General features: G+C 34.5%; 5 protein-coding genes across 6 annotated transcripts; all 5 read left to right on the top strand.

Moving 5' to 3' along the window:
• The first annotated feature begins 1,242 nt into the window (after nt 1–1,242).
• Nucleotides 1,243–9,844, top strand: LOC110803419 (glutamine-dependent NAD(+) synthetase). Its single transcript, XM_022008928.2, has 13 exons — nt 1,243–1,754; nt 2,403–2,708; nt 2,884–3,107; nt 3,278–3,381; nt 3,634–3,783; nt 5,787–5,955; nt 6,054–6,189; nt 6,618–6,756; nt 7,018–7,194; nt 7,409–7,576; nt 8,115–8,210; nt 9,052–9,180; nt 9,275–9,844. Exons 1-13 carry the CDS (start codon nt 1,561–1,563, stop codon nt 9,497–9,499), a joined length of 2,217 nt encoding a protein of 738 aa, XP_021864620.2. The 5' UTR covers nt 1,243–1,560; the 3' UTR covers nt 9,500–9,844.
• Nucleotides 9,845–11,660: 1,816 nt separating this feature from the next.
• On the top strand, nt 11,661–15,763 carry LOC110803413 (protein KINESIN LIGHT CHAIN-RELATED 1). The gene is made up of 3 exons (XM_022008920.2): nt 11,661–12,576; nt 13,234–14,142; nt 15,177–15,763. Exons 1-3 carry the CDS (start codon nt 11,909–11,911, stop codon nt 15,412–15,414), a joined length of 1,815 nt encoding a protein of 604 aa, XP_021864612.1. The 5' UTR covers nt 11,661–11,908; the 3' UTR covers nt 15,415–15,763.
• Nucleotides 15,764–18,093: 2,330 nt separating this feature from the next.
• On the top strand, nt 18,094–30,060 carry LOC110803423 (aminodeoxychorismate synthase, chloroplastic). 2 transcript variants are annotated; one of them, XM_022008931.2, is made up of 14 exons: nt 18,094–18,264; nt 18,653–19,044; nt 19,994–20,125; nt 20,509–20,576; nt 22,070–22,134; nt 22,386–22,452; nt 23,195–23,476; nt 23,606–23,723; nt 23,971–24,242; nt 25,578–25,657; nt 25,940–26,027; nt 27,844–27,926; nt 28,009–28,626; nt 29,291–30,060. In XM_022008931.2, exons 2-14 carry the CDS (start codon nt 18,708–18,710, stop codon nt 29,817–29,819), a joined length of 2,739 nt encoding a protein of 912 aa, XP_021864623.1. In that variant the 5' UTR covers nt 18,094–18,264; nt 18,653–18,707; the 3' UTR covers nt 29,820–30,060. The 2 variants fall into 2 exon arrangements, with proteins under 2 accessions (XP_021864623.1, XP_056686810.1); XM_056830832.1 differs by lacking the exon at nt 18,094–18,264 and having other exon boundaries at nt 18,273–19,044.
• Nucleotides 30,061–54,501: 24,441 nt separating this feature from the next.
• LOC130463676 (uncharacterized) lies at nt 54,502–58,330 on the top strand. The gene is made up of 4 exons (XM_056832883.1): nt 54,502–56,714; nt 56,811–57,131; nt 57,206–57,305; nt 57,402–58,330. Exons 1-4 carry the CDS (start codon nt 54,502–54,504, stop codon nt 58,131–58,133), a joined length of 3,366 nt encoding a protein of 1,121 aa, XP_056688861.1. The 3' UTR covers nt 58,134–58,330.
• Nucleotides 58,331–58,502: 172 nt separating this feature from the next.
• On the top strand, nt 58,503–59,656 carry LOC130463413 (uncharacterized). Its single transcript, XM_056832540.1, has 4 exons — nt 58,503–58,768; nt 58,861–58,984; nt 59,086–59,382; nt 59,462–59,656. The coding sequence occupies exons 1-4, from the start codon at nt 58,503–58,505 to the stop codon at nt 59,639–59,641; spliced, it is 867 nt and encodes a 288-aa protein (XP_056688518.1). The 3' UTR covers nt 59,642–59,656.
• Nucleotides 59,657–60,948: the final 1,292 nt, after the last annotated feature.

Raw genomic sequence — 60,948 nt, 5'->3', positions numbered from 1 at the left:
TAAAATATTGATAAAGTAAGAGAAATGTGTGAAAAGTGGGTGAGCTTAAGAAAAAAAAAAAAGTAAGAGGAAGTGAGTGGAAAACTGCAAATATTGTGGGTTAAAGAAGAGTAAGGTAGTAAATTTCCATGTTTAAAAATAGAATAAAACAAAGTAGAACATTACGAAACGGTGTAAAACGAAAAGTGCAAATATCATTTTGAAAAAGAGGTAGTAGTAATTAACAAATAATAATTAATAGTTAATACTTCGTAATAATAACTAACTAGATTAGATCCCGTGCATGCATGGATTTTGATCATTTTTTTCACAAATTATTTAACGGATTATCTCCTAAACTATTAAATAGTTATAACATTTTTAACATACTCGTTTAAATTTATTCATTTAATGTGCATATTTAAAATGCTAATATGGTACTTTGACCAAAATATTGAGTGATATATTTTTCATTATTAATATAGCGATTTGACTAAAATAATACGGAGTACTAATTTAGAATAATTATTATTACGTCGTATCTATTATTGTCATGGTTTATAAACTAAATTTTGTTTCCATACATAAATAATTTATAAAAAAAGAAAGAAAAGAAAAGAAAATAAAATAAAATATATACACTTTTTTGGGAAAATGGTTTTTGGCGGGAAAAAATCGCACCAGGAATTGACACGTGTCATTCCTGGTGTCTCTTTTATTATATAGTACGGAGTAATAGATAATTAATATGTAACAATTAATAAATAATAATAATAAACACATAAAGACGAACATTGCAATATAATAATATATTCAGTTCAGTAAATGGAACACAACGTCGTTCTTTTGAACTGAACTAAATGGAACTGAATATAGTTGAACTGAGATGAACTGAATCAAACTAAATGGAGCTGAACTAAATTGAAATTAAGTACGGAGTACAAAAGAACAGGGCCTATGTCACACTAATAACTCCGTACGGTATATAGTTTATAAATCAGTGAAGGTTGTATCGATATTATTTAATTCAACTTGTTATGAAAGCAAATACTCCGTAGGTTATTAGTCTTGTCTTTTTGCTAAATTAAATAATGGTACATGAGCCGAGACATGCGATAACAACATATTATAAATGGTATGGAATAAACTCAAAGAGATGGAGCGAAAACAAAACTAAAACAATTATTTAGAGTCGGATGGAATATTTGATAGATACATATTTATTTTATAGATGGAGCAAGTCGTATGACTTTTTATTACACCAGAACTGCTCCCCTTCTAAAACACGTTCATCGGTAAACACAGAGAAGTAATCTGCTAATCTCATCTATTAAAACGTTTTCCAGGTCACACACAAAAAGATATATATATATATAAATCTTTACGTAAAAAGAGAGGTGAGAAAGCGCGAACCTCAGTCAGAGTCTCTCTCAGAGTCCACAATCCACAATCCACATTCATATGCTACTCACAAAACAAATTCCTGGTAACCTTGGACCACCCTAATTCACCGGAAAATCGAAAAATTAAGGCGTTGAATTAACGCCAGAAGATCAAATTTCAACAGGAACACGAAAAAAGATGAGGTTGATCAAGGTAGCAACATGTAATTTGAATCAATGGGCAATGGATTTCGACCTCAATTTGAAGAATATTAAGGAATCGATTTCTAGGGCTAAAGATGCTGGTGCTGTTATTCGATTAGGTCCTGAGCTTGAAATCACTGGCTATGGCTGCGAAGATCACTTCTTGGAGCTTGATACTGTTTCTCATGCGTAATTTACTTCACCGTTTCCCCTTTTTTGCTCCTCAATTTCATCTATTTTAATTCAATTTGACTTTGATTAATCTATTTTAGGGTGATACTTTAATTCAATGTCCTGAACTTTGATTAATTTTTCTTTTGTTTACGGATTTGTTGCTCCTATTTTTTCACCTTTGATTAATTAGTTTTGTTTTGATCAGTTCTTGATTAATTGGATCATTTGGAAAGTTTGGTAAGTATAGTACGAGTATATGATTTAATTTAGGGGAAATATATCAATTTAATCTCAGGATGTTGCAATTTGTCATATTATATGTTCTTATGTTTTTGCATTTGGAGTTTACACCTTCAGGCTTCCTTTATATATGAATTATCAGTACATAGCACTTCATCCTACTGGGATTAAGGCATTGACATAGTTGTGGTTGTTGTAGGCTTGTAGCAATAGCAAGTCCATTACGTTAGTTTGATGTATATAAACACGAAGTAGTATATACATTTCATACACCTCTCTTATCTATATGTGTGATGTTTAATCTTGAGTGACATTAACTGTCAACATGAAGCTCTTTCACCCCTTCTTTCTGGCTTACTCATGTAATATTTTGGTGCAAGTTGTGAATGGAGACTAATTATCGCTTGTTGGGCGAAATTGCAGATGGGATTGTTTGAAGGAACTTTTGGTTGAGGATTGGACAGATGGTATACTTTGTAGCTTTGGGATGCCTATAATTAATGGATCGGTTCGTTACAATTGCCAAGTTCTTTGTATGAATAGAAAAATCATCATGATACGACCAAAGATGTTGCTTGCCAATGATGGTAATTACAGAGAGCTTCGCTGGTTCGCTGCATGGCAGAAGAAAGATAGCACAGTGGACTTTCAACTACCTCCTGATATTGCGGATGCCATCTCTCAAATGACAGTGCCCTTTGGTTATGGATATGTCAAGTTCTTGGACACGTATGTTACATGTTTTGCATTTTGTTATACAAAACCTTATCAAGCACTTCTTATGTATGCCTGTAGTTTTAGATATCATTTCCTTCTACAAACAAACTTGTTCTTTTTTATATTTTATTGTCTCTCCCCCAGTTAGCATTTGAAAATTGTTCTAAGTATTTATTTTTCTTATCAGAGTTGTTTCTGCTGAAATTTGCGAGGAGTTATTTTGTCCAGAACCACTTCATATTGAGCTTGCATTAGCTGGTGTTGAAGTGTTCATGAATGCTAGTGGAAGCCACCATCAACTAAGAAAGCTTGATACTCGTATGGATGCTTTTAAAGGTGCTACACGTACTCGTGGAGGACTTTACATGTACAGTAATCAGCAGGGTTGTGATGGTGGACGCTTATATTACGGTATCTCTTTCATTTGTTTGTTCTTCCTTCTTTTTTTTCTAAAAAAAACAAACCTAAACCTGAATTCAGTCAATTTTATTATTGATTAATTGTAGATCTTGTAATTCTGTTTTTGGTAATGACAATATAGTTTACCTATTTGGTCCTTTCCTTTTGTATTGATGTGGCAGATGGATGTTCTTGTGTTGTTGTGAATGGAGATGTGGTTGCTCAAGGCTCACAATTTTCACTTAAGGATGTGGAAGTTGTCTTCGCACACGTGGACCTTGATGCAGTAAGTTCGAATGTTTGGTATTTAGATTTTTTACTTTTTGTTATCAGGATCTCATTATTTAGTTCAAGTATTTGGGTTTACTTTTTCCTCTTCAATAATAGAATTTAGGCGAACTGCGCATTATGGAATGCCCAAATGCTTACTCCTTTATGTTGGTCATGTGAGTACATTGGTAGCTGTAATTCCTTCTAGCTATGTTACAACTTGTGCTTGTTTGCTCTTTATTTGACATATTTTTTATATTCATCACAGGTTGCTAGCCTTAGGCTCTCCTCAAGTAGTTTTCAACAACAGGCGAGCAAACAAATGGAGAATAAAGAAAAACAAATCAAGTGTATTGTAGCACCATACAAGCTTTGCCGATCATTCCACTTGGAATACCCTATTTCCTGCCCACTTAAGGTTAGCCCTTCGTCCATTTAAGTAAAACGTTGTTCAAAATGATCATTTCCATAAATTATGCTCTGAAATCCTTGCTTAGTGTAGGAGGGGGATACTATATTCTGAAGCTTAGACAGTGGTTGCCTCGGATTTTTTGTCGGACATATCTTTTTAATAGATCCAGGTTGCTAAGGGGAAAAAAACTTAAGGGAGAACTTTTATTGCTATTCTTGCTTGGGTACCTCATATAATGTTGTCAATTTTAAAGCTCCCTGCTAATTGGAACGGTCTCGATTCTAGACATTAAAATGTTGTATTGCAACAACACTTCACTTATATCACTACTGTGCTAATGGGCTCTCCATTCAACCATGCAAAACTCTCAAGTCTTACCCCTCCAGACTCTTGCCTAACAATGTAGGCCTAGGAGAAGACACCAAATACACCACGGATCTAAAGGCAAGAATTACAGAACAGTAATCTGTTTCTAAGTATTGATCACTCTTGAAACCAAGGCTAACTCAAGTGAATTAACACTCACCCTTTTTTTTTTGTGATTTTAAAATTGGATTATCTCATGGTAGTTGTGGAGCATTTAGTATCCTTGAAGTGTTTAAAGCCTCCAATTATGTTACTGACTTACCGATTACAAAGGCTGAGGATACAACTTTTGAGAGACTCAGCTTAAGACTAAAAGTCTAAGGTGAGTTATTATGAAGATGAAACAGTTAATAACTGTACTGACTAGATATGGACCTTAAGTGCACTTTTGAGTTTGACAGACCTGGGTTCACTTAGGAACTAGATTAACTTCCTGATGAGGAATCAAGACAACTAGCCCCATTGGGATTATTTCTTAGGAGCAAAGGCATTTCACCTGAAAATAAGAATTACTCAATGCAACACATAAACATCCCCTAGTTTTACACTATTAACAAACTTCTATTTAATAATATTTGTGATTAATATATAAGGAAAAATGTGGTCATGTGGAGTGTTGTTACATTCGTCTCAATGTATATTTTCATAACATTTTTTTAATCTTTACTTATTGATAATTGAAGATATTAATAGTTAAAAATGTGCATAGACAAACGTGAAAAGTCAAAACGTTGCAAGTAAAAGAGAACAGAGTAAGTATTAGTAATAGAATGAGGTTAAATTTATAAATAAATGCAGAAAACTCAAATGTTGCATGTATTAAGAAATAGAGGAAATATATATACTTCGTATATTGGTTAGAGGGTCAATGGGTTGTTCTGGTCCACAACCAAGTTTCATTAAATGCAAAAATGGTCTTTGAGATACACATTTGACAAAGTTTCAAGTTGAACCTTTTATTTCTAGCCTTAACAAAAGCCACCTAGAAACTACTTTTAAAAAATGTAGTGTTTGACCTAGTTTCAACTTTTGGGTCCTGGAAGCTTGGCCAAACGGTACCTAAAATGTGTGGAGTCTTATGAGAAAAGGCTCCTTTATAGTTGTAGTTTAAACCCTCAATTTTAAGCTAATCAAAGGTGGCCTAGTTCAGTGATTATGGGCCAAGGATTCTGCCGCACCCCGAATAGTCAGGCAGTAAGGAATATGGCCTGCCATGGGCAAGCTATTTTCACATACTTTGAGGCATGGTCCAATAAGCCGTCCTTGTCCGATTTTCTGGGCTTAGGTCGGTAGATCAGACATCTAGATTTGTCCTAGAAAGATACTTTTGCATACTTCTTAAGGTACGCCTCAATATCTTATCACCTATTTTACTGTTGCAAAGAGGCAGTTTTGAATAAATTATTGATCCAACTGGTAGTTAACTTGTAGACTAGATTACTACTTTACTAAATAAGAAGTAAAATAACATTTTGTTGAGATATTTGACCTAGTCCTTTATAACCCAGAACTAAAAAGCTTTTGTTAGAAACTCTTTCAACATTGCTGAACATGAGTGCATCATTTCCCTTCAACAATATATTTACCAACATGAAGTATGTGCATATATAGCTGTCTTAAGGAGATGCAATGGTGACTTGTAGATTAAATATTATGAACCTGAGGAGGAGATAGCTTTAGGACCTGCCTGCTGGCTATGGGACTATTTAAGAAGAAGTGGAGCTTCTGGTTTCTTGCTTCCACTCTCTGGTGGTGCTGATAGCTCCTCTGTTGCTGCAATTGTTGGTAACATGTGCCAGCTTGTTGTTAGAGGTGAATTTCACAATTAACATACCTATCACTTGTGTATGTAGCTCTTTTTCTCGGCCAAGTTCTGCAGCTTTCTTATTGTTATGCTGATTGGTATCCAGAAATTCATAATGGAGATGAAAAAGTAAAAGCCGATGCGATAAGGATTGGCCAGTATCCTGATGGAACCTTTCCAACTGATAGCAAAGAGTTCGCAAAGCGGATATTTTATACGGTATTCATGGGAACTGAAAATAGGTAAAAAGTGCCACTCTATAACTAAGCAACGTCCTTCTGTTTTGTGCATCATACAGGTGCCAAGATGCGTGCTCCCTACTCTTTCACGCACGAGAAAAAGTTCAAATGTCGTTTATTTAATTTGTATTTCAAAGATGTTCTCTGATAATGTAGTCTAGATTTTCAATTCAATCATTGGCATGGACATTGCATATCTAAATATGTGATGATAAGAGATTAAAAAATGGTAGGGCATTATGTTCCCCACTTTACATTGATGGTAACCTATAATTCAAAATTGTAGTTCAAAGAAATGGCACAATATGTCTAAGGTTAGGGGTAAGGCTCTATGCATACCCTTCCCGTAATTATTATTATTTATTACGAGAGGTTGTTGCTGCTTAGATAATGCAATTTGATATTGATTGTTAGAATCATCATTTTTGCAGTTCTGAAGCGACAAGATCACGCGCCAAAGGGCTTGCAAATGAGATTGGGTCATGGCATCTTGATGTCAGTATAGACAGTGTTATTTCAGCACTACTAACTTTGTTTCAGACACTAACAGGAAAACGCCCTCGCTATAAGGTAATCACTGATCCCTTTAATTATAAAAGACTAAGAAATGACCAAGGTTGATTGTGAAATTTGTAGTTAATTTGGGAGTTCTCAACTGACTTAATATTGTTATGAAAACTATTAGTGGTTCACTCCATTAGTGTATTTTTCTTTGGTAAATAGCTGACAAAAATAATACAAGTATACAACTAACGAAGTAATTGTTATGTTACTATATTAAATTACACTGGTGAAGATCTTTTGAAAATTTATGTCTTGGTTGTTATTCAGGTTGATGGAGGATCAAATGCTGAAAACTTGGGGCTACAGAATATTCAAGCACGTATTAGAATGGTTTTGTCTTTCATGTTGGCATCTCTTTTGCCTTGGGTTCATAGCAAATCAGGATTTTATCTTGTCCTTGGTAGCTCCAATGTCGATGAGGCATTGCGTGGTTACTTGACGAAGGTAATATTTTATGGTCTGAATTTATGCCTTTAGTGAATATTTTAAGTACTGTAATTGTCATCCATCGTGGCAGAATTAGCTAATTATTGATAATTATGATGACATTAGAGATTTAGAGTGTCAATTAGACCGGTTGATTGATGCTTGTGGATATTTCACCTATCATAGCTCAATCATTGATCATGTATACTAATGCTTTGTCTATGTTTCTTAGTATGATTGTAGCTCAGCAGACATAAATCCAATTGGAAGTATTAGTAAGACGGATCTTCGAACATTCTTGCGGTGGGCTGCTGTCCATCTTGGCTACTCTTCCTTAGCAGAGGTTGAAGCTGCTCCACCAACTGCTGAACTTGAGCCAATACGCTCAGATTACACCCAGGTGACTCTTTAGCAGATGTATCTGTGGACATCCTTATGTCGAATGTTGTTACTTGTATCTCATTAATTTTTCTATGTTGGCCCTTTTGCTTATCTTCTTATATTAATAGTTAACTTGAATTTTCTGCTTATAGTGAAATTCATTTTTGCCAGTATTGAGTGAAGGTTGCCACAGAACTATGGATTCATTGTATCGACCTGGTTGTCCTTTCTAGTTTCCAGTACCCTGTTTGCTTAGCTTGGAAAATTTAAAGACTTTTATAAATTATATTATATTGGCTTATACAATTGAATAATTGATACTATCTTGAGTGCCTGTTGGTTTTCCGCTTTTCTGGTATTAGCCATTGAGTTTGAAACAGGTGGATTGTTGTAATTCTTCTCGACCTTCTCTTTCATTTAACATTTATGCACCCCTAAGTAACTTCTTCTCTCTTTCTTTCTTCTTGAGAGATTTTGAAGCATAACTATAGCGTAATTTTTTATGCCTGAAGTAGAAAATCAATTCTTAGTTTCTCCATGTTATGTTTTCCCCACAGCTGGATGAAGTGGACATGGGAATGACATACGATGACCTCTCAGTTTATGGACGGTTGCGTAAAATTTACCGTCGCGGTCCAGTATCCATGTTCACGGTATGTACTATTTTACTTCATTTTTGAAGAGCACGTGGTTTAATTTTCTAGTAATCCTTATATGATCTACAAGCAGGTTGAGAACACAAAAGCAATAAAAAAATATTGGATTGTTTTGCAATTTGTATGGCTAAAAAAAATTGTATTTTGCTTCCATGACCAAATATTAATGAAAGGACAACTGTTACAACTGTTTGATGCAATAAACCATTAAAAATGACCAAGCACAATTTTATCTTATTAAGCTTAGCTTTTAGAAACTCAAGTTAGTTAGAAATGTCGTTACTTAAGAGTAGAATTTTGAGGTGATAGTGATTATATGTGGTTTAGCAAGTACTCCGTAACAGCTTATTGTCAATGAAAACTCAAAACTGATTGATAGATAATTAGATGGCGTGAGAAGCGGACAATAGATTTATGAAAATTAAAGTGGAGAATGATGAATTAGGATTTGATTTGTCATCTTCCTTGGTTAGAAAAATAGCTGGTGATGATTCAAGTAACTGAACTCCCATAACTTTAGACCTCATCCATAACAAAATCCCTTATCGAAATCTGGAAAAGTAGAGTTTTGGACTTTTGGTAAATGAAAAGTACCGGTTCTTCTTATCTAAGGCTCCGTTCTATTGGACTTGTTTTGACTGAACTGAACCTATCTACTCTTATCTAAACTTATTTTATCTGAAAAAAACTTATTTTGTCTAAATAAACTTATTTTTGTGGTCTAAAAAAAACTTATTTTTGTTAAACTTATATTATCTAAACTTATCTGAACTTATTTTGTCTGAAATAAATCAAAATAAGTAGAACAGAGCCTAAGTATTATTTCAATTCTTTGCAGGATCTTTGCTTTAAATGGGGTTCAATATTGACACCATCAGAAATTGCTGAAAAGGTGAAGTTCTTCTTCAAGTACTACTCCATCAATCGACACAAGATGACTGTACTTACGCCTTCCTACCATGCAGAGGTATCTTTTTCTGCTGAACACTATTAAAAACTGTTTTCCTGGACATTGGTGATGTTGATTGCAAATCCTTATGTAAAATTGTTGCTTTTTGAAGAGCTACTCACCAGAGGACAACAGGTTTGATCTGCGTCAGTTCTTGTACAACTCAAAATGGCCGTTTCAATTCCGTAAAATTGATGAGCTCGTTAAGGATATCAATGGTGACAAAGTTCTCCTGGCGAAATCCGATGACAATGATAAACCAGAACTTGTATCGGATCATGTTGGTGGCATGGGAGTGGCAGCAGTTGGATCCGGAAACCCTAACGTGGGTTTGTAGTTAAAATGCATTAACAACGCAAGTTGCTATAATGCTATTGCATTATTAGTTTTGTGTTAATTTTAGGTTTTTACTTTATGTACATCTTTTTGAGTTTTGTTACTAATTTACCTTGTTCTAATCTGCTCACCATAATTCCGGAACACCGGGAACTTTGTCATAATTCATCCATCAGACTTGGTTATCTGATTCCTTGGTGCTCAAAGGCACAAGCCGCACAAGAGATAGAAAGTGAATAATTTAGATCCATTATTAGAGGGAAATAAAAAGATTCAATAAATATGTCAGAGGTATCAGGAATGTTTGATTAGGTGATTCTTAATGAAAGAAGTCATTCAGAATTTACTTTTCGTTTTTATTTATGTTTCCTGTTTTGGTAGCTTTGGAGACTTTTATCTCAATAGTTTGAAAGATAAATTTACTCCCCAAGGTTACATTATACTAGCATCTAAACCAATGTTATTTACTTTTACCATGTCTGAAGTGTGATTCCTCGTATTCCTAATCCACTATGAACATTGTCATTGAAGCTCTAATCTTCAGAGTCCTTGTACTGCAATCACAATTCCATCCCATAACAAGAACATTGGGTAGGTGTTGGGAAAAGTAAGGGAAAATCAGAAGAACTGAACAACATAAAGGAAGTACAATGGGCTGACATCTCCAACTCAAAAAATTACACAATTGTGTAACTAACTTTTTTTTAAAGATGGGCTGACATCTCCAACTCAAAAAATTACACAACTGTGTTACTAACTTTTTTTTAAGGAAAGATGTAGCGGATATTTTACACCACAACCACATTTTGTGAGGAACGTTTTTACCATATTAAGGTTATGTTCTATTTGACTTATTTTGTTTGAAAAAAACTTAAGTGTGTTAAAAAAAATTACTCCGTATTTTTCTGAACTTGAACATATGCATTTCGTGAGTTATGGACAAGGGTGCACATTGAGTATGGTGCACTAAAAAAAACACGTGTGCACGTGCAAAAGAACATTACTCCGTACATTGTAAATTTGTAACAATGCGATATATTATTTCACTTATTTGTTATTAGAAGTATAAAATTTATACGTAATAATTAATAAATATATTCATGTTCTTTTCACGAAGTAATATTCTTGTAATTATATACTTGTATCTTTTTAGGTCTATCGTCTAAATTACAAACTTATGGGGAAATTATGTTATCTTGAATAAGTCAAAATAAATGAAACAGAACAAGGCCTAAACTCTGATATCTTCTCAAAAGAAAATTCCTCATTTGTTTGGCTTAATTCCATAAACCTTATGATTTGGACTAATTAAAATTATGGTGATAGCTTTTCCACTTTATCAAACTGGCCCAAAATCCTATGCAGAAGCTTTCTAAGCAAGCCCAAACTCACATGGCTAGATGCTCCAATTTATAGTTTACGTATTCCTTCAATAATAACAAAATATTGTAGTCAATTATCAAGAGCCTTTTGTCAATTTTTTACAAGAATTGAAAAATACTCTAATTTAATCCCAATTGGTCAATTTTAACCCTGTCAAATCCAATTATTTCCCAGCACCTACCCAAATTTCTTGCTGTTACCTTCAGTCTCTGACTTGTCAAGATTTGATTTTCCGAATCTCTCCTTGAACCTAATACAGGTGTTTTAGCTCTTGATGCACACGATGTACTATGTGTTTATTTCATAAAACACTTATGACATTCATTTCTTTTTAAAAATGTACAAGTAAAATTTTTAAAATATTTTATAGGTTGACACTAAACTCCTCTGACAATTTGTTATACGGTTTTGGATATATTAGGCTAATATAAACAGGTTAGCTGGTTAGGTCATCAATTAACGAGTAAAACTTTGGTTCGAGAATGAGCCAGATCGAGTCAATTCTAGGTATGATTGTTGCATAGTCACAAAGCTATTCTCTACCTTGCATAATCTTAAGTAGTTCACCTTTATCCGCATCCATTTCTACATTATTTGTCTAACTCTTGCAATTAGAAAATTATACGATGTAAAAAGAATGAATTGACTCAATATAAAAAAAATACTCCAATTAGATTAATTATTTGTAATTATTTATAGGATTTGTATAAAATAAATAAATTTAAAACCGATTTTAAAAAACGTTTTTGATTGAAAATAACACTAAAAGGAGTACTATTTGTCCAAAACCCCAAAAACAAACAAAAATCCAACGACCAAAAAAAAACTCCCATAATAATTGGTTTCCTTTTCCCTTTCTCTCACCTTCATCCTTCTCCTCTAACCTTCGCTAAGTTGGCTTGCTTCCATTTCCATCCTAACTCACATCACTCACCTTTCACCACCAACAAACCAACTCATTCTTCATCTTCTTCCTCCAACTTCTCCTTCTTTCTCTCTCCTCCCACACTCCGTCAAACAAACAAAAATGCCAGGCTTAGTCTCTGCTAAAAATCCACCACCAACACTTTCTCTCTCCACCGCAGAAACCACCACTCCCACCAGCCAGATCCGCCCTTCTACCGGGTCTCGCCTCAACTCCCCATCTCCCGCACCCAGACGCACTCCCTCCCCTTCTCCCTCTACCTCCCGGGCTAAACCCTCCCCTGACCGGTCCTCCGGGAAGAAAAAACCCGACCCGCAAAAACTACCCCTCAACTTAGATGAATCCTCCCTCGACAACCCGGATCTAGGTCCGTTTCTCCTCAAACTTGCTAGAGACACTATTGCCTCTGGGGATGGCCCGGTTAAGGCTCTGGATTTTGCGGTTCGGGCTTCTAGATCGTTCGAGAGATGTGCGGTTGAAGGGGAACCGAATTTGGATTTGGCGATGAGTCTTCATGTTGTTGCTGCGATTTATTGCAGTTTAGGGAGGTTTGACGAGGCGATTCCTGTGCTTGAAAGGGCAATTGAAGTTCCAGAACTTTCTAGAGGAACTGATCATGCTTTGGCGGCGTTTTCTGGGTATATGCAGTTGGGTGATACGCATTCTATGTTGGGTCAGATTGATAAGTCGATTGAGTGTTATAAAGATGGGTTGAAGATCCAGATTCAGACTCTTGGGGATTCCGATCCTCGAGTCGCCGAAACTTGCAGGTTAGCTCTTTTGACACAATCCAGATTTTCTGAGTTTATAGAATTGTGGATTTTTTTTCAGTTTATTATTAGTTGGTGGAATTTTTATTTTTTTTGGGGGCGGCGGTGATATTAAGACTTGAGATCGAATCGAATCCCGCCTAACGTTACTGTGTTTAGTGCCTTCCTATACTCCTGAAATTGTGGAGGAGAAAGATTTTTTAATTTTGGATATTTTGAGGTTTAGGTAATATGATGCAATTTGTGTGAATTTAATTGTCCAATTGGCGGATTGTTTATGTTAATTAGTGAAAGTTAGAATAGTTTTATGATATTAATAGGAGAAAAAAGTGGTGTTTTTTTCTTGGTTGAGGAAAACATAAGAAGAAAGTAATTTTGGAAGAATAATGGCAAATCTAACCTTGAGTTTGTTGATTTTATTGGGGTTTAAAACCTGAATTTTGTGCTGTTTACGACAATGATAAAAACTGTTCAAAATTTGTCACTTTTGATGAACAAGTTTGAGTTTTAGTGTCAGAACTCAGAAATTAGCTAGCATGTCATATTCTCACATCACCAATCATCACCAAACAGTTAGGTAGGCCTTTGTTTTATTTGTATAAGTGTATTCCTTTTTTTGTTCAGTTTTTGAAAAAAAGTTGGGGTTTGTTTTATCAGGTACTTGGCTGAAGCTCATGTTCAAACAATGCAATTTGATGAAGCTGAAAAACTATGTAAGCAAACCCTAGACATCCACCGTGCTCATAGTGCTCCAGCCTCTCTCGAAGAGGCGGCTGATCGCCGTTTGATGGCTCTCATATTAGAGGCAAAGGCGGACTACGAGTCAGCCCTCGAACACCTTGTTCTTGCCAGCATGGCCATGATTGCCAATGGACAAGAAAACGAGGTTGCTTCCATTGATGTTGGAATTGGCAACATATACCAGTCTCTATGCCGTTTTGATGAAGCTGTTTTCTCCTATCAGAAAGCCCTAACTGTCTTTAAATCATCAAAGGGTGAGAATCATCCTTCTGTTGCCTCCGTGTTTGTCCGTCTTGCTGACCTGTACTACAAGACGGGTAAACTTAGGGAGTCAAAGTCTTATTGTGAGAACGCTTTAAGGATATACAACAAACCCGTTCCTGGAACCTCTCAAGAGGAGATTTCGAGTGGATTGAGTGACATTGCAGCTGTTTATGAGTCTGTTAATGAACCCGAAGAGGCATTAAGGCTTTTGGAAAGGGCATTGAAATTGTTGGAGGATAAAGCTGGTCAACAGAACACAATTGCAGGGTTAGAAGCACGTATGGGTGTGATGTATTACTTGATTGGTCGATATGGTGAAGCTTTGAGCTCTTTTGAAAGCGCAGTTGCCAAGCTTAGGGCTAGTGGAGAAAGGAAATCTGCTTTCTTTGGTGTGTTATTGAATCAGATGGGATTGGCGTGTGTGCAGTTGTTTAAGATTGATCAGGCGGCCGAATTGTTTGAAGAGGCTAGAGCAGTATTGGAGCAAGAATGTGGCCCTTGTCATCAAGACACTCTTGGAGTATATAGCAACCTTGCAGCTACTTATGATGCTATGGGAAGGTATCATTCTATCTTTCAGTCACATTCTTGTGTTCTTGTTGATTTTCCGTGCTTGTTTATGTATTGCGATACATTGACGTCGTGACATGTGTAAAACATTGGTTGGCTTTAGCTAAATTACCTATATGCACTGTATTTAATAGAAGCATTTACTTCTACTGTAATAGTCTGAGATACAATCTTCCTCAAATCTAGAGGTGAAAGATGTGGGCGGTGGGGCGGACATGCGGAACAAAACTCCTTTTGTGTTAAGTTTAAGAGAGGTGGTAATAATTTACTTTGAAGTTAGAACAGATTACCACCCGCTCAGTAAATTAGGCAGTACCCACCTCTTATGTTAGGATAGTAAAGAAAAAGTGTACTATGTAAAATGGTTCTTGGGTTGAATATTATACTAATGGTTGATTATAGTGAGCTTTAAGTAAGATAGTTAAGTTATTAGTGCATAATTTATTATTCTTATTGACCCTGGAGGGTAACAAACGGAAAAATACTAGCGGATGTGATTTTTGCGTTCAACAACTAACACCAAGGTAATCTTTTCAACTAACAGTAGGCTCTCCTCAGCCCCTTTCGCGGGGTGGGGGGAGGTTTTTGGGTGGGGATGAGGTAGATGCTTATCTTGTGCCATTTTCTTCACCTGTTTTGCGGCCTTTGTTTGAGGTGTTTAGCATTTGCTTTAGTTGGAGTTAACTTACTTTTTATGAGACTGTTTTATTCTTTAATTTTATTTTCATCAGATATATGAGGGGTGAGTATTGCTGTCTGACAAATATTCGTTTTACTCTTTCCTTGTGAACTGGTCTTGAAAAGAAAAGTGTATTCCACCTTTGAAAACTTCCAACTTTAGGCTGTTTCTGTCTGCACAATACTTTATACATCCATTTTTAATTGGGGTGGGACTTTGGGGAAAATTGATGTTTATCTAGACAAAGTAAATGCTAGCCTGTTTGCTGAGAATCTACAATGATATTGTCAACTATCAAAAGAGGATAGATAATGATATATTACTGGCCATGTTCTTCTTCTTACAGAGTAGAAGATTCTATTGAGATCTTGGAGTATGTAGTCAAGTTAAGGGAAGAGAAACTAGGTACAGCAAACGCCGACTTTGATGATGAAAAGAGCAGACTCGCCGAGCTATTGAAAGAAGCCGGCAAAAGCAGAAATAGAAAAACAAAATCCCTCGAAAATCTCATCGATCCAAATTCTAAGAGAACAAAGAAAGAGACAACAACAAAGAGGTGGGGAGGGTTGGGTTTTAGGATTTGAGGAAGAAGAAGAAGTTCTTCCCAGATTGCAGCTGCCTCTGTTGTGTAACATAGTGTATAGTTTCAATGATGTAAGCTTTGTGTGGCCTTTACTTGTTAAAGGTCCCAATTTGTTCTCTTTATTTCATTTATTTAAATTGATTGCTGAAAGTGATTTTTTTTTCTTCTTCCTTCGTCCGACCTGGAGCTCTCCTCATGGGTGCCTGTATGGATGAGCTCTAATACCATTACCATTTATCTTCAGATTATTTGTAGTAGTATTTGCCACTGAACTGTAACTCTGTAAGTTATTGTACTCAGAAAAGAGTATGCATGCTAATGAAAGTAAAGAACTGTGGTTGATTCTTTTAGTTATTGGTGAAGTGTGGCTTATCTGATTCTTAATGAGATTTGCTTGATGTGTGTTGTTAGGTAGGTTAGTGATCTTGCACATATACTTGTGTAGTCTGTTCATTATTTTTTATTTTTTCATTTATTTTTTTAACAGAAAAGTGAGCAGAAGTTAGAATAGTCTTCGTCATTATTCTTGTTGATATGTCCATTAAGATTGGTGTTTCTGTCAGTTTTCAACAATGCGCAAATAAAGGTTTAGATTGTTGGTACTTATGAAATTCGCAATTATACAGAGTTAGGCGAGGGCTAATAAGTTTAGGTTACTATGAGAATTGAGAAGGGAGAAATAAGGTAAAGAAGGAAGTCTAGGGTATGACATCTTATGATATTCCTCGAAATACTTGTGATGAGTCCTCCTTTAGGAATGCTTAAAGAGTCGTGATAAAATTAGCGTCATACCTACTATTTCGAATAAGGGAATTAGATTTCAGGAATCCGGGTCCATTAAGCAGTTGGTGTGGGAAAAAACCTTTATCTATTTACCGGGTAAACTACCCACCACTAATAGAGAGTAGTGGTAGGGGAGTCAACGTCAGTTTTATTAATTGTTTTTAATGTTCTATTAGTGGCGGGTTATCTACCCAGTAGGTAGATGTGGCAATGTTCGTCGGCGCACGTGCTAGGCTTCCGACGAGCTCGTTTAGAGTCTGACACGACACGTTAGGATATGTAGGTTCTGTTGAATGCACTCACCATGCAACAATTTAGGACAACACTTTGATCGCTGGTGTTTATAATTTTTCTAGCTACTACCTACCGGTTAATCCAATCACTACGAAAATAAAGTTATGGCTAGATTTTATATGCAGCTCGTCGGAATATAGCAAATCTACCAGTGTGAAAGAGATCTAGAAGATTAGAGGAATGTCTGCTTTGCACAATGTAGTCAAATGGATAAAAGATATATAATTTCACCAAGAGACTTTTCCTATAAACTTATTTTTTTTCCCGTTAAAGTCAATTGACCAATGTATGTTCTTATTATATTTAGCCGTATTAGTAATATTACACCTTTCTTATAGATATTAGAGTATTTCCAAACAACAATAAAGCCATGCCCTTATTCAAAAAAGATGCGGTCCATTTCATAAACCGAGTTACCGATAATCTATTTCATGTGGTTAATCATAAAGGTTTTACTCTTCCATTCACTTCTATCTAATGTAGTAATGCTACATTTTGTAAGTCCACTTTCTCTTTGTCCTTTTTAACATCATCCAAGTCATCTTTGGTTTTTCTCGGGTGTGTTTGACATTATCAAACATAAGTCTTCCCATAAATGACTCAAAATTGCTAAGGTTTTTTCATATTCAAGACTCGAACTTAAGACCTTAATTAAAGAGCAAGAAACCCTTAACCACTCACGACACCAAAATACTATAATCACCTCCTTGGACTCTTGGAGTCAAAATCAATGCTAACAAGTAACAATAATGCGCCATAATGGACCATGGCCCAAAATACCATTGTCCCAAAGTGAAATTAAAGGGAAAGATGGTCCAAATAGTAAACCAATAATCCAATATCATGATGTAAAGTTAATAAGTTATAATTCGGCACTGCTCCACCAACCTAAACCGCTTGCTTACAGCTTACTCTATTAATCATGTGCGGTGCACCGACCGCTTTCAGTTCAGTTCTTTTTTTGTTTTTTTGTTCATAAAGCAAACATTCGAGTCAAAGACAAAAAATAAATATTGAAAACGGATTTTAGCACACCTATATAAATTTTGACGCACCATTTAAGAATTTTAGCGCATCTATATTGATTTTGACGCACCACTTAAGAATAGAGTAACAACAACAATAACAACAACAACAACAACAAGAACAACAAAGTCTTAGCTCCACATTCACTCAGTTTTAACCACTAGAGAAAGACTAGGTGGTGTGAATCGTAGCAAATAAAATAAAATTGTGCTCATATTTTTCTCTTTTTGGGTAAAAGTTTTAGTAGAGCTGTATAGGATAATACAAATTAAAAATCGAGGAGAGAAAAATCTACTCCCGAGACTTATCGTACCCTATTCACTCAGTTTTAACCACTAGAAAAATACTTCATTGATTCTATTGCTCACATTACGAGTGCATCAAATCAATTTTTGGTGTGCCAAAATTGTTTCACCACAATTACCATATGTTCTACACTTCTACTTCTACATTTAAAAAGGAAAAAGTAGGTGACGTCAGAAATTACAATTTGAAAAGAAAAAAGAAGTGTAACGGCTGCCACGGGCCACTAGCTTTGCATGGATGGTATAAGGCGCACACATACCAAAGATCACAGAAATTTTTTCATTGAAAGAAGGGAGACGTTATTCAGTTTTACTGTTCCGTCTTTCTTCTTCTCCACCGCCATCGCCGCCGCCTCCGCCGTCGTTTTTCTTATTCACAACCTTTACCACCCTCTCCTCCTCTATATCTTGCTGCTCTTTTGCTACGCTAAACTCTCTTTGCGGTACTTCCTCTCTCCTCTCTATTATTTTGTTCAGTTCTCCCTAATTTTTATTGAAATGAGCGAAATATTTTTATTACAGTCCATTTTATATGATCTCTACATATTATTTTCTCAGGAAATTTTAATTAATTTGAACGCTTTTAGTACTGTTAATGACTACTGAGCTCGCGAACTCGAACTCGAACTCGAACTCGAACTGGACTTACAATTTTGATTGGTGTTCAATTGTTCATTGTGCAGACGTGCTTCCCATTTTATGTTGATGATATGATATTGTTTGTTAATTGTGTATAAATTGATTTTTGATTGAATAAGAATGATTGATGTTAACTGAACTAGTCAAAATATGATCCACTGATTAGTTGTTGTTTGAATTGTTTTCCTGTAGCTTTGGAAACTGTTTTCTGATTGTTAATCAGATTGATTAGTGGAAAAAGGGAGAAATGAGCATCAGTTTGTGGTGTTCATCGTCTTTGGAGGCGAACAATCCTCATCCGGAGGGTTTTCGTTCCAACAGAACAAAAGTTCCTTTGCCGAAGGCATCTGTGAGGCCAATTAAGAAGGATGAGTTTCGTAATTTTGGTTATGATGCTCAGAGAGCGGTTGTTGCCTCGTCGGGCCATTTGGCGCCTGAAGGATTGCAGGAGGTATCCAAGAGTAAGAAGAAATGGGGAGAGATGAATAATAATCGGAAATTGGAGTATGTTAGGACTTTGTTGATTGATAATTATGATAGCTACACTTTCAACATTTACCAAGAGTTGTCTGTTACCAACAAGGGTATGATTTTCTCATTGTTTTTTTGAGTTTTTTTCTCTATGACTCGCATTACATTTCATTTATTGTAGGAATTTTGATCTATGTGCTTGAGCTTGTGTTATTTCTAACATGTTGATAAAGATTTTGAATAGTTTCAATGGATAACTAGCATGGTAATTCTCTTGTATGTCCGTCACAGTGTATAAAAAGGCGCGCCTAGGCGCTGAGGCGTAAGGCGTTTGGAGCTAGCGCCTTTTATTGTCTGGCGAGTTTATTTCGATGAGGCGCACCTCCCAAGGCACACACCATTTTTTTCACATTTTTTTTAACTTTTTATTAGGGCGCCTCACTTAAGGCGCTGGGAACTCCAAATCGCCTTGTTGCGCCTTGAGCCTTTCTATACATTGGTCCGTCAGTTAAATTCATGTGCTTTATCATGTATGAAGAGATTAACTTGTATGCAAGAAGTGGTCCAGGACACCTTACCACCGCGTGAGAACACAAGTTTTCCCTCATATGTATAACTTCTTGAGTAATTGAACTCGTGAGATGTTGGGAAGTTCGATTTCGGTGGCCTTTGTCTCTGTTAAGGGAAAATATTTGAGTTCTTAGAATATGTGGTTGTGTGAACATGGGATCTTATTGACCTCATACTTCAGGACAATGTTTTAATTCTTCTTTTGTACGGAGTACATTTTTCCTCATTTTTAAAAAGATTTTCAACTTTTGTTTGCTCTTTGGTTGGTCCAAGGATTTGATATTATATTAAACTATTCATCATCCGTTTATTGGGTTGTTTTTATTGTTTGCAAATGTTTAGTATAAAAATGTTCCTCTTTCTAAATTTTCAGCCTGCATCCTTACTTATTCCATTTTGAAATGGTGACGCTTGTTCAAGCATGAGTATAATATTCTCCACTTGGAGATGATAATGCTGACAGCTTTCACTATTTCTTAATCTTTGCACCAGTTCCTCCTGTTGTGGTGCGCAATGATGAATGGACATGGGAAGAAGCTTACTATTACTTGTACGAGGAAAGAGCCTTTGATAATATCGTCATATCACCTGGCCCTGGTTCTCCAATGTGTGCTTCTGATATAGGTGAGACTATTTTGCTCAGCATGCATAAGAGATGAAGGCTCCAGTCATTTAAATTATTACTTCACTTGTTTGAATCATGCCTTTTTCCCAAGATGATTCAGTCCTTGACTTAACAAAAATAGCGGTGAATTATCTGCACTAGTGCTCTAATCATATATGGTCGGAATTGGTAAAAAAAAGAAGGTACATTTCCAATATCAGAATTGTGGTTACATTTAGCTGAAACCTTCAGTAGAACACTCTAAAACATCAATTGTCGCCTAGACTTTCACTTGCGTGCCGTTAGTGTAGAAGTACCTCTGCGATGGAGTTGCTTTTTGTCCTTTTTTGGTTTTTTGCATAGTTTTGATTGTAAAACCTGAGATTTGCATTTTCAATTACAGGGTTATGCCTTCGCCTGCTGCTTGAATGTAGGGATATACCTATTTTGGGTGTTTGCCTTGGACATCAGGTAGAATTTGGTCTATGGCCTAATTAAGTAACTACTCCATTTTGTCTCTTACTATTTGCTAATTTGTTGAATGCAACATACTGAATTTTTGGTCAACAACTTCAATGGAAGAAAAATACAAGTATGTTACAAGTTTTTTGCTTGCTTGATGTTTTAACTGGTAAGTTGCAAACTGACATGGGGCACTTCAAACTGTGACGAGGGTTGGATATGAAGAAGGCATTTAGTATATCAATATTATGTACGAGCTTGGAAAAAGTACTAGTTTGTTAATCTTAGATTTCCTTACTTTTGAATAGCTCCAATTCCTTCTATTTTCTGCAACGTCATTTACCGATGATGGAATCCTGATTTGGTTAATCCCAACTCCCAAGTGTCATGACTCATGAATGTTATCTGCCACTGCTAGAAGTCTTAATCTTAATCCACAGAGCCACCTGATGGCTGGTGCCAAAAAAGTTGAAGTTACCATAAAAGGGGATAATGGATGATTTCCTTGGAATTTAGAACAAATCAATGAAGTTTGTAAACATTCTATAAAGTATGGCTATACGAACTACAAATTCTTTTACTGTTCGTTTTAACTGATGAATTAAATTAATAATTTAACATCAATCCATTAATCTTCTTCATTTGTATCATCTGAACTTCCTGACTATGTCAATCTATTTGTCATTTGGATGTAAATGTAAATGATACTTTCTTGGCATTTTCATCAATTGCTTTCTACGTTGGCAATACTTGTTGACTTCCTCAAGTTCTTCTACATTGCACAAAATCTCCAAACTTTTTTGTAACTTATAGGTGTTCATAAACCTCAAAATTTGAGAGTGATGGATAGCTCAGTTGGTTAGAGCTTCCATCCCGATTTCAGGTGATCCTGGGATCGATTCTCATCCCCGCCCTTGTGGCTCATTCGCACCAAAAAAAAAATATACCTCAAAATTTTTGTGAAACTTTCTCAATTAAAAATTTAATCGTTTATACTATGATATGAGCCTTGAGTTTCAATTGATGTTTATATTTTATGGAAACCTTTTTCTGTAGTTATCTGAGTTGTCTATGCAGCCTATCCTTTATTCACCATTTTGTTCCTATGAGAAACATTTTTCCGGATTCGACTCGGTGTTGAGTCATGAAGTTTTGATGTTTGTACTAAACGAGGACCTAAACATCAGTGTATAGTCTGTTCCTATTGACTTCAAGTAATTCTTACAAACAAAGATCAAGGAGTATTTTCTGACCCAAATGATAAGTGAATGAGAGGCTTATCCAGGAAGATCATGTTCTGATGGTTTGGGTGCTGTGGATAGTGGACTCTCTGTTTTTTTAATTAGTCCTAGCCTATAGGATTTGAACATGCTTATGCTGTCTGAATTCTGTATCTCTACGTTTAGAGCAGATAGTTTCGAACCTGTTTAATGGCATATGGTTATCATGTTTCTCTTCCTAACTGTCAAGCTCTCTATTTTCAATTCACTGTTTTCTGACAGGCATTAGGATATGTCCATGGTGCTCAAATTGTACATGCATCTCAACCGATACATGGACGCTTGAGGTACTTACAATCTGCTCTGGTGTGCTATTTTGTTTGTAGTTTATTTTTAAGCAATAAAAATGAACTCTATATTTTTAAGTTATGAAGTATTCTCTTTAGATATCTTTTTTCTTTTTGCTATTTTTTGAATAGTTTTTAAGCATAGAAAATGAACTCTATAATTTTAAGTTATGGAGTGTTTTCTTAGATATCTTTTTTCCTTCCATCAGTATTGCCTTACCTCTCATTATATTCTGGTTATACCCTTGCAGTGAGATTGTGCATGATGGTAGTAGACTATTTGACAACATCCCTTCTGGGGAAAATTCTGGTTTCAAGGTTAGTTGATTGAAATAGAAATGCTTACGTTGTTCTGATAAAATTTCATTGAGAAAACAAACATTTTTGTGTGCGGATTTTTTTGCGTATGTGTAATGGACAAATTGGGGGGGGGGGGGGGGGGGTGCGCGCGCATATGCTTATGTGTTGGTCAGGATATTTCTGTTGTCAATACCACAAAGACACAGTCACACGCATTCCTGTTGCTTGGATTGCCAAGTTGGTCAATAATTCTCTAAAAGTAAAATTCAAGTTGAAGACAGACGAACAGTAATAGTATCAGTAATGGATTTTTTTGTGTGCTTATTCTAAGCAAAAGAGGATCCTGACTTGTCAAAGTCCTGAACAAACTATAGTCCAGATGTAAGATTAGGTTACTCATAATTGTTTTCACAATTTTTGTTGAAATTGGAATTTGAGAAATTGTCTCAGTGTTCTCACATGTGTAGAAATGCTTTTTATATATTTCAGTGATTTCACATATTTCATGTATAGAAATGCTTTTCATGTAAGCTCGCACTGTTATTTGTCATTTTATATGTTTTTCCCCTCTTATTTTAAGATATGTTCGGATTTGGATGACCATGTTGACCATGTCAAATGGTTGAAAATTGGAATAGTGTTAGTGGTGGAAATGTATTGGGAAAGACTAAGACTATTATTAGGCTGTTATAGCTTATCCAAGGAGTGTGTTCTCTTAAGATGTTAATCATCATCGGTGCCCTTCGCTGTGATGTTGCAGGTTGTTCGTTACCATTCACTTGTTGTAGATGAGGACACATTGCCTAAAGAACTTGTTCCCACAGCATGGACCTGTTCGAGTAATACACTTACTTTTCTTGATACTTCTTGCTTGATCCCTGATTCCTGTTCTAGCAAGGGAAGCCAGAAAATGAGCATGAAGTATTCACCTTCTTATCCTGGAGATGGAAATTCTTTGCCCTCTTTTTACGGTGATCGTGGACAAAGTGAAAAAGTTCTCATGGGTATAAGGCATGTCAGCAGACCTCATTATGGTTTGCAGGTGTGTTCTGCTTGCATTACCATTGATTTGTCTCTCGTGTCTATATCTTTCTTAATATGCAAGTATACCTTTTGTAATTGTAACATGACTTTGACTATTTTCCTGATGAGAGCTTGTATTTACTTCCAGTTTCATCCTGAGAGTGTTGCAACCAATTATGGGAGGCAGATGTTTCTGAACTTTAGAAACATAACTGTGGATTATTGGCAAGGATTTGGGCATGCATCTTCTAATAGGAAGTTAAATGGTATAGTGGCTTTCCCGGTGTTTTATTTAGTTCCCCTGGAACTTTTACAGCTTTCTTTCCAATCTTAGTTTCTAATGAAATGCTACAGTGGTGTATCGCTTGTTGCCTTGTTGGTTGATCTAATTTTATTGCTCATAGAAGAAAACTGACAGTTGAATTTCTGCACATCATATATTCATTGCAAGCATATAATGATGCAAAGCATACATGGACACTCTTTATAATCTGAGCAGTAAAGTTTATTTAGCATGCATGCAGGTGCCTCAGCCAGTTCAGCCCTCCAGGTTATCGGCAAGGAGACCATTTGTCAATAAGGAGAATCACATTAGCCATTCTAGTATCAGCAATCTTTTTAGTATTTCAAGAAAGAGTATGAGAGTTCAACACCTGAAACTGAGGTGGAGTAAACTTGATTCTCTTGCTAACGAAGTTGGTGGGGCAAGAAATATATTTTCCAAACTTTTTGAGAATTGCAACGCTGAAGAAACCTTTTGGCTAGACAGTTCATCTATAGAAAAGGTTTGTTGGAGATCTGTGACCCTATATTTTCTCTCTTGGCTGTTTGTATCTCTGCGGAGCTTTATTCCACCTTTCCCCAATTAAACTTTTAAATGACAGTTTTTAGGAAAATGCAACTTCGATGATGGTGGATGAATTTGTATTGGGAAGGAATGTGTTTATCATTTATCATTAGATGAACAAAGTGCATGCTCTGAAGAGCTTGTTGAAAGATTTTGAAAGGGAGCAATACAAATAAGAATCATAGTAGTTGAAATTTGAAAGTGAACAACCTTTGTCTATACAAACACCTGTGTCAGTTGTTTGTTTGTGCTAATGGGATGTTAATGCATATGCTGACGAATCAGTAGTGGGTGTAGCATTACTGCATTAGACTAAAGAACGGTCAAGTTTTTTTTTTAAATAAATACCGCTACAAACTCAAAACCCTGTGAGGAGTCTGAGGACCCTGCAGATAGAATTATGAAAGGCGTAGATGTGGATGACCTTATCCCTTAGAAACAGAATTTAGTTCCACTAGAGTACAAGGTTTAATTGATTAGTAGGGTGGTCTATTGCTAAAATCATACCGTCGTATAATATCTCGTTCTAACTTCATTGGTGTTGTAATTGTGAATATTATTTATTCTAAGAGTCGGTATTGATAATTAAGTAATGAGAAGGAAATATATGGCCTCATTGCCTATCAATTATACAGAAGAGTGTGATGGATCTCAGGGGTTCATCAACTAGAGGTGTTTGTTCACAACTACCTTTTCGATTAGTAGACCAGTTGTTATCACTTACATCGTGCTGCTGAAACTCCCTTAACTCGTACATTAATGCACACTATATTAACTCTCTTTTCTGATACATACTGATTGTCAATGCCTCTGATAATATTTAATGGGATTTGCTTTAGTTAAACGACAATGCTCATTGAATCGGTGCATGTTCTGATATTATCACACGAGTAAAATCTACTTATAGAATAATGTGGATAGTAATGAAATTTTAGTAATGATGTGATTTGATTCAAATACCAAAGCAAGAATAATGTGTATTTGTTTGTATTTGATCCCAGATTCTTCATGAAGACCTCTATTAATCAGTTTATGTGCGTAACTAAATAAGAGTGATGTGGAGGGCTGGAGCCCCTATTTGTTTTTCTTTTTGTTTTCCACCTGTATTTTACTAGCAATTTTCTCCCTGATAATACTTCGTCCTCCACTCCTCCCTCTCCAGATACTTCTCTTTCTTTACATGTTGAAATTTAAATATAGTACTTCGCTTTCTTATTCTTTATTATTTTAGTTTGTAGTGGGTTTTTTCAACATTTTGTTGCATCTGTGTCAGGGAAGAGCTCGCTTTTCGTTTATGGGGACAAAAGGTGGATCTCTATGGAAGCAGCTTACTTTTAAACTGTCGGATGAAAGGTCGGACTATGCTCTTAATGCAGTTTATCATGATTATTATGTTGTTTGTACTATTTCTCTTACTTGCATTTGATTAACATAATCTATGAAACACAGTTTGAAGCATCTCTTCAATAATTGTTTTGTCTTGAAATTCTTATTTCCTCTTCTAAGACCGGATAAAAGTCTTTAAAATGTCAATGTATGATTGTATTGTTATTGATTTCTTCATTTGTTTTTCCTTTTACTTGGAGAAGCTAAAACAAACATTTCTTTGTGGTTATGCAATGTTTCAATGTTCAGAACTGGAGGTCATCTCTCAATTGCAAATGCTCAGGGAAATGTTACAAGCATGTATTTGGAAAATGGTTTTCTTGATTTCTTAGACAAGGTATGCATGCTAGTTTTTTTGTTCTTTTTCCCCTAGCTTATTCAGCAGTCTTTAGTCTTTACCTGGTTACACTAAGTTTCCATTTGGAGATTTAGATATGAAAAGAGATACGACTGTTCAATTCTTTCAATTAATTGTTGCTGGATCAGTGGATATAGAGTCAAATATACTAGTATTGGGATGACCTGAGGACAGTGAATCCTTTGGTATCAAAACCCACTACCTAGATAAGGAAATGAAGGTTATATACCGATGGAAACAAGTAGAGTTTCTACTACATTCCTCCTATATTTCCTTTGTGGTTGATGTTTGAAGAAGCATCAGATGATTCAGATATATGTCCTATTATTCTCCTAATTCTTTATTACTTGTAATGCATACATGTTTTTGCTGTCTCCTAGAAGTTGTTGTTAGTTTGGATCAGTAAGTAATAATTACAAGGTAGTGGAAAAGAAAACTTCATGAAGTATGTGGGTCTTCAACAGTTGGAAAGGAGGAAATAGAGATTTTGAACTTGTGTTCTCATTCTGGATACTCCTTGATTGTGATATAATAATACTTGTGTGCGTAAGAAGATATTGAATTGGAAATATTGATTAATGCCAATGACTTCATTGTCTGAGATTTGAAAGTGGTAAAAAGTTCTTTATAAAGTTTGTATCGTAGGAAGGCATTGTAGCTAATTTGACATGTTTTTTTTCCTATCTGTAATGGTTGTTTGTTAGGGCCTTAGGATCTTTTTTGTTTGACGGAAAAACTTTTCCATGGTAAACAATTTTCAAGGGCAACACAATTGTAAAATAGTTTCCAAAAGGTCTTGTGCGCACTAGGTGTACAATAAATTTATTGTGCACCAAGATAACTTTTATCTATTTTTTTGTAACTTTAATCTAGTTTTGATTAACTTTTAGATTAGTAAAAAAACGTTGATAGATAAGCATTTTAAAAAGGTTAAATGATTAATTTTATACATTATTAGTGATTTTGAAGAAACAATTTTTATTAAAATGAAAAAATTTATCTTTAAAAAATGGATAACTTTTACATATATAGTTTAACTTTTAAACATCTTGAGTTAACTTTTACTTTAGTGTACAATATTTATTGTACAACCATTATAAATAAGAATTTGTGAATAGTTTTTCTTTGTTTGCAAGAAAAGTTTTGGAGAAAGGAAAGTGAAAGGGAGAGGATGGATGGGAGGAGAGAAAAAGAGAGGTAAGGAGTGGGGAACAAAATGTGGCATCCCGTCCTTACAAATGGAAAATGTTTTCTACCCTGAAGAGCAACTTTCCACCATCCAGAAAATTTGTTTTCACCCCTCAATAAACCAAAAAACAGAAAATGGGAAAATTATTTTCCTGTGGTGGATGAGTCACTTCTTTCCTTCTTGGTCACAAAATGAATTTAGAATGATATTGTGTTGAAATATGTTCCATTTATTATTCTTTGGAGTTTTGGATGTTGAGGTGTTAAGCTGTTGAGGCTACTTTTGCTTTAAAATTTAGAAGTTTACTTTAGCTAATCTTTTCCCATGTTTGCGTAGTTTATGTCAAAGAAGTACATAACTCATTAGTGTATTAGAAACTGGTGACGTGTATGGTTTTCCCTAATATATATCATACAAGTATAGGATTCTCATTCTATACTTTAACTTAATCAGTTAATTGTGAGTCATTTAAGATTCAATTTTAAGTCATTGTAGATCAATATGGGATCACCTATGCTAAAATGTTTATTTTGTTTGATCTGTGACGATCTTAACGTAATCTATGAGTAGACTTAAAAGTTTCATACTTTGGTTTCCATGCAACAGGATCTCAAATCAATGCATTGTGACCAGGAAGATTATCAAGGGCTGCCTTTTGACTTTTCCGGTGGATATGTTGGTTACATTGGGTATGTTATATTAGCCGTCACAGACCGAAAATTTCCACTTTCTAATCTGCCATTTATATCCCAAATTGTTACAACTTTGCAGGTATAATCTAAAAGTTGAGTGCGGATCTGCATCTAACTGCCACAAATCTTCTGCACCAGATGCTTGCCTTTTCTTTGTAGATAACTTTTTGGCAATTGATCATCACAATGGTGATGTTTACATTTTGTCAGTGCGGGACAAAAGCTCAGCTGAACCATCATGGCTAGATGAAATACAGTTGAAGCTTCTTAACTTGAAAGGTTGCGCTACCGATGTTAACAACAAACATCAAATCTGTCCACCTGTGTTGTCTCCACTGAAGGCTGGTTTCATGTCCGAAAAATCAAGAGATGAGTACATACAGGATGTTCAGAAGTGTCTTAGATATATCAAAGATGGAGAAAGCTATGAGTTGTGTCTCACAACTCAGATGAGGAAGAATATTGACAAGGTAGATCCTTTAAATCTTTACCTCAGGCTCAGAGAACAGAATCCTGCCCCGTATGCTGCATGGCTGAACTTCCCGAAAGAGAATCTATGCATCTGCTGTTCTTCTCCAGAAAGGTTTCTGCGTTTGGATAGAGATGGTATCCTGGAAGCAAAGCCAATTAAAGGTACCATCTCTCGAGGTTCAACTCCAGAAAGAGATGAACAGCTAAAATTGCAGCTTCAATACAGGTAAATCTGAAGCATTGTTTTTTTTTGGCAAGTAAAGAAATTTTATTACTAACCAAAGGAAAAATAAGTACAAGGGTGCACCAAAATAGTGACCACCAAAACTCCTAGCCCTAGGCGTAAAAAGCATCAGTCTTTCATCCCCCACCTTCTAGAAAGGGTTGAGAAAAAACACCTCATCTGCCATAAAATAAACAACCTAGGCTAACACCATATAACTAGTAGAAGAAGTTGCTCATTTCATCTGTACAACCAACATTAACTCTATAAATGACAGAATTAATGACATTTTGCTGAATCTGAACCATTGGTTTGATTAGCCATAATGTTAAATTATCTGCTCTTTATGTAGTGCTTCCATATTCTTGTATCAAGACATCCAAGTAATTTATACTGCCTATCTGGCTATCTTTACATTCCTTCAAAAAGAATATATTCCTTGTTAGTATGAGAGTAAAACTCTAGCTAAAGAGTAAAACAACTCTGTTGGCCTTAATTAAAAAAAGAAGTAACAATTTAGGAAGAGATTAATTTTCTTGAAAGATCATATTTTGATGAACTCAACTTTGTGCTAGTAAATAACCAGTTAAGTGCTATGGTGCCAAAAAGTCTTTTTTTTTCTCTCTGCATTTCTCTGTTTATAACACTTTCTCCTAAACTATGACAGTGAGAAGGATCAGGCTGAAAATCTGATGATAGTTGATCTGCTCAGAAATGACCTAGGACAGGTTTGTGATCCCGGTTCTGTTCACGTGCCCAAACTCATGGATGTGGAGTCTTACGCCACCGTACACACAATGGTAAGTACAATAAGAGGGAAGAAGTGTGAAGATGTAAGTCCAGTCAATAGTGTTAGATCTGCATTTCCTGGTGGATCCATGACAGGTGCTCCAAAATTAAGATCAATGGAGATTCTCGATTCTCTTGAAACTTGTTCAAGAGGTATTTATTCTGGTTCTATTGGGTACTTCTCACTTAACGGGACGTTCGATTTGAACATCGTGATAAGGACGGTTGTTATACACGAGGGTGAAGCTTCGATTGGTGCCGGAGGTGCAATCGTTGCTTTGTCGAAACCCGAGGATGAGTATGAAGAAATGGTACTTAAAACTCGGTCCACCACAACGGCTATTGTAGCATGCGAAACAGACTCTGTTGTGTCTGGTGAAATACCCATCAATGAAGCTGCTAGTTAACAGGAAATTGTACTAATGTACCATTGTATTCCTATGTAGCACCTCTATTGAACCTTTAGAAAGTTAGAATACAAGAAAAATTGGAGACAGATATAGCATAGAAAAAAAAAAATACATACATACATAGGCAGAATTCGGGTTGGAAGAGACGATTGATTAGAAATGCAACTGATTCTGCATCACACATCAATGTTGTAATGTACTTGACTGGTCTATTTATGCAAGCAATATTTATAGGTAATCAATTTGTTCAGATTGGATTCAATGTTTTTGGAGGCGAGATAAGTAGAAGTGACATATCGGTCCAGAACTTCAGACGGCCGATTCGGTCCATTTTAGCATGCAACTGTCTTTGGAAGCGGAAGTTCATGGCACCAAAGGGTTATGTTCTCTTTACTTTATTCTTATTATTTATTAGATCAGATTAGATCTCACTAGAAGAAAACAAAAAACAAAAAACGCTCGCAGAAAACATTCAGACTGGAAAATCAAATCGGGCGAAGAAAACACACCCTATGGTATGTTGACCACTTGACCTTACAGTGGCTTACCTCTCGACCAAATAGGATTTAATCGTCCCGATTGGATTCAATTGGTAGACAATTTATTTGCAGTGGTTCTGTTTTCTACATAGGTCCAGTTAAAACGTTGCGAGTATTCCGGGACATAGGGAGTACAAATATACTATGTGTCGAGTGATGTATTAATTGAAAACAAAATAACCACCATTTCAAAAATTTATGGAATCTCGTCAGAATGTTGAACAAAATAATGTAAGATAAACTACTCACAACACAATGATATCACTAGTGGATGATAGAGCATGTATCTAAGTATCTTACATGCAAGCGTACGTAGCATGTGTGCATACCATTCGTTTGGCGCGTGAAATATGCGTGCACACATTACGCATGTATTACATACTAGTAAGTAGTACTACGTAATTAGTTATACCTAAACTTATTACAGTAGGATTTAGGGGAGCATGAAAAGAGAGATAATTAAAGGCGATATTGTATTTTGAAAGTGTAGGTCGACATCATAGAGAGTTCAAGAAAGTATCATGAAACAACAGACACAAAGGATCAAAGAAGTTGCTCTAAAGAACATGTTCTTGCAAAGGAAAATGTTTAAAATTCGCGCTTAGTTCATAGATAACTCATAGTGGACGTATTCGGTGCTATGGCATATTCATCTCCTTATTTAACAACATAATAAATAATTATTTTTTTGTTGTATGATTAAGGTGTCCACTGCGGACTGCAGTGACTAACCCTGTTGTCTCGCGTGCTCCAGTCACGGATAAAGGGCTGAGCAATGATCTGTTTCGTACCCAAATATTAGGATTCGAATTATTCAAACCCCCCCAGCTTATTGGGTAACAGACAAAATGAGTAATCATATTGCCAAGACTAAGTAACTGGGTTATATATTAACAACATAATGTGAATAAAATCGTGAGTTTATATACTAATTAGAAGCATCGATTAATAATGTAATGGGGCTAAAACGTGAGCATTATGATGTTGTAGTCAACATTTGATGACCTAAAGAGGGCGGACTGCGGTGACTAACCCTGTTGTCTCGCGTGCTCCAGTTACGGATAAAGGGCTGAGCAAGATTTGTTTTCGTTCTCAAATGTTGGGATTTGAATGATTCAAATCCCAGCTTAATTATTGGTTAATTGGTTAATAAACAAAATGAGTACCTATTATGGCAAGACCAACTGGGTTATTTAATTATCACATAATATCAACATATGTGAATAAAATCGTGGACTTTATATACTAATTAGAAGCATCGATTAATAATGTAATGGGGCTAAAACGTGAGCATTATGATGTAGTCAACATTTGATGAACTAAATAGTAATTTAAAGAGTGGAATATTCTTAAATTTTAGTATTGTTTTTATTCCTGAATTTTTAATGTAAGTTGCTGTTTGGGGCGGGCAAATATGCTTATGCTTATGCTATGCCAATGTCATAGATTTCCAAATTAAGCTACTAGATTTTATGAGGAAAGGCATAATCAAAGATCATTAGAGATAAGATTAATTAAGTATTCCCTAATTGTGTTTCCAACAGTAATCTATTTTGCTTAATTAATAAGCTAGACCGCTTTCTACAAAAGAATGGCCGGTGGTGTATCGGCGTATCGCTAACCGGGAGGTCAAGCATTCCCTTAGCTTGCCTGCTACGGTCATTTATGCTAACAGCCCTTAAGTTTTTTCGAGGGTCATGTACATGTTTTCTTATTATCTTCCTTTTAATTAGGACCACTCGACTCCACGGTTTAAATTGTACGAAATATTAATAAGAAATTGTACAATTAACGACGGAAAATCCCGTCGCTAAAGGCCATTAGTGGTAAGATTTTCTAACGCGAACCCGTCATAAAAGGGGGCCGTCATTGATGGAAAATTTTGTCGTTAACACCATCGTAAAAGACATTTGCGACAGTTGTTCCCGTCTTTATTTGGTTGTTATTCCCGTCACATAAGGCTTTTGCGACGGGATTGTTGAACCATCATTATTGAATTGTCACTAATGATACAAATTCTTATAGTGTTTCTACCATTGCCGCCTTCTCGACACATCTTAAACACAGATACATCATACATGACACATGTTAGTAAGAAGGCGCATTTTTCCCATTGAACTAAAATGTATTTTGATAATGCAGAGTAGGTCTTCATTTACCGGGAGGTGTACATTATTAGGTACAATAGTAGCCTTTTTCCGTTTAACTTTAAATTAAATAGGACTTTCTTACGAATTATTATGAGAACTAAATACTCCGTATATACTAGCCATTCCATACGCTCGTATGTACAAGTGGTGCTCAAATATATTATTTATCGCTTACTACCTAGTTTCGTCTTAAATTTTAGTAAAAAAAAATAGATGATTGTTAATTCATTAGTAATAGAGAGTAGAAATACGTTACAAGGTGCATGTGTACGTAAACATGATAGAGAGTAGAAATACGTTACAAGGTGAATTGAAGACAATGGTGGAGATAGAGTTCTATTGTGAAATCTCTATGTCTCAAGACAAGTAGTCAATGTGTGTTAACATGTGTATGTGGTTGTCACTACGAATTTTTTTTACCATTAACGACGGGAAATTCCGTCGCTAAAGGCCAATAATTGTTGATTAATGACGGGATTTCCTGTCCCGAACCCGTCATAAAAAGGGGCCGTCGTTAATGGAAAATCCCGTCGTTAACCCGTCATAAAAGACATTAATTTGCGACGGTTGTTCCCGTCTTTATTTGGTTGTTAGTCCCGTCGCAAAAGCATTTTGCGACGGGTTTTTTGACCCCGTCGTAATTAGGTTGTCGTTAAAGATACAAATTCTTGTAGTGTGTCTTTTATACACAAACTTTTTGTTATTATGATTTCTATTTAATTTATATATAATAAAAATAAAATAAGAACACTTAATAGGTGTCTAAAATGTGTTGGAGAAGTATTAGTATCTAAAAAAGGTCGAGGAGATTGTGGTTATTATGAAGTTAAAGTAGTGTTAAACTTTGTTAATTCCTTGCTTTAGAAAGATAAGCACACAAGCACCATCAAATTTTATAAATCATGCATCAAATAATGATATCTCTGGCTTTGTAACTATTCTGGTTAAAAGTTTGATATCATATGACACATTAAAGTGTCAAGTCATCAGCTTCCTAACCTTTTCTATGATTGCCGATCTATTCATTTGGAAATTTTGTACTACTACGTTATTCAACTGAATGGTTTACAATAATGTTGATAATGACAATTAAGTATAATTATCAGTTATTTCATATCAGATACTAGCACACTGTGCCTAATAGTATACAAGCTGGTAGATAGGAAATGGATGACATACGTACATAACACGTGGTCTGACAGTAATAAGTGTTAGACGGTCTCATATAAACATTTGAAGAATGAAACATGAGTTAACATAGGATAAAATGAAGACCGAACCAAGAAAAAGACAAGTCCTTTTTATTGGAAATGTTACAAAACTGGTTTAGGTCAAAGCTGTAGGGAATTTCGATCCCAAACCAATTAAAGGTCAAATTCTCAAGGATTGTGACTTGTGAGCCGAGAGCCTTAATTTAATTAAGGATTAAGGAGAGTACGTACTTGGCATACAAAACTGGCTCGTGAATCTAATTGGGAAAAAAATAGAAGGAAAAATACATAAAAGTTAGGATAGTATTCTTTCAAAAATGTATTATAATTATCTAAAAAAATAGAATATATAAGAAAATTTACTATCTAAATGTTAATATCTTGATAAGTCTGAATTTGGTGTATCTAGCTAAAAATATACTACATCACTACATACATACGTACTTTTGTGAATTGTCACGATTAAGTTAGTTACTTCTAAGACATCTAGACTATCTAGTTGGAACATATGAAACTTGGGGTGATACTTTATAGAGTTTTGCTTATCACTTGTCTACGACGATCATTGCTGGAAAGTAAAAGTTAATTCTACAAGCTAGCCAATCGTGCACGACCAATGCTAAAAATGTAATCATAAATACGCAGAACTTCTTTCTTTTTAATTAGTGGAATGATCAACATTCTACGTAGTCGTCTTTCTATCTCCGTTGACTTTTTTTCTAAATCTTTTTTCCTATTATCATGCATCAAGAGATTTATATCATGTGCGAACTATATATTGTATTCAATAACTTAATTATAACCATGCATGGTTTCTCAAATTATGTCTCATGATCCTCCTCTGGTGACCGGCCCGTTCAAGTGATACATTTTTCTCATGTGCGGAAACCGTTAATCATCCTTCTACTTCTGTTATAACGGAACCAAGAAAATTAAATAAATAATGCAAATAAAGAACAGAGATATTTAACAACGCGTCTCCTGTGAGACCAGGCCAGTCACACCATCAACTTGATGGTGTGACGAGCGCGAAACCAATAGCGTACCTCCCCTAAAACTATAAAAAAAAGTAACAGATCTAAACTATAGAAGTAACATACCTAAACTAAAAAAGTACCTCCTCTAAAATTATATAAAAAAAAAAGTAACATGTCTAAACTATAGAAGTAACATATCTAAACTAAAAAGGTACCTCCCCTAAAACTACTCCGTATAAAAAAAAAGTAACACGTCTAAACTATATAAGTAACATACCTAAACTAAAAAAGTACCTCATCTAAAATTATAAAAAAAAAAGTAACATATCTAAACTATAGAAGTAATACATAAACTAAAAAGGTACCTCCCCTAAAACTAATCCGTATAAAAAAAAAGTAACATGTCTAAACTATAGAAGTAACATACCTAAACTAAAAAGGTACCTCCCCTAAAACTACTCCGTATAAAAAAAAAGTAACATGTCTAAACTATAGAAGTAACATACCTAAACTAAAAAGGTACCTCCCCTAAAACTACTCCGTATAAAAAAGTAACATGTATAAACTATAGAAGGAACATACCTAAACTAAAAAAAGTACTTCCTCTAAAATTTTTTTAAAAAAAGTAACATGTCTAAACTATAGAAGTAACATACCTAAACTAAGAAGTTATCTCCCCTAAAACTACTCCGTATAAAAAAAGTAACATGTATAAACTATAGAAGTAACATACCTAAACTAAAAAAAAGTACCTCCTCTAAAATTATAAAAAAAAAAGTAACATGTCTAAAATATAGAAGTAACATACCTAAATTCGCAAGTGTGAACTGGTCTCACCATCAGTTGATGGTGAGGACAGTCTCATATAAGAATTTGGGGATATTTAATGTGGTTCGTTAACAATGTGTTAGCTACGTCCATAGACAGAGGAGAAGCGAGTTTTATAGATCTTGATGAATACTTATTACAGAATACAATTACTAGATTATGACCTTATAGTACTATTCTAGACAGTTAAGAAAAAGGCCCAGAAAATAGGCCAAAACAGATAATCATAATCTAGAATAACAGATACCAGTGAGATCCTCGTGGTGGGCGTTGCAGAAAGGAGACTTGACCGATTCAAGATATATTCTAACAGCTTTCTCCTCGCATAAGATTATGACGTATTAGCATCGGTTCAATGGTTTTAAGAGAAGGTTTTTATGTTTTACGAAAGACATTGGTACCCCAATATATAGAAAGCCCCATTGCCCTTACTCCCGCACGTGTTGTAATGTGTAATAAGTGCGTGATAGTTTAGTTTTTTTTTTTATATATATCTTACTACAGGTCTATAGACATTACGATTATCAAAAAATATCTAAGAAGTATATATACTTGCAAACTAAAAGATTTTAATTAAGAAATAAAGTACAGTGAGGTTTCACTATATTTCAATGTTTTAAAAAGACTAATCAATTTTTAGTCAATGAAAAAACCATTTATAATGGGAAAGTTGCATGCATGCAATATCATCCATGTAATGTTAAAGTGTTTAGTAAATATTTCTATCGGGTATTATAGAAATGGATCTTTTATCAAATTGGCTACTTTTACAATTTTATTTACCAAAATAGCTACTTTTGAATTCTATTTCCCAAACTAGCTACTATTTATTTACCAAAACGACTATTTTGACTTTGAGGCAAAAAAATAAACAATGAACCGGTTTAAGTTTTTTTTTTAATAGTGAACCGCCGGTTTGAGTTTTTTTAATAGTGAACCGTTTTTTTTTTTTTTTTAGAATAGTGAAATGATTTTGTTTTTTATGCAATCCGTATATTTTTTTGGGTTCCATTTATTTTTCCATATATACCTAAGTCGATCAACGTCATTGAGTCTAGCGTTTTTCAATTTTTCTAATTAACCATCGACATTCATAAACCTTAATGTTTTTCTATTGAAGATTCCAATAGGAAATTTGATAAAAGTATGTAATTTTCTTTCTCTTTGAACATTTGAAGCTTATTATTCATGCATATTATATTCTATTATATTCAATTTTATGGAACTTTGGTTTCAATTCTAATAAGAAATACGAAATTTTTTTGGGTTGACAAAATTTGAGAATTGTATACTTTGATTGAGAGTTAACGTCTATTATAAGATCGAGAGATTTTAGCTTATAAGGTTGTAAGCCCTTAGATATGTTTTTTTCTTTATTTTCTAAACTTTGAGTTGGTTTATTGCGTAAGACAATAAAACTTAGTTGCAGACCGTAGTATTTGTTTGTTTTGCCTAAAACTAATAGGTGTTATTATGATATTTATGCGATTGGATCAATGTTTATGTTTGCACGGTACTTTATACTAAGTATAATACAATTATTTTTCTTTATGTTTGCACGGTACTTTATTCTAAATTATATATTCTTTAGTTTGTAGTTTATGTCTTGGGTTGATTTATTTGAGTATACTTTGTGGGTAGTAGCAAAAATTACTCGTTTTTAAGTCTAAAATAAAAAAGAAAAAAAAAACACAAAAAAGACCGGTTCACTATTAAAAAAACCCAAACCGCTTCACTGCTAAAAAAAATTTAAACCGGTTGATTGTTTTTTTTTTTCCCTCAAAGTCAAAATAGTCGTTTTGGTAAATAAATAGTAGTTAGTTTGGGAAATAGAATTCAAAAGTAGCTATTTTGGTAAATAAAATTGTAAAAGTAGTCATTTTGGTAAAAGATCCTATAGAAATTCAGTGAGTTTGGAGTATATTGACTTTTTTGGCAATGGTGAAATAGCTTTTATCACGATAAATTGTTTTAATTATCTATTACAGATCGAGACATCGAGTAGTAGGTAAAATAAAACTTAATGACACCTACTATGACTTAACGACACTACAAAAAATTGTACCATTAATTAATGACGGGAAATCTCGTAGCTACGGGTCAATAATCGTTGATTAATGACGGGATTTCATGTGGCTAATTAACCCATCATAAAAATGGGTCGTCGTTAATGAAAAATCACGTTGTTAACCCGTCATAAAAGACATTTGCGATGGTTATTTCCGTCTTTGTTTGGTTGTTATCCCCGTCGTAAAAGGTTTTTGAGACGGGATTTTTTACTCGTCGTAATTAGGTTGTCGTTAAAGATACATATTATTGTAGTGTGAGTACAAAGAATCGCATAAAACCTTGGACAAGTACACTAAGCAATTAACATAGATTATATTGTTAAGGATGCAATGTACTACGTATGAGGTATGACATAAACTACATATTGTATGCAAAGCATGTCGCAACAACCTTAACCATTTACAATTGTAACGACGTTCTTTTTTTTTTAGGGCATTCCTTGACATGCTTGGCTTGTGTTTCTATGTACGTACATTATATGCTTTGCATATTTTATGGGTATACTTTTTATTATTGTGGTGAAGATAAAACTAAAGGAATATAATCTATATATAAATACACCAATAGGGTATATTTAAAACCTTTTGTGTACATAATGCTCTTAGGAATGGAAAATAATGGAACGTCTAGTTCAATCAAATTACATTGGGGTCACATTATGTTGAATTATATTGGTGATGATGCATGGATGCATAATTCACATTGTTTTCGTCTTTTTGGGTTGGTTGTTCTTGGTTCACATAATTTTAAAATTTCCATCGAAAAACTAATAAAACAAATCAGAGTTGCATGCATGCAATGTCATCTCCATAAATCAAAGTTGAACTAATAAAGTGTTGATTGATATATTTACTAATTGAGTATTTGCAAATTGCAATATTGGTGAGTGAGTGAGTGATTATGGAGTTTTTTGACTTTTTTGACAATGGTAAACTAGCTTTTTAAGGAGATCATAATATTATAATTACTCCTTATATAAGTATGCTACATTTAAATAAAATAAAACATCAAAGAATTTACATACTAGAGAATATTCAAGGTGAAATGCTAAAGGTGCATGTAAAGCTTAAATTATATGATGAATTTTTTTTAGTGGATATAGATTAAAGCGCTTGGAGCGGACTTCAAATCATTTTGGGATTAGGTTTATTGGGTTGTAACGAGATGTGATTTTCCCCCCCCCTTATAACTTCATTATGCTTCTATGTACATTATATTTTTTACATCATTCACTATAAAATTATGGATTATTAGAGACGGAATTTGAGACGAAAATTATAAGCATCACAAACTTGAGACGGATTACTAGGGATGGCAATGGGTCGGATTCGGGTCGGATTCGGGTCGGATGAAGCTTCACCCGCATCCATCCGTTTATCAATCCGCCCCACCCGTATCCATCCATCACCCGCTTAACCTGTCATCCGTATCCACCCATCCATCATCCGCGGATGAAGCGGGTGGATCGGATGACTAACGGATGAATGTTTTATATTAAAAAAAAAAAAAAAAAATTAAATCAACACCAATATATATTTATTTTTATCAATAAAAATTATTTTGTATAATAATAGTTATAAAAATAAGAACAATTGGTTTGGAAAAAAAAATGTAACAAGAAATATAATTATTTTCTTAAATATTTAACATTTTTATTAAAATTTTGGAAGAAAAATATATTAAACGGGTGGATGGATGATTAACGGATGGAGCGATCATCATCCATATCCGACCCGATCCGTCACCCGTTTCATCCGTCACCCGCATCTCATCCGTTTAGTTCGGGTATCCATCCATTTAATAATTGTGGGTGGATCGGATTAATGGATATCCATTTAATATTGCCATCCCTACGGATTACTAAGTCTCTAAACTATAATCAAGATGGTATTGTATATAGAGTTTCAAAAATTCCGCCTCAAATTTGTAATGGACTTGCCAAAATTCCGCCTCAAATTTTTTTGAGACGCGCTCTATAGAGACGCCTATTTCGTTCTCAAATCCGTCTCCAATCTTCATTTTGAGACAGATTTGGACTATTTAGTGACGAAATCTCTCGTCTCTATAAAATGATCTTTTTTAGTGATTCCTTAACAAGGCAGCTTATAACTTATTATGCTTTATGTACACATTCCTTAATAAGGTAGCTTATTACGCTTCTTTGTACACTATATTTTTTACGATACGGGTGTATCGATCTTTTTTTTTTTTTTTGTTGAGGGAGATGTATCGATCTTTTAGCTATGGCAGTAAAGCCAAAACAAACAAACAAATATAGAACGAAAACCGGTAAATAATACGCAGATACTCCAATAGAATGTAAACACTTCTTTGTTTACAAAATGTTGTTTGACTATGTCAAACAAAAATATGTTGTTAAAGATGGAAAATGAGAAGGATATATGTATAGTCTAGTCCAATTACACTTGTTTAGGTCGATCAGATTGTTTTGGTAACGTAATTCATTCAATGTCTTTTTTTTTTTTTTCCTACTACAAGGAGATTAACCTTCCGCGTAAGTTTATATAGGGGCAACATCCCTTCTAGTTGAGATTTTTTTCCATAACCAAGACTCGAACTCGAGACCTTAGCTAAGGAGTAAGAGTCTCTTAACCACTCATATAGTCTAGTTTAATTTCAAATAGTGGTTGAGGTTCAATTCATATTAGTTTAATTCGCATTCAAATTGGATGAATAAACTATTTTTTGGGTATAGTCCCTTTTGGCCATGTCTCTTATTGTATGTCGCATGCATTAAATGGGCTTTATTAAGAAATGGGCGAGGAGAATTGAGAAAAGACAAAAGTGGTAGACCAATATATATTTTGTATGGGATAGTAAAGTTATAATCCCATGATAACTTTTAGTATTGAAGCAATAATATTTTTAAAGACGGACTAAAATGACAAATGGAACGTACGTAAAATAAATAGGAATAGAAGAAGTAGACCTATTCAACATGAGTCTGGCCGAAAAATAGCAATTTTCGGGCCTGAAACGATTTTAAAATTATTTGGGTGGGTGTTGGAAAACTCAAAATTTGAAATTTTAGTTATAATTAAATTTGACCCGTCCCGTAAAGCCCATTATTATAGCCCGAAATAGCGGGTTTTGGGCAGGAAAATCCGATCCGAAATTTAGTCCGACCCGACCTAATGTACAAAATTTTCAAGGCGTAGCCGGGTTGGGTTCAGCCCGGCTTGCATTTTAGGAGGAAGTAGTGAACATGTGAATGGAGTAACCGAGTAATAATAATAATAAATCTAAATGGTCATACACTCACTAATGCAAGTAGCCAAGTACGCAAGGACATTACATGCATTTACATAGCTATGTATGTGTATCAATGTATCATCCATCATCCATGCATGCATGTCGTATGTATGTATGATGACTGGTGACTTAGTGAGTGGCTAACTGGCTTCTCACATGGAATGTAAAAATGTCTGAACAAAATGTCGCTGTACGTTTAAATTCCTGCTCATTAAAATTAGGAACGTTGAAACGAGTAGCCACGTATTTTGTTTCGATTGAGATCATGTGAACAAAATCAACAAGGTACCACCCTTTTACCTTTTACCTTTTCAGAACTAAATTAACCTCGATTTACTTATCGTCCTTCCATCTCTTTCTATAAATATAAATAAATTGAATTGTCATAAACAGCGTATGCAGTTTAGTGATACTCCGTAGTAGTTTTAGCTTCAAAAAGAAAAGGTTAAAAAAGTTTATTAATAGTAGCTAAGTTTAAACTATTTTTGTTTTAAAAGAGACTACATCCCTTTTTTTAAAGGTAAAAATTAGTTCATTGATAAAATAGTCATACGATATCTACAATGGAAGTCAAAATTAACAAATACTCCTTCCGTTCCTTAATACTCGCACCGCTTTCCTTTTCGGGTCGTCCCTTAATATTTGCACCGTTTTTATAAATGAAAATTTATACCAATATTGTATTATTTCTCACACTTACTTACTAACCCCACCTACACCCTATTCCCTACAAAAGTCATTTAAAAAATTCACACCCCCACTCACCACTCCCCACATCTTACACATTTTCCACTAACTATATTAAAAAAATACCCACTATCAACTAACACTCATTACATTAATAAGTCAATTCAAAACTCTTAAACTCCGCACCGGTTTGAGTATTAAGGGACGGAGGGAGTACAAAACAATTTGGATCAAACAAAATTCTAATTCGGCAAAACCACGATTGTTGTAGATGAGATCTGGCAATGATAAATACTCTTTTTCACGTCGTTGTTTGATACAACCTTCAACAAGAGGGTCTTTCGATCTGTTGTAGCTTTGGTATTGAATTAAATTTGATTCAATTGATTATAGACGTAGGAATGACATCCGTTGTAACACCGCACAGATGGCATTCCTTCTTCCCTTTCTATTGCTCTATAAATCACTTTATTAAGAATTAACGGTAAATAATGCACATACGTTAATAAAGTGGTCACGATGAGAGAGATAGAGATAAAATAAGTGAAAATCTTATTATTTTAGGTATAAATCAAACTCAAATGGACATCCCAAAGAGGAAAGTGGGCAAACAAAAATGGACGGAGGAAGTATTCCATAATAATTAAGCCGTTGAGGTGTATAAGGTGCACTGTACACCCTCTCAATTTCTCACATTTTCCCCTTACATACGCGAAGAAACCAATAGACATAAAAATACTCTTGATGTATTATTTGCCTGGATAAACTTAATAATTTTCAGACGATCGAGACAAGAGTCAGCATTGCATAAGTAATGGAATGCAGAATGCAAAGAAGGTAGCACCTTTTTTTTTTACCACAATTACATATATGTGTTAATCTTGGTAACACACTAGCACCTAGCTGTTGTCAATCACTTTTTGTTTGAGCATGAGAACATCCTTCATTTTTGGAAGCAAATTAAAGTATCTTGTGAAAATAAGTGCCTTTTCTTCGAAACTAGCTTCACTTTTTGGAAGATTTTACTCCGTCCATTTTATTATTATTATTATTATTATTATTATTATTATTATTATTATTATTATTATTATTATTACTACTTTTGCTATGTCTGCAATTCTTTTGAAGTTTCGGGCCGGGTACATTATTGGGTGTTTTGGGATCACCACATTATTCGTTGTTAGGGTCTAAGCAATCATATATATGTTACCGAACACTTGTCACTGTAGTACGCTTACAAACTTGTAGGATGACGTTGTACTACTACCAACATATATAGGACGACACTTGTGACTTTCACATTGATCGAAGTTGAGTATTAGTTAGGAGCTTAGGACCAACTAATATGACGATCTTACACCACACAACAATATCATGTGCATCGTTGATTGGTACCTTACTCAAGACTTTAATCGGAAAGTGCACTTTCAAGTTTCAACCATAACAAGTACTACGTACATATATCAGATGTCTTTTGCGAATGGTTACGTAGTTCAGAGTATTAGATATCAACTATGTACCCCCACATTATATATACGTATTCGTATTACCTTTGTACGATTGTATAACATTGTATCCATCATACTTGGTACGGTAGTACGAAATATATCGTTATCCTAACTTAAACATTTATAACAACAATAATCTTAGACTTCATGATTATTTACAATTACTATAGTTTATACTGTATAATTAGGTGATAATTCTACAATCTTTAAAAAGCATTGCAAACAGGCTGTCCAAATATTATCGCTCATGTCCGCTGACTAAGATAAAAGTAAGATCAGCAATCAAAAAATACAAAAAGTTACCAATTGATAGACAATATGGCTATAAATTGACAATATGGTTAAAACCCTAAAAAGGATATCTATATATCCAACTCATTATTGTTCAAAACGCGTAAAAGAAATGGAACCAAAAAGTGGGACAACTAACCAAGCTTATTTATCCAAATTAAAGGACTGTCTTTCCTTCCATTGTTGGTCCTTTTCAATTTGTGCGAACTCAAAGCAAGTAATAATCATTACAACATTTACAACTCCAACTTAATCTTATTCACTAGTCTTACTACCACTTTTATTTATAGACATTATAGACATAGATTGATAGATAGCTAGGAGATAATTTTGACAAAAAGAAAGTGTTATAACCAAACGCGTGTCACGAACGATTGAGAACAAACCCACAAATATAATATAGGAAAATAGCAAAGACAATAATAATAAACACAAGTGTTTATGAGGAAATTTAGATTTCCTCCCCTCAAATATTATCGTATTATTAAGTTCCTACAAAATAACACAATAACCCCTCAATCGATGATTCCTCTCACCAATGTATTTTCCCCTCTTATTTTCTAGCTAGGCCTAAACCCCCTTTTATAGGCTAAACTAGAAACCCATGTCTACTAAAATTATACTTGCTCCCCAAGTCTAAATAATTCTAGAGATTGTTACATACCAAAATATATCTGCTTTCCTAATTACAATTCTAATTAAACTAGGAAACAAGATATTAAATCAAACAAGTCCGTTTCGTATTTTTGTCAACTTAACTAAGTTGTGTTTATTTCCTAACAAACTTTCCCTTAAACTCAACTTAGTTTATTCGCGAATCATCAATTGATGGGTTATTGTGTTATTTTGTAGGAACTTAATAATACGATAATATTTGAGGGGAGGAAATCTAAATTTTCTCATAAACACTTGTGTCTTTTATTATTGTCTTTGTTATTTGTCCTATATTATATTTGTGGGTTTGTTCTCAATCGTTCGTGGCACGCGTTTGGTTATAATAGAAAGAAAATATAATACTCCGATCCGTAGTTGTTTAAATATTTCCTTATATAGACTGTTAAATTTTGGAGAATATGAAATGGGTCTGAGGAATCCAATAAGGAAAAGATGAGAAGAATTTGATTCACTTAGAGCAACTCCAATAGTTAAAAAGGTCCTGCTCACAAAAAAATGAGCACGTCAGGCGGTAGCTCACCATTGGTACAACAATGAATAAGCAACTGGTAAAACCTTGTAGCTATTTTGGGCTACGTAGCTCAAAAAAAAAATATAGCTCAAATAAATAAATTATTTAAATCTATATAATATATTAAAAGGCGTTGTGAAAAATGTATATGTGGCACGTTTTACTCTCCCCTTTACGTTACATCATCCACTCGGTTATGCCATGTCATAGACAACCAAAACTAATGCAATGAGATTCGAACACAAGACCTCATGTGTAGATGATAAGTTTCATTACCATCTTAACCAACCACTAATTGTTGTTTATTTATTCACAATAATTTATAAATAAATGTTAACATAAGTCTAAACACAACTAAATTTTTACATGACATTTTATTTTCTTTAGACTATTTTGAAAAAAGTAATAATTATTATAGCATTAAAACAAGAAAAACATGTTGACGTAAATTTTATATATATATATATATATATATATATATATATATATATATATATATATATATATATATATATATATATATATATATATATATATATATATATATATATATATATATATATATATATATATATATATATATATATATATATATAATTTGGTGTTTAATAATTTGAAGAACTTAGTACCACTAGAAAACAAATTATACAAATGGTAAAATGATCTAATTGAAAAATTACTTAGCATGATAAATGACGTAGTGTGTCTTTGTAATTGATGAACTTCATGGATGTTTTCACTTTATGAAATACATGTATTTTGGTCAAATATCGAGCTCAAGAAAAATCTAAAATTTTAAGTATTGAATGTAGCAACCGGGGCATCGCACGGGCTACACACTAGTTAAATATTATAGCGAGCTACAAAGTATTGTAGCCCACCAATGTGAAAATTTGTAGTTTTAATCAATTGTAATTAGAAATTTGATGTGGCAAACTTAGCTACAACATCTTGTAGCTCACCATTGGAGTTGCTCTTATAAGCCTTACGGAGGTTTCACACTAAAATCTATGGGCAATTGTGAAAGTAACTTCTCAATCTTATAATGTATTTTCTCTCATTTTTTATAATTTGGGACAACTCACATGTGGGTAACATTTATTTTAACATATACATAAACTGTTTTATACTGCATAATAGATTAATTATCCGTCCGTTATACCCAATAATGTAGTGTTTTTTTTAGGGGAAACCTAAATGTGCGGAGTAGTATTTGTTTGTAAAGTAGAATTAATTTTCGCACCTCCCACAAGAAAAGACACACCCATAAGAAAATTAATTTAAAAAAATATAAAAAAGGTTAATATAATCAATTAAAAAGTTGTACAAAGGAGACGTACTAATATGTGAGTCTAAAATTAACAAAGCAACGAGGGTAAGACAACAAGAAATGACTATCTAACGGAAATAGTGTCTTCAAAGGTGTACACTATCCATTATATTTGGACAAAATTAGGTACATTAATCATTTTTAAATGCCACACTTAAGACCAAACCAAACCAATCTTCCTATAAACTCTTTCTACATCTCTTCTCCTTTCTCATTTCTTATCCAAACTTTCACTAACCCTATAATCATAAATCATATAAATCACTAATGGTGTTTGGTGAATGATGATGACACGTGTACTTATCTAAAATAATTGAGATATTTACGAAAATTGCCATTGAGAATTTTTGTTTATTTCTTATTTCGTCTTAGATCTATAACATCATAACGAGATCGATCGATATTCACACATCTACATATCTCTAAAACACGATGTTTTTATGTGGGGACTGCAACAAGTCAAGCAACTTCGAACTTTTAGTTGTCACATTTCTTTCATTATCACATACTCCGTCTGTTCCATAATGTTCCTTATGTTTACTATTCATATGGTCAAAGTTTAAAAACTTTGACCGTAATTAATAGTATGATTAAGAATATAAATGTTAACTTGTGGGATACCATTGGATTCGTTTTAATATAAATTTTCTAAATTTCAATTTTTTATAAATTTTACTAATACGAAATTAAAATTATTAACGGTCAAAGTAGTGCATTGGAGACCGCGCAAAATGGAAAAGTGAGAAACATTATGGAACGGAGGGAGTACTTCGTACTACCTATGTGTTAGTCTTGATTAAAATTAACTTGGCTAATTGTTTATTGTTGTATAGTTTTTGTTACACATCTTTAATAACCAGTAATTACAGTAATAATTTTAATTACAATTATATATATATATATATATATATATATATATATATATATATATATATATATATATATATATATATATATATATATATATATATATATATATATATATATATATATATATATATATACTTTTGACTGGGGGTGATGATAGATCCAACACAGGTTCACATCTGACCCAACATAGTACGTTGATCATGATTCCGTGAACCTCCACCAGCTGACGTGTCTACTCGACGAAGAGAAGTCCAGGCCAATTTCCCATCAAAATATGTTGGGGGTCAGTCTTCACATCCCGCCTTAAAACTTGTTTTTTACCACCAAAAAATGAAATAATAGATGAAATATTTATGTATGGCTACCTAATTCAATTTCCCTCCAATTTTTTACACTCACTGTGTGATTTTTTTTTTTTAACTCTTTCACCCTTATCTCTTTACTTTCATTAAATTTTGTGAATTAATGGTGGTGATAAATTATGTAAATTCATGGAGTATAAGAAAGTTGGGAAAGACATGAGAGTTAAATATATAAAATCGTAGAAAAATATAACATATAAGAAGCATTACCGTTATAATGCCCCCTACATAACATTTTCATATATTTTTCCATTTTTCAGGTGGTAAAAAACAAGTTTTAATTTTTTTAGGTGGTAACATTACAAGAATTTGTATATTTAATGACAACCAAATAACGACGGGTCAAAAATCTCGTCGCCAAAGCCATTTGCGACGGGGATAACAACCAAACAAAGACGGGGAACAACCGTCGCAAATGTCTTTTACGACGGGTTAACGACAAGATTTTTCATTAATGACATCCCCCTTTTATGACGGGTTCGCGACATAAATTCTCGTCGTTAATCAACGATTATTGACCTTTTAGCGACGGAATTTCCCGTCGTTTATGGTACAATTTCTTGTAATGTAAAATACAAGTTTAGTTTTGAGGTGGTAAAAAACAATTTATCCTATATATATATAAATAAAAAAATAAAAAAATGAAAAGTAAAAAGGGTTATTGACAAGAGTAAGTGGGGGGCGTTGGAATAATTAGTTGAATCTTGCTTCTAATTAGCTGATGAATTACATGTCAGATTTGAAGGTGGATCCGACGCATCAAATCAAGATTTTTAGACCTTGATTCCTCGGCGGCTCCACAGTAATTAATTAGTGGAGAAATTCCATTTATGTTTGTCCTTAAAACATTTTTTAAAGTCAAACAATTAAGCCAAATAGTATTATGTTATAAATAGAATATTTAAATACAGAAAATGAAACACTTTATTTTAATTGGTTCCACGAGCACCAAGTAATATGTTCGTGATCAGTAAACAGGAAAAATCAATTGCATTGCCACATAGAGTATACATGTCGATCACTGAACTAATGAATAAAACGTAATCAAATAATTATCAAAAATCTAATAATTTCCCATTATAATAATTAATCTTTGCACAAATGATTGTCCATCTGATGTCTATTAGAGGTGGAACGCATACTCTTAGTCTCTTAAATAGTTACTTGTGGAACATATTTGTTGCTCCAAAATAAATTAATTATTGAAAGATAAGGGTCTTTTAAAGGTACAAGTATCCTATTTTGTTCTAGAATCTTTTGTGTCGATATCTTAGATTTATACAAAATTGAAAGACAGATCAATCATTCGAGAGATGAATCAAATTTGGAAGTCATATTCATCTCGGATACAACAAATATATCGACCATTTTCTCGAAATCAAAAGGTTGTACTCCGTAAAACATAACGATGCAAAATAGGGTTTAAAGAAAGTTCGATATGCAACAATCTTAACTTAGCTGAAAGGAAATTAAATTTGATTTAATTTTATATGTATTTGTTAGATTCTACAGTGTGACTTTTTTATATAATATAATGATGTGGTTGTGACTTGTTGAATTAATTTGTTATTGATAGAGTATAAAACTAATCTTGGGGCTTCAACCAAAAGCTTAAGCTGATGGTTGAAGCCCCAAGATTAGTTTTATACTTTATCAGTTATAACAAAAAAAAAAAATTGTGCATTTGTGCATAATTATCAACCCAAAAGGAGGGGGGGATTATTATGCATTTGTGCTTAATAATCCTACATTTTAGTTGCTGCCAAAATATTGCATTATAGTATTATAATTATTGGAAGATAAGGGTATTTTCTAGGATCTTGTGTGCCAATATCTTAGATTTGTGCATTTGTTGTTTAATTATCAACCCTAAAACAAAAAGAAAAAGATAAAAGAAAAAAGAAAAAACGAAAAGAAAGTGTTGCCCCCCTTATCTTACTTGTATTATTTTGATTTTGACATGTTCTTATGTAATCCCCCAAACTGAAAGAAATAAAGAATTAATAATGTCAAAAGAAAATCCACCAATTTTTGTATTTAATTATTTATTCTTTGTTTTGGTAGGGATGTTTTATTGGTGGTAAGTGAGTAGATAATAATCCTAGTTTGTTGGTTGGCGTGGACAATTGTATCAGGTATGCTTACGTGTATGCTTATGTGTATGCCACATAGATACACCTACCAACTTAACCTCGTCTCAATTTAGGAGTACTACTTACAAGTTACAACATTGGCTTTTTGAAGATCAACTTCAATAGATTTTGACCATAATTTATCAATATTGTTTTCTTAATTAATATAAAAAGGCAGTTTTCATAGTTTTTACTAACACGAAAAATAATTTAGGTAGGTGAGTACGTAAGCATGTATGGAGGTAAATGTCACGTATAAATTGTTAGACATAAAGGATTTTTATTCTCACCGATTTCCTTTGAATTAGTGTTAAAAGTGTACGTTCGAGATCGATGAGTCATATAGTAACACAATCACATTTGTAGTTACAATTCTATCAAACCCTTAATAACATAGCCGAAAAGGATGGACTCTACCCTCCCTTTCTTCTTTTGGTGATTGATTTTCATCCCATCATAGAAAAACATTTTTGGTGGAAATTGTTCCACATAAAACATTTGATTATTACAACCCACATGTAGAAATAAAACCTCTTTGACATATGTGGTTCACATCAATATAGATCCAAAATTAGACTAATTTAGAAGCACAATTCACAAGGTTAAGTTTCCATATATATTAGGTTAACAATCATCCTACCCACTTATCATTAAATAGACATTTCTACAATTTATGACCTATCGTCATATATATCAAATAATTAATTTGACGGTGTATATATATGTGGATTATTTATGACTTAGAATTCTATGATCATTTCATGTGGAAGACTTGCCCTAAATGATGATGATGAAATTAAAACTCCTTTGACTAATTCGAATAAAATGTACCGGTCACATGCTTTACAAATTCACAAGCGAATGACACATGCTAAACATAACAACAAAATTTCAAACATTAATAACTATCCTATTTCTAGCTTCAAAACAAATTAATTCTAGGTTAGGAACTAGGAAGAAGGGAGAGGGGGAGCATCCATATTCAATTTGTGAAATTGACAAGAAAACAAAAATTATATATTTTGCCTTAGCTTGTTTTAATTAGCATATCTAAATGCATTTTGTTTGAACTTATATTATATTAACACTGTAAAATTATTGAAATATTTGAGATGGAATTTTATTCGTGTACTTAAGCATCTCAAATTAAAAAAAAACTACTTTTCCTGATAAATATTTTTCTTCTCTTAACGGAAATTAATTATTCTAATTCGTACTGTATATAAAGATGGCCCGGGGCCAGGCCAGGCCGGGCCCATCGGTCATGGGCCTAATCGAGTCGGGTCCACGTCAGGCCCACATTATATTGTGCCAGGAGGAGCCGGGATGAAAAGTTTAAAATAGGGCCCAGACTCGACCCAAGCCCACGTGTTTTCGTGCCGGGCCGACTCGTCGTGCCTAAGACTAATTTTACCAAAATTAGTTTGCTTTGTCGTGCCGGGCCGAGTCGTGTCGTGCCTTGTCGTGCTTTTTCCAAAAAATTAAGGTCCAGGCCCGGCCCACGACTTCGTGTCAGTGTCTTGCCGAGCTTTTTCGTACCGAGTTGTCCCGGCCCACAACCATCTTTAATTGTATACGGTTTATCCGTGACCTTTACCTATTAAGTGAATAGAATAACTTTCGATAGGCCGAGGGGGTAATGAAATAAATTCATACTAGCTTTTGGATGATCGATTAAAATGTATCACCTCGAAAGATAAGTAACTAACACTAACTTAAAGTATTCTTATTTTGTGGCAAGAGATGTAGTAAATTAAAGATTGTAGATATAGATTCTTAAATAATCAAGATCGATATATCATGTTAAGAATCAATGAGATCAAAATTTCAAATTTTGTGGATTGAGATTAAGTAACGATTGTTGAAATTTCAAAAAGAAAAATGAAAACAGAAAATGAGAATAATAATTTCTACATCACCGTAACAAAGTAACAACTTTGGTCTCACTACCACATGCATGATACATTATTATCACTATCACAGTGTTTCTTTCCAGAAGCGGAATAACTTCCCAATTCCAGATCTTGGATTTATGAAATTATTCCGCAGATTTAAACAAAAAAAAGTTGGGAATAATTAGTTAATTGGCTAGTTAATTTTTATGCTAATTACGGGTTTATATTGTATGTTTTGTGTTGATTCTCCGCCACATGATCGTTAAGATGAAATTAAGAATGCGTTCTTTCACCAAATATCGGTCTAATTAACTTATCTGAGTTGTACTTGTTGAATTTGATTGAAATTAACTTATAAGACAACTTCTTTTTATTGTAATTAAAGAGAGCGCACCCATAAAATAAATTTTGTAATTGATAAGTTGGCTAAAAGTGGTAGATGAAATCAAGTTGAAAATAAAGATAGAACACTACAAAATTAGGCATTATTGGAGACAGAAATTGAGCCAAATACTATAAGCATCTCAAACTTGAGACGGGTTACTAAAAAATTGTCTCTAAATTAATATTGAGATAGAATTGCATATGGAGTTACAAAATTAATTGCTGTCTCAAATTTGTAATGGATTTGCAACAATTTCGTCTCAAAAATTTTAAGACGCCTCTATAGGGATGCCCTATTTCCGTCTCAAATGTGTCTCTAATCATCATTTTTGAGACGGTTTTGGACTATTTAGAGATGAAATTCTCAATCTCTATAACATTATTATTTTGTAAAGGAAACTAAACAACTTAAATGATAGTTACTCCCTCGATCTAATAGACCGTTTCTAGTCGATTGCCCCGATTCACTTTTTACATAGTTTAAACTGCAATATATATTTGAATATACATATCTTCTATTATGTATTATAGAAAAAAGTTTTAAAACATAATATTGTAAAACTACGCATCAAATGAATCAAGCAAGATCCCACGTGATGAGTATATTTTTGCTTGTGGAATTATCAAGAGAGGATTAGGTTCCATTTTCATTGGAATATGTAAAGATTCTAAATAACACTATCAATTAATTAGAATCAAGGGGAATAGAAATCTTTAGGTGTTTGGCAAAATTAGTTAAAGTGCCGGTTATTTGTACGTAGTAGCATCGAGTTCTTTCAGTTAACTTAGAAACTACTTTTAATCAATTTTAAACTTTAAATCAATAAAAACATGTAAAATATATATAGTTAAATTAAATTTAAGGATCAATTGAATTAAAGTACTTGGTAATTGCGACTTTGAATTCTTCATATTGTATATGTACGTAGTATGTACGTAATACGTCACTACAAGGAAACGGTTGATTACCAACTGAATTTACCAACCGCCAAAAAAATGGTCAGTAAAACAAAATTTACCAACCGCTAAAAAAACAGTCGCTAATTTACCAACTGAATTATTAGCGGTCGCTATTTTATAAATTTACCGTCCGCTTGTACAGCAGTCGGTAATTTAGTGACCGCTTTTTCCTATGTTCCGACTACGTAGCAGTCGCTAAATATCCGACTAATTCCAAAAGCCATTTAAAATTTTAGTAACCGCTTATTTATGATCTCCCACCAATTAGCGGTCGGTATTTATTTTTTATTTTTTTTAAAAAAAAGAGCCATCAAACAATTAATGCCTTACCCACTCAATTCCTAATTGCTAGAAGCAGTCGTTAACATTCCAAAAAAAAATAATTGCTAGAAGGAGATCTCCTAATTGCCGTCACCCACCCAGGCAGTTGCCCACCCGCGCCACCCCACCACGGCCACCCAGGCTCACCGCCCACCCGCGCCACATTGGCTCACCGCCCACCCCGGCCACCCAGGCTCACCGCCCACCCGCGCCACCCCAAGCCGCGCGTTGTCCCGCTGTCCAGGCCACCCATCCGGCCAGCTACCGGTGATTTGGGCCGAATTTCATACCTCAGCTACCAACAGCCGGACCAGATGACCACCGGACTACCGAATTTCCTACCTCAGGTAACCTTTGTTCTTAATTTTTCATGGTATAATGGTTTAAATTTTCAAACCCTAATTTTGTTGTTATATCAAATGTAGTTTATTCATCGTAAATCTCCGCCTCTGTAAACTCTTCGATCTTTTAAGGGTAAGTATTCTTTTTTCTCTTCTAATTTAGTTGAATTAATGACTTATTATTCTTACTGATGTAGCATAGTCTGCCTTCAATTTTGTTTAATTATTGTCTGCCTTTAATTTTTTCCAAATTGGTTGCCTATAAAAGTATTAAGAGTTGCCTATAAAAGTATACTACGGAGTAAAACCCACCTCTTCACGGGATACAGACCCCCGAAAGCTTACATCCTTCGCAACTTTTTTCATGTAGTTCAAAAGTTTCTTGAAGCCCCTGACCTGAAATTGAGAGGGGAGGAAAATATTAAAGAACAGAACATAAAATAATCAAAGGAACAAACAGGGGGGAAAAGGCCACAATGCCGGAAACAAAGTGAATTGGAGTAGGACACCATTCAGCATAGTAACTACAAATAATAATTAATCTAGACATCACAGATATAACCAATTTCAAAAGCAAAAGTTTTTATTTTTATTTTTAAGGTTATATTTTGTTAGATTTATTTTATTAAATACCAATAAATAAATAAATAAATAAATAAAAATAATCTATGAAGTAGCTTAGTTAAATTCAGACAATAGTTAAACATAATTACAACTTTACAACCTTTTATAACGTGGTTAGTTAGTTACCCCTTGAAACATAGTCACACAATATGAGTTCAAACTTATTATGCAGGGACGCTGGAGCAATAAAAATAAACTACAAAAATTAAATTAATCTATATGGAGTAACAATTTTAATCAATCCAATGAAGAAAATACTCGGGACAAATGCTTTATAAAATTACGCAGTAATTAAAAGTTTGTATATGCTATACTTAATGGTTCAGAGTAAAATAGGTGTAATATCAAGTGTAGTACTCCGTAGTATGCTTTTATAGGCAACTCTTAATTTTATTGTCTGCCTTCAATTTTGTTTAATTATTGTCTGCCTTTAATTCTTACTGATGTAGCATAGTCTGCCTTCAATTTTGTAGAACGTGTCAATCTTTCACTTAAACAAAAGGTTACACACACAAAACCCACAAAAGAACAATTATGTATAGGATAAGTAGTTTAAAATAGTGATAACTTAATGATTATTAGAGATGAATGAAAATGATTATAAAAAAAATAGCATATACCAATATATCATTGACTGCGTAATTTATCATTGAGGCTATGCTGGTAGCAATGTAGAGTAAGTAATTGTATTGAATTCGGTTAGTAATATGTTTTTTGTGAGATGTGTAGAATTTGGTATCATGAAAAGAAGAGAGCGTAGTTGGATGTATGATAGACTTGATGGGCGCAATCTTAAGCCCGACTTTCTCAAGGGGGTTGGAGAGTTCATTGAGTTTTGCAAAGAGCATCCAACCTGCAATGATGGTGACAAAATAAGATGCCCATGCCCCCTGTGTGATAATAGACGTTTCCATGATACTGAAACAGTTAGAGTACATTTGTACAAGAAGGGGTTTGTTCGTAATTACTATCAATGGATATGTCAAGGGGAAAGCTTAGTAGAGTCCTCGCGTGTTCATCCAAATCAATATCGGGATATGGTTATTGATGCTCTTGGAAATAATCAAGAGCATTTGGTGAATGAAGAGGGTAATTCAGTTGAAGAAGAACCAAATGATGAAGCTAAGAAGTTTATAGACCTTCTAAAGGCAGCTGGAGATCCATTATATGAAGGGAGCAAACTCTCTGTGTTGGAGATGGCATCAAGAATTGCAAGTTTGAAATGTGAATTCAACTTACAACACAGGTGTGTGGATGGGTTTGCATCTTTGATGAATGATGCGATTCCAAATAACAACCAAATGGGTAGAACTTTCAATAGCACAAAGAAGGTTCTTGAGGGCTTGGAACTTCCTCATGAGAGGATCCACACATGCCCTAAAGGTTGTTTGCTCTTCTGGAAAGGCGATGCACAGTTAGATAAATGTAGAGTATGCGGAAGTGATCGGTATAAGAAGACTGCAAAGGGTAAGCTTATTCCAGCAAAAGTTCTAATCTATTTTCCAATCACACCGAGGTTGCAAAGGTTGTATGCTACCAAGAACATTTCGGAGGATATGACTTGGCATGCCAAGAATCCCCGAGTTCAAAACACCTTCGCACATCCTAGTGATAGTCAAGCGTGGAAGCACTTGGATACAACCTTTCCTAATTTCGCATCAGAGCCACGAAATGTCAGGCTTGGTTTGTGCACGGATGGATTTGCCCCCCATGGTAAATTTGGATCCCAATATTCATGTTGGCCAATTATTCTTACACCATACAACTTGCCTCCATCGATGTGTATGAAAAGACCATTCATGTTCCTTTCTTTGCTCGTTCCCGGTCCTAAAAATCCTAAAGGAAACTTGGATGTGTACATGCAACCACTCATTGAAGAGTTGAAACAGTTATGGGAGGTTGGGGCTATGACTTATGACATCTCAAGCAAGCAGAATTTCAACCTCCGCGCAGCCCTTTTGTGGACTATTAGTGATTTTCCTGCATATGGAATGCTATCTGGATGGTCCACGGCCGGAAAGAAGGCTTGCCCTTATTGTATGGATAAAAGCAAGGCATTTTGGCTTGAACATGGAGGTAAAGTTTCATGGTTTGATTGCCATCGACAATTCCTTCCACATGATCACCCTTTTCGAAAGAATAAAACAGCTTTCTGCAAAAACAAAGTTGAAAATGGCATGGGTCCGCATATAATGTGTGGAGAAGAATTGTGGCAATGCGTGAAGGACTTGCCTAAAGCAACTGATGGTCCTGAAGCTCTTAAGAAGTTGAAGAGTGCCAAAATGGGTTGGTTCAAACAAAGTATTCTATGGGAACTCCCATATTGGAAGGATTTGCTTCTTCGTCACAACTTGGATGTCATGCACATTGAAAAGAACTTTTTTGACCAACTCATAAACACTGTGATGGATGTGAAAGGTAGCACCTCGGACACCACTAGTGCAAGGAAAGATATGGCTAAGTATTGTAAACGTCGGCAGTTAGAGCTTGGAAATGGAAATCAAACCATGCCAAAAGCACCCTTTGCACTTGACAAGGCTCAGAAGAAGGTGTTATGTGAATGGGTTCGAGACTTGAAATTCCCAGATGCTTATGCTTCAAACTTGAGCAGGTGTGTTAATCTTCAATCATGCAAGCTGTATGGAATGAAGAGCCACGATTGTCATGTCTTCATGGAGAGGTTACTTCCGGTTGCTTTGAAGGAGTTGCTTCCCTTGCATGTTTGGAAGGCAATTACAGAGATTAGTCAATTCTTCCGAGACTTATGCGCCCCCACTATCAAAGCGAGTGACATAGATCGCTTGGATAAGAATATAGCTGAGATCTTGTGCAAGCTAGAGAAGATTTTTCCACCTGCATTTTTCAACTCAATGGAACACTTGCCAGTTCATCTTCCACATGAGGCAAAGGTTGGTGGTCCCGTCCAGTACAGGTGGATGTACCCATTTGAAAGGTAATCAAAATAATACAAATTAGCGTAAATAAATTATTACTTTAAATATCTTATATGTTTACTAGTAACTATTAATCAAACTTACATAATTTATAGGTTTCTTAACCATTTGAAGCGTAAGGTTGGAAATAAGGCACGTGTAGAAGGCTCCATATGCAATGCTTACCTAATGGAGGAGATTACGAACTTTTGTTCCCACTATTTTCAACCTGAGGTTGACACCAAAGCAAGGGATCTAGGAAGAAATGTCCATTCGGTTGTTGAGAACCAACATGACGTTAATATCCCCGAGATGTTCAGGGTGGATTGTGGTCGTGCACCTACTAATGGCCGTTTGCGCTTCTTGCAAGACATGGAGTATGATCGAGCACATCTTTATGTGCTTGCAAACAGTGGCATCTTAGGTGAATATGAAAGGTAAAAAACTATAATTTAATTATTGTAAACTCTTCTAACGACGTATTTAACCTTTATTTCCTTAATTACCATAGGAAATTTGAGGAGCACATTCTCCAAACTCAACCTCACATAGTAATGGAGGATATTTGGAGTAAATGCGAAGCCCAGTTCCCTGAATGGTTTAAATCACATGTGAGATTAATTGTATTTTGCTTTTATTCATAAACAATATTACTTACATTAGTCATTGAAAGGGAAAAAAAATTACTAACTAATTCTACGAATTAGGTTCTCCGGTCTTTGAGTCCTAATGATGTGACACGGGCGCTTGCGATGGGCCCCTCTAGACAAGTAAGGACATGGAGCCGGTTCTATGCGAATGGATATAATTTTCAAACTCATGACTACGGCAAACACAAGTCAACTATGAATTATGGAGTGTGTGTACAAAGTCCTGATGAAGTTGACTACTTTGGCATTTTGGAGGAGGTGGTTGAACTTTCTTATTGTGGTAAGCTTCAAGAGTACAAGACAATCTTGTTTAAGTGCAGCTGGATGGATTCCGTGAAGGGTATGAACATTCATGAACAATACAAACTTGTTGAGGTCAATCATTCTAAGAGATACCCAAAGTATGACCCGTTTGTATTGTCTTACCAAGTTAGTCAAGTATACTTTGCACACTACCCCAGTTTGAAGAGGGATAAAGCCCAATGGTGGGCTGTGTTTAAAACTAAGGCAAGGTCTGTGATTGATGCTCCGGTTGACTTAGACTTTCTACAAGAAGATGCAAATGAGGTTTCTTCAGCTCTTTGTGCTCCAGATGAGATCCCAGATTATGAAGATCAAGATGATGATGATGATGATGACGATATTAATGATGGTGATGCTGATAGTATGAGTGATGAGGATGAGGATGATGAAGATGAGGATGAGGATGATGGTGATGATGACATTGATGATGATGATGACGATGGTGATGATGATGATGCTGATGATTCTGATGGATACGACGATTAACTTGATATTGCTGATTTTGGTCCTATTTGGTTGTTTAATTTTAGGTTCAAGAAATATTATGTAGTTGTTTGGTAAACTTATGATTGGAGTTTGACATGTGTTGTCTTTTATGATTGAACTTTGAATTATGTTGTTGTTTATTGAACTTATCATTGAACTTTTTATTTTGGTTGTATAAATTTATGTTTGTTAGACAATCTGTAGTTGTTTGTTACTTGTTATTAGGTAATTATATATGTAGCGTAAGTTTATTAATGTTAATGCTTGGTTTGTGTTCCATTAAATAAACAGATGTCCAATCGATGAATTGTCTTTTATGATTGAAATTTGAGTTATTTAAACTTGGTTTGTGTTCTACTAAATAAACAGATGTCCAATCGAGGAGAACATTCAGCCATCCGCAGCCGTTTAGGTGCACGTGGAGGTGGTCGTGAAGGTGGTCGTGGAGGTGGCCATGGAGCTGACCATGGAGCTGGCCGTGGAGGTACTACACGGGTGACCCAACCCTCACTGGATACCTACTTTGATGATGACGAAACTCAAGGTGAATACTCTGAAGAGGTGGTACCTGATTCACAAGTAAATGAAGAAGCTGAGGATTCTGGAGTCGTTTGGATGGCACCGGGTGAACTTTGGTAAGATTTAGAGTTACATTTTAATTATTTTATCTCTGTATGAATGTTGTAAACTAACGTTACTTGTGTTATTTCCTATTCCACTATGTAAGGTTTGATCACAGTTCCATTTCGCGGGATATTACTAACGTCATCCAGAAATATTTCAAGAGTCCTTGGACGTGTTATACCAAAGTTGACAAGGATACAAAAGATCATTGGTTCACTCTGTTCAAGGTTTACACAATTTTATATCATGTAATGTATCACTTTTTATTTTTCAACTTGCTATAATTGTAACATAACAAAATATCCTTCTTTTCTTTTCTTTTGTGTAGAGGACCTATAAATGGTTGCCTGAGTTTGATCACCTTGCTGTGCGTGATTACCATGCAAATGCATATAAACGGGTTAAGTACATCCACTACCAAATAACAAGAAAGAGTAATGGAAGGAAGCCAGATTGGATGTCTGAGAAAGTGCATGCAGATATGATGAAGCACGTGGATGATGATGAATTCAAGAAAAGATCTGAGCAGGCTAAGAAAAATAGAAGAGGGGGTTCATTAACCAACAATGTTGAACCATCACATTTCCAAGGTTCCATTTCCACAACTGAGGCTGCAAAGAAAATGGTAAGTTTAATAATGTAACTAAATTTCATTTAACGTTGTTACTAATTTGATTATTCACAAAAATTACTTGTATAATTAGGCAAAGGAAAGTGGAGGTGTGATGCCTACAGCTGGTGACTTATATTTGAAGACACACACGAAGGAAGTACCGGGTAAAGGGAAAGTCCCTTGTAGTAGCAAAGCAAAGCAAATCAAGGTAACTTACTATTATTCAAACAAAGCTTATGAAACACGTTTTAAGTTTAAAATCAACCCTTAGTTCGTTTAGTTGAAAAATGGGCCTTAGATGTGAGTAAATAACCTTGAATGTGACTTAGCAAGTTCAAACAAAGCTTATGAAACATGTTTTAAGTTTAAAATCTGCCCCTAGGTGATTTAGTTGAAAAATGGGACCGAAAATGCCTTATTTAGCCTATATATGACCTATATCGACCAAATAGGCCTTAGATGTGAGTAAATACCTTTGAATGTGACTTAGCAAGCTCAAACAAAGCTTATGAAACACTTTTTAAGTTTAAAATCAGCCCGTAGGTGATTTAGTTGAAAAATGGGACCGAAAACGCCTTATTTAGCCTATATGTGACCTATATCGACCAAATATGACCTAAATGTGCTTAAATTGCTTAGAATCGGTTTTAGAAACCTTGAATATGACACATAAAACATGTAAATGGTTTGAAATGACAAGTTTGGTTCCTTAGTTCAAAGTTGGGCGAGAAAATGACATTTTAGGCAATATATGACCTATAACGACCATATAGGCCTTAGATGTGAGTAAATACCTTTGAATGTGACTTAGCAAGTTCAAACTAACCTTATGAAACATGTTTTAAGTTTAAAATCAGCCCGTAGGTGATTAAGTTGAAAAATGGGACCGAAAACGCCTTATTTAGCCTATATGTGACCTATATCGACCAAATATGACCTAAATGTGCTTAAATTGCTTAGAATCGGTTTTAGAAACCTTGAATATGACACATAAAACATGTAAATGGTTTGAAATGACAAGTTTGGTTCCTTAGCTCAAAGTTGGGCGAGAAAATGACATTTTAGGCAATATATGACCTATAACGACCAAATAGGCCTTAGATGTGAGTAAATACCTTTGAATGTGACTTAGCAAGCTCAAACAAAGCTTATGAAACACTTTTTAAGTTTAAAATCAGCCCGTAGGTGATTAAGTTGAAAAATGGGACCGAAAACGCCTTATTTAGCCTATATGTGACCTATATCGACCAAATATGACCTAAATGTGCTTAAATTGCTTAGAATCGGTTTTAGAAACCTTGAATATGACACATAAAACATGTAAATGGTTTGAAATGACAAGTTTGGTTCCTTAGCTCAAAGTTGGGCGAGAAAATGACATTTTAGGCAATATATGACCTATAACGACCAAATAGGCCTTAGATGTGAGTAAATACCTTTGAATGTGACTTAGCAAGCTCAAACAAAGCTTATGAAACACTTTTTAAGTTTAAAATCAGCCCGTAGGTGATTAAGTTGAAAAATGGGACCGAAAACGCCTTATTTAGCCTATATGTGACCTATATCGACCAAATATGA

This window comes from Spinacia oleracea, chromosome 6, assembly GCF_020520425.1.
Source record: "Spinacia oleracea cultivar Varoflay chromosome 6, BTI_SOV_V1, whole genome shotgun sequence".
NCBI classification, from domain to species: domain Eukaryota; kingdom Viridiplantae; phylum Streptophyta; class Magnoliopsida; order Caryophyllales; family Amaranthaceae; genus Spinacia; species Spinacia oleracea.
This window is presented reverse-complemented; position numbering and strand designations above follow the sequence as displayed.

What these genes read in the sequence shown, in the direction of transcription:
- LOC110803419 (XM_022008928.2), top strand. Translation starts at nt 1,561, where the DNA reads ATGAGGTTGATCAAGGTAGCAACATGTAATTTGAATCAATGGGCAATG. An exon ending in TACGCTCAGATTACACCCAG is followed by an intron (nt 7,577 to 8,114) that starts GTGACTCTTTAG and finishes TTTTCCCCACAG; the next exon opens with CTGGATGAAGTGGACATGGG. An exon ending in CGCCTTCCTACCATGCAGAG is followed by an intron (nt 9,181 to 9,274) that starts GTATCTTTTTCT and finishes TGCTTTTTGAAG; the next exon opens with AGCTACTCACCAGAGGACAA.
- LOC110803413 (XM_022008920.2), top strand. Translation starts at nt 11,909, where the DNA reads ATGCCAGGCTTAGTCTCTGCTAAAAATCCACCACCAACACTTTCTCTC. An exon ending in CGAGTCGCCGAAACTTGCAG is followed by an intron (nt 12,577 to 13,233) that starts GTTAGCTCTTTT and finishes TTGTTTTATCAG; the next exon opens with GTACTTGGCTGAAGCTCATG. An exon ending in ACTTATGATGCTATGGGAAG is followed by an intron (nt 14,143 to 15,176) that starts GTATCATTCTAT and finishes TTCTTCTTACAG; the next exon opens with AGTAGAAGATTCTATTGAGA.
- LOC130463413 (XM_056832540.1), top strand. Translation starts at nt 58,503, where the DNA reads ATGTCCAATCGAGGAGAACATTCAGCCATCCGCAGCCGTTTAGGTGCA. An exon ending in ATGGCACCGGGTGAACTTTG is followed by an intron (nt 58,769 to 58,860) that starts GTAAGATTTAGA and finishes CCACTATGTAAG; the next exon opens with GTTTGATCACAGTTCCATTT. An exon ending in ATTGGTTCACTCTGTTCAAG is followed by an intron (nt 58,985 to 59,085) that starts GTTTACACAATT and finishes TCTTTTGTGTAG; the next exon opens with AGGACCTATAAATGGTTGCC.
- LOC130463676 (XM_056832883.1), top strand. Translation starts at nt 54,502, where the DNA reads ATGAAAAGAAGAGAGCGTAGTTGGATGTATGATAGACTTGATGGGCGC. An exon ending in TGGATGTACCCATTTGAAAG is followed by an intron (nt 56,715 to 56,810) that starts GTAATCAAAATA and finishes CATAATTTATAG; the next exon opens with GTTTCTTAACCATTTGAAGC. An exon ending in CTGAATGGTTTAAATCACAT is followed by an intron (nt 57,306 to 57,401) that starts GTGAGATTAATT and finishes TCTACGAATTAG; the next exon opens with GTTCTCCGGTCTTTGAGTCC.
- LOC110803423 (XM_022008931.2), top strand. Translation starts at nt 18,708, where the DNA reads ATGAGCATCAGTTTGTGGTGTTCATCGTCTTTGGAGGCGAACAATCCT. An exon ending in GACCTCATTATGGTTTGCAG is followed by an intron (nt 23,477 to 23,605) that starts GTGTGTTCTGCT and finishes ATTTACTTCCAG; the next exon opens with TTTCATCCTGAGAGTGTTGC. An exon ending in TTTAAACTGTCGGATGAAAG is followed by an intron (nt 25,658 to 25,939) that starts GTCGGACTATGC and finishes TTCAATGTTCAG; the next exon opens with AACTGGAGGTCATCTCTCAA.